The 72,089-nt window shown below is 34.8% G+C and overlaps 1 protein-coding gene across 1 annotated transcript; it reads left to right on the top strand.

Moving 5' to 3' along the window:
* The first annotated feature begins 25,543 nt into the window (after positions 1–25,543).
* Positions 25,544–59,566, top strand: LOC106140700 (alpha-1D adrenergic receptor). Its single transcript, XM_060954378.1, has 9 exons — positions 25,544–26,198; positions 28,388–28,490; positions 42,237–42,358; positions 45,439–45,637; positions 49,759–49,887; positions 50,169–50,375; positions 52,801–52,970; positions 53,687–53,813; positions 59,377–59,566. The coding sequence occupies exons 1-9, from the start codon at positions 25,544–25,546 to the stop codon at positions 59,564–59,566; spliced, it is 1,902 nt and encodes a 633-aa protein (XP_060810361.1).
* Positions 59,567–72,089: the final 12,523 nt, after the last annotated feature.

Below are 72,089 nucleotides of genomic sequence, written 5' to 3'. Positions count from 1 at the left end.
AAAAAACATTTCATCTATTTCTCATAAACAGTTTTTTGCTCGGGACGACAACTTTGACGACATGGGTTATGTTAGGCGTAAAGGAAAAAAAAATGTATGGCAGCTGCTGCTCTTCTCGTATTAATATGAAAGTCAATCCAAGGAGTAGGAGTATTGATCAAATTAAGGATGTCCTGGCAAAAGGTATGAATGTGGATAAACCGAAAGAATTATGCACAGATCGTGGCAAGTGGAAAGATGTAGTCTTGAAAAAGGAGTGACTTTTTTATGTATGTATATATCCAGGGAAAAGCTTGATAGACGTAGAATTCTTATTTTACGAAATGAGTTTTCAGCCAGTCACTGTATCTGAATCTCAATTGCATTAACTTCAGTTAAATGTAACTTTGAATTCTTAACAAGATTATTCCTATTTGCTCTGTCAACCCCGTACTAGATAAAGACGTGATACATGAAATGTATATGTACTACGCTTTGCAATATAAAACCTTCGACCAAGTATATGATATGTAAAAAACAAACCGAAAAATTAAACAAATTTTTTTCACGTTACACTTCCATACCCTAAATACTTTCATATTGTGACATTCCGACAAATATCCTATAATCCTGTCACGGACTTCAACATAGGGATGTACTCATACGTATGGAAGTAAGTCGATGTGTCTGTGCGTCGTTCAATGTCATGGCGCAAATGAAATAAGCAGATGGAAATTGGAGGTGAATTTGGCACCTGTCACAGGAGATTGTGAAAATATTCACTTTTTTTCATAGCTTAGATCTCTTAAGGTATGCCTGCATCATTTTATAACAAGCTCTTGCCCGGGTCTTCGTTCCCAAGGAGCTTTTAAAAAAATTCCCAGTTTCACCTCGGGTAGACCAGACTATGGCAATTATCTAGTATTCAAGGATCGTGGCAAGTGGAAAGAAAAAATGCCTGCCTACCGCTCCAGGAAAGAGACGTGATTTTATATTAAAACATTTAAAAAGAAATTCTTGAATTTAAGAATAAGCTACACATTAACATATTTAACTGCTATTTTATTTTTAAGTGTCAACGGCGTTATCGTAAAAATTCATAGTTTTTGCAAACAAGTGTTTCTTGGAAGCGTTGCAATTGATCAAGTATAAGTATCGTAAAAGAAGAGGCCGAGGAAAAATATTTACATAAGCGAGTTTTACACGGGGGAAAATTACCTATTTTTTTTTCCAATTGAGAATTGTGTCTTTCTCTAAATAGTATAATTTAAAAGAGTTGGAATTAAACGATCATTTTTACGAGTTTACGAGTATATTTCGAGAAGTACCTATCATTTGTATAGCAACACTGCCTAAAACAATCAGAACATATACTTGTTAATCTCGCTGGCACGCGTCCAAGCGATGTAGCAACATGTATTAAAACGTTACTAAGTAATATCTGGCATGTAACGAGACTACTTATCCTCAGAACATCGACCATAACTCTCGCTCAGTCGTAAACCGGGCTTTTCGTGTTATGTCGCATTTGTACTAAGTGCCTGCTACACACTTTTATAGATTGTAGTCATTTTTGTACATATCTGAATAGAGAATTGTCTTGTTTTGAGAATTGTCGTATTTCATTTGTGAAAAGAATTTCTCTTGTTTTTATACGTGTATTTCTTGCATTTAAGTATAAAATAATGCTTGGAAATTTAATGCAATTGATCTGGCGGGAATTACAATCGCTTTTTGTCTTTCCAAATAATTATATATACCTACATTTTATTCTTATTTAAAATTTCGGGCAAAACCTAAAATGTTAAGATTTTAAGTCAGTAAATTAGAGCCGAGAAGCGGTAATAATTTAAAAAGAGAACATTCATAAGACAATTTGCGAAGATACCCCAGTCATACATTCAACGCCTCGCGACAGCGTAATCAAATTACACCTAGATTATTATTTCATTCGCATATATTTATCTCCGCTAATGACGACTTGGGAAGCTGAAACTTTATTAGGAGATTCGTAAAGAGATGATAATACTGAGTAAAGCTTCAATGGTTAAATGAAGTAGAACTTTCCTACTTCCACTCATGGCTTTACCAACCTTCCGAAGTGCGCTGCTCTAGCGTTTATTTCTCTAACAGGGCACCCTTTCTCGGCTCCCTACAAAATCTCTGTTAGCATCACATATAAGAAGTACCTAGTACTCCTATTAATAATTGGCAAATTCATGTTAAAAATCGTTCAGTTCATTCATTTTCCTCCTATCTCTCTCCCATGATAATGTGTTCCCATTTCAATCTTGCCAGTTGGCATATCTCTTCTCTCTCTCGAAGTAAATTCCACATCCTCACCTCTCTGGAGAGCAGCCCGTTTGGCAGATCTGCTAATCGCAAAATGTTAAAGACTCATTTGATTCCACTAAAATAAATCTGTTAAGGTGCCCCAATTTGTACAGTTCTTTTATACCCAGCAACTCCTCTCACCACGATATTTTCCTCGCAGTTAGACCATCGGCTAACAGTCAAGTTAACAAACATATATATATATATATATATATATATATATATATATATATATATATATATATATATATATATATATATATATATATCGTCTATATCCCTTACGGGGTAGACAGAGCCAACAGTCCCGAAAAGACTGAATGGCCACATTCAGCTGCTCGGCTTAATGATGGAATTCAGATCCAAATAGTGACAGGTTGCTAGCCCATTGCCTAAAAAAAGGATCGCAATTTTATAAGCCTATCCCTTAGTCGCCTTGTACGACATCCATGGGAAAGAGATGGAGTGGTCCTATTCTTTTTTGTATTGGTGCCGGGAACCACACGGCAGTTTTTTATGTTGGCGTTTTAGTTTGTAAGGGTTAGGCTAATAAACTAAGAATTCTGTTTTTTGGTGTAAGTTAACAAACATTACTCAAAAAATAGGCATTGTCGGAGTCCCATATCCACTTCAGTATAGGCACGCTTCCCTTATTCTCGACCACGGACGCTTCACAATGCATTATTTAAAATCCCTACAAAACTGAGCATACTCGTACAGTTGTATGAAACTCGTACTCCTGTTATGCTCTATTAAAAAGCACTCGGGGTCGACTGCATATGCGCATAATGCATGGTCCGACGCACCCGACTGCATTGTTGGTGCATAAAGGTGTTTATCCATTGTTAGAATGTAATAGTATGGTCGGTCGTCAGTAAAAAAATTACAATGTTTGCAGAACACTATGAGAATGCGTCTTAAGGACGGTACCAGCAAACACCGCTTCTTTTACACATGCGCTTTGGAAGCGGTAGTAGTCATAATTAGATTTAAGTGATGTGACGTCAATAAGTGATACCTTGTATCCAATTTTTTAAATAAATCTATTCTATTCTATTATATTCTTACAAACTTTACAAAGACCAATTGTTACAATATTCAAACCACTTTTAATTGGATGGTTAATGAGAAGTGAAATTCAAGGGTCCGGTAGGCCATCGTCTAAAAGAAAAATATACGCGGGAATAAAAAAGTATCATATACTAAACACTATTTTTTTTATCTACCAGCATGGAGCCTTGTTCTACAAATCTGCTTTTTCCCTTAATCTTAGCCTTTTACGACATTTACGTGAAAGAGATGGAGCAGTCGTATTTAATATATTTATATTACATTTTAATTAAAATTCGAGTATGGTTTTACGTTTTCTAATAACTCTTCAACTTAGAATTAAATATATTTTTAATTTCACTCAGTCAAGTTACCAGTTTCGATAGTATAATTGACTTAATTAAAAGCATTTCAATTAAAATGTCAATTTGGTGGATTCCTGCTCTGTTACAAACAAACTTTATTTACATTTTCTTTATTTGAATTTAATGGTACGTGTTCAATTTGTTTGAGGGACACTTCTAAAACGTAGAAAGGGTTTAAAGGAATGCAAATAATATGTAAATAACGTTGGACACTTTGTTTCCTTGCCTTTGTATGCCGGGGCCCGGCTTAACGGGGATTACCACTATCTGAACTTTTTTTTACTGTTATTAGGAAAACATGCTAAAAATCCTACATCCCGGAAAAATGTACGAAAAACAAAGACATTGAATAAAATTACCTGCAAATTTCCATCCGCAAACAAATTACATATGAGGGGATGAAATTATTTGAACAAGTTCTATAAGAATTCAAAACTAAAATTGCATGTAAAAGAAATTTTGCATGATCCAAATAACGAGGAGAAATTATCTAAAATTTCTAATACTCGGATCTATTTCTAATACTGTAGTTTAATATTTTTACCAATTAAACTTTCACAATTAAATATTTCATATTAAACTCTTACGGTATATACAGAGCCACGAGTCTCGAAAATACTGATTCACTGGCCACGTTCAGCTGTTGAGATTCATTCCATCATACACATCGCCTAAAAACAGAATTCATAGTTTATTAGACTAACCCTTTACCTAAAATGTCAACGTTAAAAATTGCCGTGTGGTTCCCGGCACCAATACAAAAAAGAATAGAACCACTCCATGTCTTTCCCATGGATGTCGTAAAAGGCGACTAAGGGATAGGCTTACAAACTTGGGATTCTTTTTAGACGATGGGCTAGCAACCTGTCACTATTTGAATCTCAATTCTATCATTAAGCCAAATAGCTGAACGTGGCCATTCAGTCTTTTCAAGACTGTTAGTTCTGTCTACCCCGCAAGGGATATAGACGTGACCATATGTATGTATGTGCATATGTTAAAAATTGCAATCTTCATTGAATACCTACATCTATTCGCTTGTCTAACTATCTTCACTTGAAATTCCAACTTGACTAAATACTATAGACGGTTTAACTTAGACTATATAACTAAGTTTGCGTTGGCGATGGTTGGCGTAGTCAGACAAGTTAAGTTATAGTATAAAAGTGTTATTGTTTGCTTGCCTTTTTTTTTCTTTTATATTAGAAAGGGGTTTCGTTACGCAATGACTACGACACCCCCGTAAGTTTGCTAGTTAATTTGTAAAATATATTTTTTTTTGTACAAATGTTTGACTACATAAATAACCCACCATTGGTGCCGGCACCAATAGAAAAAAGAATAATAAGTGTAGTACTTATTATTCTTTTTTTTTATTTACAAGTGTAGTACTTATTATTCTTTTTCCTATGGATGTCGTAGAAGGCGACTAAGAGATAGGGTTATCTTTTTGGGATTCCTCTAATGGGCGATGAGTTAGCACCTGTTATTATTTCAATCTCAATTCTGTCATTAGGCTGGGCAGCTGGGCGTGGCCTTTCACTTTGACTGTTGACTCTGTCTACCCCGCAGGGGATGTGGACGTGATTTTATTTTATATTTGATATAATCCACGTGCCAAATGTCAAATCTCTTAGCCAACGGTTTAGGCTTTGCGTTGATTTAATAGTCGTCAGTGTCCACTTTAAGATTTAAGTTACTGCTGCATCCAAAGCGCGATTGTAAAAGAAGCGGCTGAATAAACTACACTGCAACATTCTCTCCCACGATGTCAATCTACCAAAATAGATCTGAAATCTTTTAATCTAATAGTCTTATAATCTCATTTAGTATTCAAAATACCTTGATTGGGTTTACCTGTACACCTGAATTTGTTATTAATCTTATTATTCTCGTCGTGAAATCTCCACTTAATTCATTGGATGACATCTGAATAGTAACGTCGACCTTGAGGTCCATCAAATACTGAAGATGTCAATAACCCTATTATGAATGACATAAAGTTCAGAATAGAATAAATATATTGGATATTTATTCAATTCTGAACTCGATGTCATGGAGGTGTAAAAACTGACGTACTAGAGAAGCTATTCTAAATCGAATTTGTGTCCTATGCAGTGAATCATTTTTATTATTTATTTTAAATTTGATTGTTATTGGATTTTTGATAATAACAGAAAATGGCGGAATGTCAATCACATAAAAAAATATTATTAAAATTAGTTGATGGCACTTATTAACCGATAATAAGTCACTCCATTTTTTTTCAACGCATTTTCACATGTATTTATTATGGAGGGCGTCATTTTATGAATTAATTTGCATTGTGGTTTGAGCATATATTCATAGGCATAGCGAGCGGGTAAATGACTATTTAAGTTAAATTTGGCTGGTAGAAGATTTTTCAGTGTCAATTCTGTACGTAATAGTAAAATATCAATGTCAATAACGAGGGATATAAAGCAGGGTTGCCAGTTGTCACTTTATATGGCCTCTAAAACGGAGTGACCCTAAATTATGATAAGACCTTAAGCAATAAACCGGCCGGATCAGAACACCCTGGAGATTGATCTGGGTGTCTATAACTTTTTTATCGATGTGCGATAAGAAACTGTAAAGGTTGGCTCTTTAAGATTGGGTAACAAACTTTATACATATATCCATACTTATTTTAAACAGGGAAAATTGTATTTTTGTTTATAAACAAAAAAACTACTGGACTGGCTTTCAAGATTCTTGGCAAAGGGATAGACGTACCGAATAACATAGACTACGACTACATCATATCTTTTCAAAATATATAGCGTGGTATGTCATTCGTAACCAATTTCGAACTAATTTTCAACAGCTGGAACTGAAACTGTAATTTCACAAATTACATGGGTCCGATAGCCCAAAAAAATCCCCTTGATCCTTAATAGATTCCAGTCCCCTTATATCGCACCAATTCTTGTCTTTGTTATACGTGCGCGATTTCAGGAGGAAACGAAAAAATTTTAGCAAAAAACACTCTTTAAAAAGGATGTTTTTATTTCTACAAGACAACTAAGTTTGAGATAACTCCGTAGTAATATTTTTTTGGTTCAAAAAGTAATAATGTATGTGAAAGCGGTGAAAATATATGGCCTGTAATTTGCGGCATCGCTATGAAATAAAAATAAAGTTATAGACAAAAAATAACAGTCCAAAACTTACATACGTTTCCCTTTTTACTCTCCTAAAGTAGGAGAAAATCTAAAAAAGACGGTTTCTTACACATTTTATTTCTAGAAAGTATAATTACCTTCCATAATTTCGCCAGCGTAAAACCATCTATTCACGAGAGAACGCCGGAGAGGGTTCGGTCCGGAGTACAGATTTATTGCTCTCTGGCCTCATCTATCCCAAACTTGCGGTCGTAGAAGGTCTCTAAAGTAAATTTGTTTAAAATAGATAATACCCTTTTAAATGAATATAATGAGTTATAGTAGGAGTAGGTTTTGGTCCCGGTTTCGCTCGCATGGAGATTTACAAAAATAAAATAAATCTGGATCTTACCTTAAAATCGACCATAAATTTTGTTTAAATTCATTACTTACAAACATTAATAAATTTTATAAAACACAATGTTCAGTTGATCGATGTTCGCCATTTTTTTTTTTCAACTTTATCTGCAGGGGCCGAGCAAGCGACATGAGGTAAAAGTAAAACGCTTATCCTTGCAAAAGGATGTAAAACATTCACACATTGTGCACTGGCTTTTCATGAGTTTTTTGTTTCTTTTTTTGATAGAGATGTATCTTTGAATTTTATATTTAAATAGCTTAGAGCAACATGGGCTTCCGATTCTGAAACGCGAATGCTATTCGTCTAGAGTCCCTTTCAAAAAATTACATAACATTACACTTAAACGGCAAAGAATCATAGACATTTGTACTCAGAGCAAACTTGAGCATAAGTTATTTATAAGACTGTACTGCTCATAAAAAGACATCTGCCAAAGTTTTTACATTTCGCAACCCACGTGTTTTGTTCTATATTTAGTTTATATCTTCATGATACTAATAATAAACTCATCGGAAAATGTTACAAGAGTAACTTTTCTTCGAGTAGTTATTTTGTTTAAAGGACAAAAGCACTGGGCTTCTGAAGGTTGTTGATAAGAAACTCAATTTAATATAGAATTAGGGTTCCCACGGGTTTATAGCGATGGTCACTTCAGAGAAAATTCACTTTTTCAAGCTTTTGGCTTTCGGTTACCTCTGATCGTTTCAAGAAACTATAGATGTTCATATTTCGTAATAAGAAATGGTTATGTAAATTTTCTAATTCGCATGCTTTCATGGTTAAAATTTTCTATCAATCAATGAAACACATGTAAAACTTCCTGATAGAGAACATTTATTTGAATCTAGGTACTTTAAATTATACATTAACCCTGAAGGCAAGAATCTTCTAAATAAACAATTACCTACCTAAAAGTTTCATTTATTTGCTGTCTTGAAATTAAGTGCATTATGCACCAAAATGTCCTAAATAGTTAAGAAAGAAAATAACTGAACGATGCAAAATTGTTAATAGTCGGCAACCCTTAAACAAACTATTCTTAAGGAAATTATTTAAGTTTTGTCGCCTCATTTATCTTCATTATGAAAAGGCAAAGGCTACTTTACTAACATTTCTATTAAAGAATAGTTAAATCATTATTTTAAAAGGTACTATAGTCACCGATTTGAAATTTGTTTTATTTATAAAGATTTAGGCATACATTTAGATACCTAGTTTAGAAAGATTAATGCAAATTATTCATACATATTTTTCACGTCTTTAATCCTTTCGGGGTAAACAGAGCTAATAGTCTCGCAAAGACTAAAAACCCACGTTCAGCTGTATGGCTGGTGGTATTGAGATTCAAATAGTGACAGCTATTCCATCGCTAAAAGTAAATCTCAAGATTAATTAGCATTACCTTTTTTCTTCAAAAAACAAAGCTTAATCTTTTTTTTATGGATGACTTTAACCTCAATGAGAAATTAAAAGTGTTTTATTAAACAAAATAATTTTATTTTATTTTTAAAGCCAAAAAGAGAAGGAAGTGCTAAGTGGAATCACAGAGACCATAGTGAATTACTTTTTTTTGTTTTCATAAAAAAGCCATAATAAGATTGTTTCAGTATCTAAAGATATAGAATAAACACTAGTCGCTATCTCTTGCGATGCCTGTCAGCATGTCATAAACAAAGGCAGGAGTTACTCGAAAACAATTGCATTAATTATGCCACGTTCAAGCATAATCATTTCTGGCCTCTGACAGCCTGGAAATGCCTCAACTGAGGCGTTGAGACAAACGTCAGAACTTTAAGAAAAATGATAATATGCCGTGTGGTTTCTGTCACTTTAGAATATAATAGAACCACTCCATTTATTTCCCATGGATTCCGTAAAAGGCGACTAAGATATAGGCTTAAAAACCTGTCACTATTTGAACCTCACTTCCATCATAAAGGATCTATGTATTGATATCTTGATCATACTCTCTCTACTTAACCCAAGACAGAAGAATGATATGACGAGACAAACATAAGGTACAGTTTTATTGAATGTAAATACCGAAGTTGCAATTACAGATATAATAAATAATAAAAAAATATATATACGAGACAGTTTGATTATACAGATTAGGTTAGCCTCGAATTATGCGTAACTTAACGATACTACATCTAATAATTAATACGTCTATAGATGAACGTCCAAGACCCAGGCAATATGCTCACCACGATTCGAATCCGGAACCTACGGTGTCACAGACAAGCGCACTACCGCTGCGCCACAGAGACCTTCATAGAAGATAGGTACACAAACATTCCGTAAAATGTGTACAAAAGTTGCGTATTCGGGCCACGACTTATCAAGGAATATTACTAAGTTTTCTAACTTCGCGTGAACAATATTAAGTAACATTAAGTATTATTTACACTTTAATTACTTGTTTCCTTTTAATTATACATGCAAATACATTCTAAGCATTGCTTTTAAGGAGCCTGTCGTGAATTATTTGCCAAATTATTTTATAGTGTAAACAGTGCCGTGTGGTTCCCTTCACCAATAGAAAAAAGAAAAGGACCACTAAATTTCTTTCCCATGGATTTCGTAAAAGGCGATTAAGGAACAGGCTTATAAACCTGAGATTCGTCTTTTAGGCGATAGCGACTCCTTTATAAACTCCGCAACCTTGCAAAGGATTACATAGACAACAAGTTTCGCCTGATTTTGCAGGGTTAAAAAAAGTAAATGCTAATTTTCGCACACAGTTTTACGATTTCAATCTTTTCGGACTGGATTTTGACTTTATTAAGTAGTAGTAGGTAGCTCACAAAAAATATTTTCGAAATTGAAAAAGATTTGCCATAGCATTAAGTCTGCTGATTGTGTTTTCAAGTAAAACTAAATAAATGTAAACATATTGACCATAACAAGCAGGGTAGCAAAATGTAATATCTTTGCATACATCGATGCTTAATTCAATTACTTCTGGATCATTGGTCACAGACAAACCTACTTACTTAGTACTAACAATGTTGTGGGTTCACAAACTACTTGCGAAACTTTAGTTTTTAGTATTTATAGGCCGCATAGTTACCTTTTCAAAAGGAAATTAATTACTTCATATCTAAATAATAACTGTATATATTATATATATATAAAACGACTAAACTAAAAAATATATATTTAAATGTAGTTAATTAGCAAACATACATATAATCACGTCTATATCCCTTGCGGGATAAACTGAGCCAACAGTCTTGGAATAATAGGCCACGTTCAGCTGTTCGGTTAATTAGCCACGGTTGCTTTAATCAAATCCCATGCAAGCAAAGCTCTGAGCAAAAGCTAGTAAAGAATAAAATAATATCAAGCATAAGCAAAGATACAATATTCAATCTTCCAGAGCCCACCTGTCAGCTTTCATGACACACACAAAACAATATGACGGTACAAGTCGTACCTAATACCTTCACATTCATTAATTCGGATTAATGGATCCGCTATGCACGTGTGGCTCCGGATTCTATGATTATGGAATCAGAAGATGAAGCCTTAAGACTGGTAATATTTATACGTTTTTATACTGACACAATGACACTAATACAATGAAATAAAATAAACTATTAATAAAATAAAATGAACATAGGTAAATGTGACAAATTTTAAATCTTTTAAAATTAAACTAATATGATATATATAGAGGGTTTGACATATTCGTAAATAACAAATAATTCGAACGATCTTTAGATTTTAAAGAGCATTTTGGTTACGACGACAAATCTTTGATGATTCTGAAAACTCCCGGCCGCCATATATATATAATCGCGTATATATCTCTTGCGGGGTAGACAGAGCCAACAGTCTCGAAAAAAAAACTATTTATGTGGATAAATACAGATGAATAAATACAAGACATGGATTGTGCTAGTGCCCAAAGTAAGTCCAAGAAGACATGTATGGAATTCTCAATTATACTTATTAATAGGGCTATATTTTACTTTGAGTCTTATAACTATTGACTCTGTCTGCCCCGCAATATGTGATATGAACGTGTGAAACAATTATGAAAGAGTGCACAAGCAGTATTATTTCAAGATAGATTATGTGACAAGAAGAGTTTCTTTTGACGATGTGAAAGATAAATTACCTTTATTGTAAATACACGTAGTAGTAATTTAGTGCCGTGTGGTTCCCGGCACTATTAGAAAAGAGAATAGAACCACTCCATCTCTTTCCCACGGATGTCGTAAAAGGCGACTAAGGGATAAGCTTATAAACTTGGGATTCTTCTTTTAAGCATCGCCATTCTACATATATTGTAAAATTTAACATGCAGTAGTATATACTCGTAGTACATATAGATACAGCCATTACAATTACTATTGCATATAAGAGCTGAGCATAGAGCTTCATTTCCGCCTCAGCGCCTCAGATCCGCCGGGGCCGTCGTTACGGGTATTGATACGATATTGTTGTAGGCCTTACTCATAATCGCGATCCCATGATGCCCTCAAAATAGCAGGACACAAGAAGGATTTCAGTGGGTAGGGCGCATTGGAGGGGTTTTAGTGGGTATGCTGGCACATTAGATGCTAGGAGCCCCACACTCTCCCGGGTGAAGACCTGGAAGGCAGTCCGTTTAAAAGGATTTCCCCTTCGGAGAAAAAAAAAAGCTGGCACATGAGGTGCCGGGAGTCCCGCTCTCTCCCGGGTGAAGAACCGGGAGGTCGTCCGCAAAAAGGATTTCTCCTTCGATAACAAAAGAAATGTATTACCTATAACTTACTACTTCGATTGTATTGATATGACAAATTAGTTTGACCACAAGAAAAAAAGGCGATTGGTTCCTTGCTACGTGTTACTAGCGTGCTATGTGCTGCTTGCATTCTTTAGGGTTAGTTTTTAGTAGTAGGAAACGTGAGAAAAAGGCAAGAAAATTACTAAAATACTGTTAATATTATTGAGAGAAAAGTGGGAAAATTAAACATACATACATATAGTCACGTCTATATCCCTTGCGGGGTAAACAGAGTCAACAGTCCCGAAAAGACTAACAGGCCGCGTTCAGCTGCTTGGCTTAATGATAGAATTGAGATTCAAATAGTGACAGGTTGCTAGCACATCGCCTAAAATAAGAATCCCAAGTTTATAAGCCTATCCCTTAGTCGCCTTTAACGACAACCATGGGAAAGAGATGGAGTGATCCTTTTTTTTATATTGGTGCCGGGAACCACACGGCAAATTAAACATGCAGTAGTATAAAGCATATGTAGGTGCAGCCATCAGAATTACCAATGCATATGAGCACGCTGAGAGCGTCATTTCCGCCTCAGCGCGCGTGTCATCCGCCGGGCCATCATCGTTACGGGGATTGCTATTGATACGGGTTTTTTGTAGGCTTTTCGTTCACTATTTGAGACTTCTCTGTCTACCCCGTGAGGTATAAAGACTTAAGTAGATCACGTCTTTGTTCTTCTTCTTTAGGAGGTTAAAATTTCTTTGGGTACTGAAATAAACTGCATAATCTTTTTACGCACTACAGCTGCCCCACAGTGGATGGTAATTAGTTTGATGCTAGTCTTATATAGGAGTTTTCTTTTGTAAACAAATTAAAGAAAAACTGGTTCATTTTAAAATTGTAAGGCGCCATGCTGGCATACTGTTATCTCAGGCATTGTATCTCCGAGATTAATGTGGCACTGTTGAGGTAGACTCGGCCATTGTTGCTTAACAGGAAATATAAATAGCTCTTAGTCTTGGAGTGATGGAAAATATAAATAACTAGCTGTTTGTTACCCGTGATTCAACCGCGCGAATCAAACAGGATTTTTTACCGACTTTACTAACATTCATATGAATTATTTTAAAAAAATCTCTATAACTTAACGTAAAAACTATAATCGCGTGGGATTTGCGAAAACCAATATACATATATATGACCTTATTTTGTAGATGGCGCCAGATTCGCGCGTGTATGTGGCGCTAAATTATCGCGGGCGAAAAGGCGAGTACAAGCTAATTTGAAAATAAACCCAAAAATACACACGTAAAACATCAACATTTCTTAAAAGATACATAAAATTTATAACTTATTTACAATACTGTAAAAAAAATCCTATATAGAGAAAATTACAAATGAAAAATAATACAGTATATTTCTTTCTTTGAGTAGTTAACGAATCTTTTTTACTCCGTCTTGGTATCCTTAAAAGCTTTTTAATCTTGGCAAGATTCCACCCCTAGTGTTTACGGTATTCGATTTGTATGCCTACTGTATTTGAATGCTACTATAATGTTCAAGAATTTCTAGATGATATTATTATAATTTAATTATTATTAATATGCATGACTCAGGAATTATATAATTATTTTAAATTGACAACAAATAAGGCTTTTTTAATTATTATTTAATTTTAATTTAATTCTTACTAATTAATTTAATTGCTTGTATGTTTTTGACTTTGAAATTTAATTTTAAATACGATATTGTACGTCCATTAGGACAGCTCACAGTGATGATCACAAATATGTAACAGCCTTTTAACCTGTGTTGCACAATAAACATATTTGATTTGATTTGATTTGATTTGAGTATGAATTTGGTATATATTAAGCAACTTTTCAAAAAAATAACCTGGAAATCAAGTCGTTGTTAGACTTTATATGTAACTCCACTCATTCATATCCATCCATATAATAAAATTGTAACTGACCGATGTCTTTACTTGAAAGATATTGCAAAAAATCGATCTATTTAGGACCAACAGCAGCCAAAAAGTGAGTTTTAGAATTTCTGTCTGTCTGTATGTTTGGACTCGCATCACCCGAAAACGATTGCTTTTCTTGATCAATCTTGATCGCGGTTTTCTCAACGACGTCAAAAACGTCACGGGCAACATCTAGCCTTGACTATTTCGACAACTCTTTCCAGGAACTTCACTCCCGTGGGAAATTCTCCAACTTTCTGTTGATGTCAAAGTTATTATGACTACCTATTTGTGCGCAAAATTGTCGCTATGTCAGATTAGTTGCTTCGGCTATGCGTCGATAGATAATTATGTCAATCACTTTTAGTGTGCCGTGTGACTTCCCTTGTGAAATCGTATTAAATGCGACATAAGATGACAAAAGTATGTGTTTGCAAATGACGGAGTCTGAAAACTTAGAAGGATCGATAAAATCATTAATGTGATACGCTTATTTCGTGCGTTCATAAGACTTGACCTTAAGACTCATATAAACGATAAATCAAACAAAATTTATAAAGTTCATGCATTACTAAAAAACCCAAATGATAGACAATACACTTACTATATGTTCCTTGGAGGCAGTAAGGTACCTACTGATGGAGCACTAAAGGGCGATTCTACAAATTTCCACAAAGAGATTAAATAAAATAAATTTAACGAAAGTGGCATATTTAAACAAATAATAAAAAATCAATACTGATTGAAATGAAACAAAAATAATGAGTTACTCCGACGATTCTGTTAATTAACTCCACTATTTACGTTCGAGCACCCATATCAAAAACCCTTCGCATTTGATAAAATATTGACGGATGAAAACAAATTAAATTAACCCAATTTGAATATTTCTACCTTAACTTAATATATGTATAACTGTCCGTTAGTGACCGTAACTGACATACACAGTCTTTTCACCTCTCTGAAAAGGAACCCAGGGTGCGCCTTTGACCACGTACCTTCTTGGATAAGGTTTTTAAAGTTTTTACACGGAGCGACTCCAGTCTGACCTCCGCAACCTTTACAGAGGAAACTAACCTACTTATATCGGATCATAGTTACAAGTCAAATTTCGTAAATACGTTACTATACGTACTCTTTTATAATTAAAGTTAAACTATTATGTGTGAAAATTTTAACTATACAGGTCCTTAATTTGGTCATATATATATTATCCGATCATCGAAAGCTTTAAATACGAGTAGATTAGCAGTCATTGTAGGATAGAGCTTGAATTAATGAAAATCACATGAATTGTACAATATAAGGGAAACATTTTAAATGATGTAATGAAAGTAAAGATTAGGTGCTGCAAAATATTTGCTACTATACAAAATGGTAAATTGAATTAGGAGTATTCTAACACACAAACAGACAAAAATATGAAAAATTTATTTATATTGATGATTTATTGATAAGCTTTTCATAATACACGATTTAATAAAAACAAATGGTCATTGTTAACAATGTTTAATATGCAGATGATTAATAAATATTATGCGAGGATTTTATTTGCAATGTCAACATGGCATCACTGCCCTGCGTATTGTTTGGTGTGCGATCAACGTTGTCTGTCCGAGCGAATTGAATTCAAAGTAAATGGACGCTAGTGTTGGGATGTGTATCGGTAAGAATTATTATGTTAGGACTTTAATTATTTCTTGCGCAACGTATTTCAATACAGCGCCGGAATGCTGCCTGCCTAATGGAAATCTTACCTAGGTGTAACTTTTTTTTTTGTTTATAGTTTAGAATAGTTTTTTCCAATAAGTTTATTGTCGTATGTATGTTTTTAATAAATAATTTGAGTCCGGGCGATAAATGTAATGAAAATGTAATCAATAAATTTATAGTTAAGTACAGAAATGGCAATTGGCGAATAATCTAATTTTGTAATCTAATCATTTATGAATCAAACAATTTATTTCGTTTTTAAAAATTTATATCCAAACGTGAAGACTTTCTATTGGTAAGTAAATTACATAAAAATCGCACTAAAACCCTAAAATTTCCATTCTAAATATGAAAAATTTACACAATATTTTTACGCTTCGAATAACGCTTAAGTGAGCGGAGCGGTATAATCAAAAGTAACGATGTGCCATAAAAATAAGTGCCACCCTTTAAGAATATTTTATCTTAATTCTTTGAAAGGAGGTTTATTTAATCGTTTTATTAGCCTACTTAAGAACCACTGTTAATTATGCGAATCAGATATTCTAACTAATAACAATTTGTGATGAGATATTTTCTGAAGCACTGTTATTTTCTGTTAATTATTGAGATAATAAAGACTTAGTAATCTATATACTAAGTAATCTATATACCAAGCACGTTCATTGTGTAGAAAAAAGTTAATTCAAGTAAAAAAAACAACCATATGATACGTCATATAGTTGTTTTTTTTACTTAAATTAACCTGTCCTATAGGAAATGTGACGCAAAAGTAAGGTGATTTTTATGATTTTCAAAGCACACCTTCTCCTATTGGGAATCGTAAAAATTTATCGATACATCATCGACATCACTAGCTGGTTTCAGCACTAAATCTCGTGACGAGCTCATAGTGCCAGTGCTATTCGACTTGACACTATGCACATGAGCGAGTACTGTCGCGCTCGCAAGCGGCTCGATTTACAACACGAATGTACAGTCATGATGTAAAGCGTTTATTTGACAGGGCGTGTGGTTACCTCGTGATGCGAGTGGGCTAATATGTATCTAGTTATTATACAAATTCACAACTAGCCATTGTTATACAAAAGTGGAAAGAAAATGAGACAGGGAAAAACTCTTGCGTTACCTACTGAGAGAGTTTACTAGCTGACAGGGCAGACAAGGTCGACAGTCGAAACTATTAAGCATATGAAGTTCAAATACGGCATTTAATTTCCTTCGGAAGCAACGGGATGGCCTAATAAACTTGAGATTCTTCTTTTAGGCGATGGGCTAGCAACCTGTCACTATTTGCATCTCAATTCGGTCTTCATGTCATGCAGCTGAACATGGCCAATCAGTCTTTGCGAGACTGTTGGCTTTGTCTTCCCTGTAAGGGATAAAGACATGATTGTTTGTAAGGGGAGCATAAAGACAAATAAACGGTACTTACTAGATTTTTTTCTATTGAGAAATCAGAATTCCTTTTTAAAATTATCGCACAAATTGTGATGCTTAGAACGTAAACGTTTAGGATACATAGCGATAACAAACGCCTTTATAACCTTTCTAATTAAAAAATATCTATTAAATATTAGTACTCATACCTATGTAGGAACTTGTGTTAAAATAAAGTAGGTGTACCTAATTTTGTAAAAGATAACTACAAATATCACATTTTTATCGGAGACCAAAGGAAGCTTCCCCTTAGAACAACCTGCGAGTGCAAGCGTTCTGTGCTCTGTGATATAAACCATCGCTATTGATAACGACTTACTGAAGTTCCTCTGGAGCCTAGACTATTTACGATGCTCGTGTTAGAGGAGAAAGTTAGATAAAAACGCTATGCTATGCTTGCATCAAAAGAGTCATGAATGTGGATGAAGAAAAAGAAGTATGCAGCATCGTGGCAAATCTCGAGGATTGTGAAACAAAACTGGATTTAAAATGATGGAATTGTGATTCAGATATTGATTGATTTGTTGTCAGCTTATAGTCTAAAAGAAGAATCCCAAGTTCATGAGTGCTTGATTGACTTTTAAGATCTTTGCGGGAATAGAAGCAACTAAAATTGATAGTGCCGTGTGGTTCCCGGCACCAATGAAAAAAGAATAGGACCACTCCATCTCTTTCCCATGGATGTCGTAAAAGGCGACTAAGGGATAGACTTACAAACTTGAGATTCGTTTTTTAGGCGATGGGCTAGCAAAATCCCAATTTTATCACTAAGCCAAAAAGCTGAACGAGGCCATTCAGTCTTTTCAAGACTATTGGCTCTGTCTACCCCGCAAGGGATATAGACGTGACCATATGTATGATAAATTGATAGTACCTACTCCTGCATACAGACCATGTTTCTTAATTAAAGTGTAGAAAAGGATTAAAGGAAATTTCCTCCAATTACCTACGGGAAAGAGGGAAGCTCGCAATAAAACACACCACACACGCTGAAATACAGGAAGTATCAAAACAAATATTGCCCGACCTTTCTTATCTCGCAATAAGTTCCTTTGAGCAAAACCTTACTAAACAAAATGTTCCCAAGTTCCTTTGTTCTTTAATACACGTCCCCTTATCTAACCCTCTCTATGCTCCACTCCGTCACCTTGCCCTTAAAATTAATATTCAGAATTAAGCACTCACTTAGCTTCCAAAGTATAAAGTCAAAGTAAGTAGATACCCTTATCTTTGTACTACACTAAAATTGAATAGAAATTATGTGTGCATTCAAATTTTGATGTAAATTATTGGACATTAGGAAAATGCACAACTGGAAATTTTTATCTTAAGAATACTAATCAAGTAAGTATTTCATGACATACTTATATACATACATATTATTACGTCATCCTTAATAAATACCTAGACAGAGGCAACACTCTTGAAAAGACCGAAAAAATATCATTGAGACGGAATTATAAATAAAAAGTATATTATTTTCTTTTTAATTAATTGACATTTAATATAAATTTAAAAAAATATTAATATACACTAAACCTAATTATAATAAAATTTAATCTAAAAATAAAGGAAAAAAACAATAATCGAAAATTTATTTGCAAGAAAATTATAATTTTCATTTTTAATAACTTTTGAAAAGAATAAATTAATTACATAATGCATATTCGTTTATATAATGGGTTCTCAAAAAATTGTCCCCTGCAAAAAATAGTTCTATGATATTAAAGGAATACACCTACAAATGCAGTCATTAATCATAATAACAAAATAAAAAAATCATAGAAGTACAGCTGTTTCTACGATTAGAATAAATAAAGCTCTAAATGTTATTACCGTACGTAAAAAAGTAGGTAAGAAACTTGCTTCTCGGCCCAACTTCACATGGATGTAATACTTAAATTAGAATATTTTATATGTTTAAACTTTAGGGAATAAATTTTCTATTCTGCATGATTCAGTAGTTGACTGAAACACAATTCAATTGTGTTATACAATATTTTCCGTGGTGATTTTGTTTTTACAATAATGATTAAATAAATATATTACAAGGTACCCGTTTATACCCTCTTCAATTTGGGTCGTAATCCTTCAAAATCCTTCTCCATTTATACTCGAGCAAAATAGAGGATTAATAGCAACAGATGGCTGTCTCAGTATCTTAAAAATGTTTTCAATATTGTTTGAGTAAACAAAACTTAAGAATGACGGCAGGAATTTCCAGTTTTAAAAAACTTTTCTAAAACCGGTGTCAGCTTATGGTGATTAGCTAGTTTTTAGAATTCCGTGGCCGAATTGCAAGAATAGAAACTACATATATTGTTTCGTCATATATGACTCTTTCTCTGAGGTACCTACTGCAATTCAATGCGAAAAGTAAGGGTAAAGTTTATTTTTAACAAGTATATTGAATAATACTCTACTGTGCAGCATAGTAACTGTTATATATAAATAACTACGATTTTTTTTTTTCTTGGCCCAATGTATTAGATTAAATAAAAAACCATCATGTAAAAAAATCATAACTGTGAATAAAGCAAAAGAAGTATGCAGGAATCACGGTTCCTGTTCACGGCAAGTGAATTTTTTTTGTCTCTGCCTACCCATCCGGAGAGAAGCGTGACTTAATGTATGTATAATTAATCCTTATCCCAACTAATTATTAATGTGAAAGTAAACTTTTTTGTTTGTTACCTATTCACGCGTTATATACTGGATCTATCTTCGAAATTTTTTCATCCTGGTAAAAACTAAAGTTACCGTGGAATTTGCGAAAAACCTGTATTCTCTTGTAAGTGCTCTGAATTCGCGGGTGTATTAAAAATACATGGTGTAGGTTGCGCTAATAAATCATCTTAATTCGCGCGTGTAAAAGCTGGTAGGGAATAAAACTAAGGTTCAAACAGTGTTTAAGTAAGCTGTCACTGCGCACCCCTTAGAGAAATAAATATACATATATGTATATGTCTGTTTTATTCCATGACATAGAGTGCATCATACGGACGGTTGCACAATATGCGCATACCAGAAATACCTACACAAACTGTTTAATTTGCGCATTTTATGTCCTATTTGCATGAGAGCATACTGTCAAGGAGACGGAATATGACATGAGCGGGTATGGTCTAACTGATAGAATATTTTTATTGCTAACTTCATCCTCCCGGCCTTTTTGCAGTAATTGGCCTTTTCCATGAATGTAGTAAAAGGGAATAACTTAATTCATCCAGTCTAAACTTCCATGTTTGTTAGCGAAGGAAAATTATAGCTTATGCTATTGTTTATTTGGCGTAAGATTATTAAAAAAAGAAAACCAAAACTTATTTATAATGTCAATTTGTACACCCTAATATTTTTGTAAGTATAGCTATGAAGCCTGAGCAATATTTAATCTACGCCATTTGATTGAATACCGTGAAAAATTTTTTCACGAGTACGAAGGCGCGGGCAACAGCTAATTTACGGACGTACGTATAACCAGACCTTTATCTCAAACGCGAGGCAACAGTTAATTTAAAATGTAATAATTACATTACTCATATTCCGTGACCCTATTGTACTCATAAAATATTTTATTGTCTTTATGTTAGCGGATTCTCTCATTCAGTATTCCCCATTGAGGTGGGAAATATCTACAAACTGACATTATAGTGATAAACAAGCAATGCTATCAATTTCTACGGGAATAAACAGAGGTAAGATGGGGAAAACGCGTTAAGATTTCCAATAAAAGTTGATGTATGGTTATATTTATTGTCTATCGATGTATTTGTTTCTCTTCCGTTTTTGTAACTTGGTTACCGTAGGAGGTAAGTAAGTACCAGGGCTGTTCTTAAGTTTTGGATATACGAGTAGGTATATAACTATCATAAAGCCAAATAGCTAAACGTTGCCTACCATTAATCCAAAAGTCTCTTCAAGACTTTTGGCTCTGTCTACCCCGCAAGGGATATAGACGTGACTATATGAATGAATGGAAAATATATCACTTTTTCAATGACCACTTCTACTATGTCTGAATTGCATTATACATTAAGTTTTTCTCAGTATTTTTACGTAACCAAGAATTACTCCCGGGTTCTACCCTCGGAGAACGCAACTAGAACGAACGCAAAGCGGGTTACAGTAATTGGTTGTACCTTGAAAGTTTCAAACAAGAACTTGTGTTAATTAATGGGGTTGTTTTACACGTCCCAGCCCTTTTTAATTTTTAGCCTTAAGGGTAAAAAGTTCCAGCTAATGTAGGTATATTTATCATCCTCCTGGCGTAAGTCCTGGCTGCGTCCTTTTAGGAGCACTAATGAAAACGATCATGGATTGTGTTAGTTAGGTTTTTACACATACCGACTCCCGTCCGACCTTCGCAAAACACAACTCATTTTGAATTACCTGTAAATTTGTGTTATAGGACCCTAAAAGTTGCTGGTTTACTCCTAATGTCTCTCCCTAAGGAGCTTCGGTTAGCGATCAAATTTACTAATTATTATAAGTCAGAAAAAGCATAACCACAGTAGTATTTAAACGCTATGCCCCCCTGAGGCTCAAGTTGTTTTATTAATCGGATACCTTAACCGTTTAACCAACGAAGCACTTTATCAAACCAAAAGAAACCAAAAGATATGACAATTATTAAGTGCTATGAAGTAGGTATCTTATTATAATGAATAAAAATTTTGAATTATGAACCTTAATAACAATAAGAAATATTGTTTTTGATGCAAAATCGCTGTGACTGTGACCTGATCTCCGGAAATTTCTATAATAATGACGGCCTTGACAGTGCGAGGTTATATCACTCCCTCGACGCTTGCACTAAACTTGACTGCATTTACTGACATATACATATACTAGCTTTTGCCCGCGGCTTCGCCCGCGCAAATGTATTTATATTATAAGGATACGCCATAAAATTTCACCCATTTTTTTATCCCGTATCGTGCGGGGCTGTTTTATGTTTATATTTGGTTTAAATTCATATGGCTTCTCCCGTCTTGTCCCGTCTCTTCTCGTTCTGTTCCGTCCCGTCCCAACCTGTTGTGTCCCGTCCTGCCCCGTCCAGTCCTATCCTGTCCCATCCCATCCTATTTAGTGCCATCCTGCTTTCCGCAACTGATACGTATTTTTTACTAACCAATATTTAGACTTCTCGCACTTCGACACCTATCACTATCAAAAATATCAAATCTAATCAACAAATCAAAAATTAACTGAAATAGAGAGTAAAATAAGTTAAATAAGTCAAGTTAAAAGTTAATGAATCAAACGAATAATAATTTCAAATCAAAATATTTGTAGTGTGTAATATGTAGTTTCGCGTATGTCCGCTAGGGGCGCTGCTAAAATTACACGATAAATTAAAATATTTTACGCTACCTAGCTAAATGACGGTAACGAAACCATAGCGCGATCTATCTCGATGCCAACGCCATCTATCGAGCATCGAGACAACTCGTGATAGTTAATAGAAAATAAAATTCGGGTGTTTTATTTATGCATACCGATTACGCCGAGATTTATGGACCGATTTACGTGATTCTTTTTTTGTTCGGTAGAGTATACTTTCAAGTTGGTCCCGTTGTTACCTAGTCAGGATCTGATGATGGTATTCCAGGGAAATCAAGGGCAAACCTCAAATTTACAGGCAATTACGTTTTTGACAATTTCATAGATCTGTTTAAGTATTTGCGTCTGATAGTCATCATCCCATGTGAATGAGCTGATGATGGAAGGTACAACTCCTCAACGGTTAGGAGTTGAAAGAAAATTCTTACGAAGTTATACGTACATGTGAGGCTATTAGGTTGACCTGATAATAAAAAGTAAATCTCATTAACGTTAAGAATTTAGGTGAAAATGGATGCGGACAAATTTCGTAGCTGTTTGTATGGGTAGTGTTAACACAAAATAGGGATTTAAAGGTGTGATGTTATTAATGTTATGCATGTATGTACATAATTATGTATGTTATTATGTATGTTAAAGAGACGACTGAAAGTTGTCATACAAAGTCTTTTTTTTTTAAGGATGGGAAATCATCAAATGACCTCTCCCGCTCTGGGTGGAACGGAAGGGAGTGTCAGACTTTTACTGACTAAAACCCACCTCGTTCCTTCAGTTGCCCTTTGCGTTCCGGGGCCACGGTATCTCGTTAGAACTTTCCCGCAGCCCCGGCTCAGTTTATCCCGTTTCCCCCCCTTGGGGGTTGACATTTCAAAAATCCCTTCTTAGTGCTCACTTATGTTACTAAAGGAACCTCTGTTCAAAATCTCAGACTCCTATACCGAGCGGTTTCGGCTGTGCGTTAATAAATCAGTCACCCAATCGCACCCCCTAAATCACGATTGGAGGGTAGTTTGAAAAAACTTATAATGTCAAACATATTTACTTGCCTATGTACGTGTTCATGCCAAGTTTCAAGTTTATAAACCCAAGGAATAAGATTTTTCATAGAAACGTTTTTACCCCTTTTCCCCCCCCTTGGGGGTTGAATTTCCAAAAATCCTTTCTTAGTGCTCCCCTACATATCCCAAGGAACCTACATTCCAAATTTCAGCTGTCTACGACCAGTAGTTTCGACTGTGCGTTGTCTGTCAGTCAGTCACTCAGTAACGGAAGAGTTTTATATATATAGATTATCATGTTTGTAACGCTTATGAAACTCACTTATCATCCAAATTCTATATATATAATATAAACATTAATATCGGGGGTTAGGTTTAGTTTCATGTAGCGTTATTTGCAATGATGATCATTGAATCGTATTCTTATAAAAGTATTTCATGAATTTTAAAACTATTTGTGAAAGTAACTCTAAGATGGTTTACAGAACTCATTTAAAAGGTTGAATGAAGCAATGATAGTAATTGAAAAGTAGTGATTTCATAACTAAACCTATTTTCCCGCAGGAGTAAACCCACAACCACCTTTTTCAAAGGCGGTTAAAAATACAAACCAATCAATTATGGTAATGCGTCACAAGAAATCCAAATAAATCTCGGTCGGGTTTCAAAAACATTTCTACTTTATTCAATGCTCCAAGTGACTCTGTTACGGACACAGAAGTAGTTTCGTCCGGCTTTTTCTAGTTTCATTTAGTTTTACGAACGGTGATTGATGGTATTATGTCGCTCGATGGAAAATGGATTGTGCGAACTGAAACCCTGGCATCGGAATTTCTCGTGTGTTGTGAGAAACAGGGGTCCGATTCGAAAAGCAACCGAGACGTTATAATTAGAAGAGCATTTCGAAACCAACTTAAACGTGTATTGAGCTAGCTTTCCCCTTTAGCGAAAAGTACTCTTTATGTGTATGTATATATGTCCTATATTTTTATTGTATGTGTGAAAAATTTCATGGAAAATGGTTGAGTGGTTTTGACGTGAAAAACGGACAATCACACTTTTACATTTTTAAATTAATTTGGATTTGAAATATCGATAACATAGTTTGTTAAACGAATGTTCAGATTTACCTGATAATAAAGAAATAATTATAAAAAAGAAAACGCTCCATTTAATTTTACAGATATGAGCAAGTTCTCAAATATAAGACGTTTTTTAGCAGTCAAAAGAATAAGTAAACGAAGTTAATTGAATCCAAATCCTCTGATTTCTGACTGATATTTCTGATATTATTAACAAACTGTACTCGAGACTGTTAGGAGGACATTTCAAAATTCCCGCGGGAACACGTGTACTCTGGTTACGAATACGAAAGTTTTCCATTTCGTGAAAATAGGACCCCAGAGTTTATTTGTTTTCCGAATAACGTGTTGCATTCCCACGGGATACGTGGTGATATTTAATATAACTTTATGAATGATACGTTGTTATATTTGTAATAACATTTACAGGTATTCTTGCCACTTGAATTTACGTATACTATGAGCAGGTACCATTAATATTTTGTTTGATAATTAAAAAAATATATTAATTCTCATTCGGCGACCGATATTTATAACCATAATAAATAATGTTAAGATAGTAATTAATTGTACTTGCAATTTGTACATGCTAATGTTTGAAATATAATTTGTTAAAATATTCAAATCACAAACAAATATTAACTTTGTATACCAGCTTAATACATTTATATGTATTACAATACATATAAATGTATTATATGTATTACAATACATATAAATGTATTAAGCTAGACGGCGCCTAGGGCTGTATACATTTTTCCATTGATGATTCGAACTGTACCTGAATATTTGTTCTGAAAATCAATGTCTATTTTTAGTTTAAACATAAAGACAAACTTATTTACGCTCTAGTAAATTCAGTTTTACAATAGATATAGTTTTACGAATCTTTTCTCACCTCATTTCCAATTGTTTCAGATGCCCAATTTGCCATGAAAGCTACGTAATGTCAATCAACGATGCCTGCGGATGTCACCTAGTCTCGTCCAGAAACATAGGGCCGGGACATGACGAATTACACCTTCCTATACACGAGCTTACCCGACCTCAGCTGCCACCTCAACACGCAGACAGGATGCGGAGACATTGGTACCGGCATCGATTGTGACCCAGGCCCTAATCCCGTTTACTTCAACTGCAAACTAAATATCGACATACAAAATGAAACATCCTATAGTTGCAACGCTTGTGTCAATGATACAATGGATTCTTATAACAATACTGTATGTAACACTGGATTTAAGCTGAACATGTTCACAGTGGTTTTCGAAAAAGCGTTAAAAACACTGTGGTTACGCTTACCAAGTTTGGACTTCTGTGAATGGAACGAACTCTTGTGCACGAGTGATTTCAATAGGACGTTGTACATCGACGTGTCGAATAGCAGTGTTGTAAATAATACAATTGACGCTTTTCAGTGTAGTTGGAATTACAGGAATATAACGGAGAGTGATAGTGATAAATCGCAATATGATTGGAGTTTTTTATTTGTAATATTGTTCATAGTGGCCGGTGGTGTTGGCAATATATTGGTGTGTTTGGCAGTATGTTTGGACAAACGTTTGCAGAACGTCACCAATTACTTCCTGCTTTCGCTGGCGATAGCTGATCTGCTGGTCAGTTTGTTTGTGATGCCTATGGGTGCCATTCCAGGATTTTTAGGTAAGGATCTTTAAAAGTACATATCTTAATAAAACTTAATTGTATAAAGTCAAAAGCCTGAATTGCCTCTTTAATTTCAGACTTAAATACAGACATTTAAAACAAATATCGACAATTCATTTTATCACATCTCTTCGTGTCACTCAATGCGTTCTGACAATATTGAGTAATTAAATAATGTGTTTTACTAGTCTTCTGCCTCTTGGCATTATACTAATAATTCATTTTAGTAATATTCTTTGTTTTGGTAATATATGCAACCACATAAAATTATATAGATGCAATTAAAAGAATCTTTCGCAACGGTTTATGTACCACTTTCTCACAAAATCCCACAGGATCAAATAACAGCCAGTAAGATCATACATAGATTTGTCATTTTCTACAAATTGTTAAACAGAGACAGAACACCGTCCCATCGGAATTGGAACCAACATCCGAAATTAGCCGAAACTTACTGCAAATATTGGCTTAACTCAAGTTTGAAACTGGGGTAATAATGTGCGATCTGTTTCACCGGTTTTTGTTTATTCGCTTTAACTCCAAAATCTACTTTATTAATAATACCACTATTAGCCGTACTTCCTTTAATAAGACACACACGTATAACTATATTTATATAAATAGTCAAACATTTGTCAATAATAGCTAGGACTTACTTGATTTTATTTGTCTTTTTTTTAATAGTTTGAGTGGTTATGGATACTGACTAATCAATAAAATTACTTAGGTGTGAAAGACGACTTATTAAGCCAAAAATTATCAGTTAATTGGTTTGCTGATAATAATGCAGTATTATTTTCATTCCATTTGAATTGTGCCTGTTAACTGCCGTCTGGTTAGCGGTAGAATTTTCAAGATAACAAAGAATGACAAAGCACTAACATTAATTAACAACTAGTCAAAAGAAAACTGGTAAGTAAAAACATTACAAAAATTTGTTCCCAAAAATATTACCTTTTCTGATCTATCAAACAGATAAGTAATAAAATTTTATATGTTAACATATAACACTCGTGAGTATATACCTTGTTCCGTGAAGAAGGTAAAGATTTCGTATACGTATTGAATGTAGTTCACATGAGAGCCTTTGAATGCGAGGTATTTAATTTTGTCGCCTAAAAAATATGCCGTGGGTATAATCCACGGCATATTTTTTAGGAATTCAGGCATAAATTTGTATCTATCAATAATGTAGTTTACAGTATATTGTCAAATCAACATTCCAATACGAATTCAAAGTTTCAATATTCTTACAAAATGTAGCGGATGTCAAGATGTGACTTTCTTTTGTTGCGGAGGCAGCGCACGCGCCGCTATCACGGGGAACGACAAATAAAAAATAAAAAAGTTCCAAATTACTTAATTGCACATATTCTAACAGAAATCTTTTATCTATCCGAATACTACTCTTCTTCTTCCTCGTTTTATCCTCTGGTCAGCTAAGTAGGAGTCCGGAATGCGCATTTTGACCATGTTTATGGGATAGGTACGTTAAACCTCCCTGACCATTCAAATATCGTACGACGCGGCGTGGGCAGGAATCCCAACGTACATGGTCGATACCCCCACCCTTCGCGCCTTATGATTCGCCAAATCTTTATCATGCGAACTGCTGTGACTTGAAATCTTCCCGCATCTCTCTTCCCGGTGCATACAACTTGGGGATTTTCAAGGCAAGAAAGAATAAGCAATATTTGAATTCACGTGCACCCCTTTTGGGCTCATCTTGTTAACCACCAGGCTGATTGAGGTCAAACGCACAAAAATTATTAAAAAAAAAAAATTACACGATGCGACACTATAAATAAACTTACACTTGAATGTTGCCTTACAGGTCTTTGCACGACTGTTGTTTCTATCTATACCTTAAGGAACTATATGTGTGAATAAGTGCCGTGTGGTTCCCGGCACCAATACAAAAAATAATAGGACCACTCCATCTCTTTCCCATGGATGTCGTAAAAGGCGACTAAGCTTACAAACTTTGGATTCTTTTTTAGGCGATGGGCTAGCAACCTGTCACTAGTTGAATCTCAATTCTATCGTTAAGCCAAATAGCTGAACGTGGCCATTCAGTCGTTTCAAGACTTTTGGCTCTGTCTACCCCGCAAGGGATATAGACGTGACCATATATATGTATGTATGTATGTGTGAATAACCTCCTAACATGTTGTTTCTCGTTGGAGGTTACTGGCCCCTGGGAGTGGTGTGGTGCAACGTGTACGTGACCTGCGACGTGCTGGCCTGCTCAGCCAGCATCATGCATATGTGCTTCATCAGCATTGGAAGGTGAGTGCCTTTTTAATATATAAATAAATATATACAGGACAAATTATACTGATTGAGTTAGCCTCGAAGTAATTTCGAGACTTGTGTTGCGAGATACTGACTCGACGATACTATTTTATATAATAAATACCTTATATAAATAAACATCCAAGACCCAGGCCAATCTGAAAGTTCTTTTCTCATCATGCCCTTCGAACCCGGGACCTGCGGTGTCACAGACAAGCGTACTACCGCTGCGCCACAGAGGCCGTCAATTTAATTTTTTAAAGTAACTAAATATATCCTGCAAGAGTTTCTAAACGGTATGCCAGCCTGCAGGCAGAGCCATGATACTCAAAAGCCACGTTTATAACATACATACATACATATGGTCACGTCTATATACCTTGCGGGGTAGACAGAGCCAACAGTCTTGAAAAGACTGAAGACGTTTATAACGAATAGAGATTTTTCACTTTCACGGGAACATGACATGACATACATAAAAACATCTCTTTCACAGAGGAGTAGACAGAGGCTACATCTTTCCGCTTACCCTGTATACTTCTTTCGCTTCATTCACATTCTAGAACTCAATCCTGCCAGTTTCTCGGGTAGGCTTGGTTGACTTGGTAACATTTAATTTGAAAACCTTAAATTGCCAGAAAATTGGGAAATACAATGACTTTCATCAAGTCAAACCAAAATATTATTACGTAAGTCAATTTAGTTACGAGTGTTTCACTTATTTTCAGCGGCACAAAAATAAATGTTATTGGTTTACAAGTCCCAATATTTTGTTAATATAACATCATTTCTGCGAAAGGCCCCGTTTCGTAGGTTAATTTCATGAAATTTCGGCAGTCCCTTTCGAGCCCTGAAACATAATCTGTTATCCAATTAAAGGTCTTCCTTATATTGCGAGCCAACCCCACCATAGGCGGTTACAAAAGCTATATGTAAAAAATGGCCAAGTGCGTGCCAAGTCAGTGCTGGGTTCCGTTATTTTGAATTCAAACTCAATTTTTTTATTTGCTTAACATGAGTATAACAAGTTCTTAAATTTATATACCAGATCTTCATATTTACCCTTTGGGATGTTGCAAACATTTATTACGTATTAGTAGACCTACTAACTTATACATAAAGGTACCTACTAAGTATTATATTATAATTTTAAATCTAACTTAATTCGTTTAATTTGTTTTAGCAATGAAAGTTTAAAGGGTTATGTAAAGCACATGGCAGTTAGAAATCCAAAGCTTAAAATGTTATATATACCGTATGAATCACTATTATAATTTAAAATTAATTGCATATATATTTAAAAAAATAATTTTGATCGCAGCCCCGCATGCACGCGGTTTCGAACTTGCCTCGAGGCTAACTCAATCTGTGTAATCTGTTCTGTATATATTTATTAACATTTTTACATATTTATAAGTTAAGAGTGCTCTGTCAGTTGAACTAAGGAACCCTAAAAACATAATGTAGATATTTTATGACGGGAAATCTGACGTGGCTTCGGATTTTGTACGGTTTATGCATATTTTTAATATGACTTCAAAAAATCCGCACTGCATGATGTGGGTTTGAAAGCCGCCATTTTTTATTATAGCACCCACCTGATATTACAGTTAAAAGAGAATTATTATATACTGCAGAAGGGATTATTCGAATTTAAAAGAAGAATATTTTTATGGATTCTTTAAAAAATATATTACTATGAAAAATAATACAATATACCTTATATTATTGTTACACATCACGAATCTTCGCTTGAGGGATAATTGAGGGGTAGGCAGAGAAAAAAAAATCCATAGTGTCTGCCTTCAAAGCCATCTTACTACGAAATCAATATGGTATATCCATACTTATAAAAATTCAAAATTCAAAAATTCAAAAAAAAATTCAAAATTCAAAATTTTTTATTCATTATTATAGGATATTATTATATCGCTTAATAATTGTCGTATGGTTTAACAACTTGGTTGACGTCAAGGGATATAAAAAAGGGAGATTGGTATACTTACTCGTATTTGTAATGAACGAACTCAAAAACAACTCAATCTTTCAAACCTCGATTACACAAGCAAAAAACGGTGTATCTATACATATTGGTATCTAACTTCAGGAATAACATATATGTATGATATTTCTTTTCCGAAAAATCTTTTATGTAAATAGAACTATTTTTTACTTCGCGTTTGCTCACGTAAATGTACCGCCATCTACAAAAAGCGACGGATTTAATGCCATCTACGAAAAATGCATTGAAATTAGCATCACCTACAAAAAGCAACGAAGAAAACGCCACCTAAGAAAAGCGACAAATTTAACGCCAACTACAAAAGAATACAGGTTTTTCGCAAATCCCACAGGAACAAAAGTTTTTAACGGGATAAAAGGAACCCTATGTCATTCTCTAGTCTCTTAATAATATATACGGTACGCTATATTTCAAGAAGATTAATTCAAATCAAGAGGTAACAAACAAATAAACTTAATTTCGTATTTACAACACTAATTTGGACTCACGGACGTATATTCCTGAATACACCTTCATATGTTATGGACTGTACAGGGAAAGCTTTCCGAAATGATGTTTAATATCATTTCATACCGTGTATAAGGTTTAGGGGTTAAAACAGAAAGGGTCCTCCTAATAGAAAAATGTAGTGCCAATATCATCCCAGCTAAATGGACGCCCGCCTCGTTATTAAGGAAAGATATTTTTCCCGAATATTTCCTGTTTGCGTATTGAATAATATTTTCTTATAAAAATATTCTTATTATTTATTGATATTCTCATTAATACTAATTAGGATCTCATCAATACTGATAACATACAAACATACAGCCGAATAAATAACATCAAATAGAAATTCTAACATCAAATACTTAAGTACAGATTTCAAACTCACTATACAATAAACCAGTTGAATGAGAAACATTATACAAAAACATTTAGCTAACTCTTATAGGATGCTCACTCGAAATTCTATCTGATTTCTATAGCTATTACCGCGGTTTTGCACGCGCGCATTGTTATATAACGCAGATCTCGTGGAAATACCAAGTATTTTATCCGGGGTAACAGTATTTATTTATTTGGAAGACCAAAAACCGTTTACAAAAAAAAACCCATGTACATATGAAATTAATGGTCAATAATACATCCTCACTGATATAAAACTCTAATATATAAAAAAGGATTACTAAGCTCTAAACAAAAGTATCATTTAAACTATGATACTCTGTACTTAATTCTAAATGCCCCCAACTTGTGCCACCAACGTACGCCATGTTAAAAATAAATAATGATTTTTCCTTGTCATAAAAACTTTTTTGAAATATCGAGGTACAGTCCATGTTTCCATAATTTATTACGTTCACAAGAATAAACCAACATTTTCTCAGTTGTATGCTAAATATTTTATTAATGTAAGTGTATTTTTTTCCAAAGTTTCACCCGATTTCCCGTGGTATTCGGAAATTACTCCTTTGCGACCGAGTTGGAAGTTCTAGGTAGGTAGCGAGAGTTTGATTAACCAATTGGTTTGCTTGTGGAATTGTTTCTGGGTCCCAAACTTTTTATTTATAGATTTGTCTTTGGTTACGCGATTACGTGGGTGGCAGCAAGTTTGGACGAAGTAAATGAGGACGCTAAGCCCCACTGAAAAAGTGGTATTTATCTGGTCTGTAGCTGTTGTTTGTAGCCAAACTGAGGGACCGATTATGATAGAAATCTTGTTTATAGAGACACTAGCTTTTGCCCGCGGCTTCGCCCGCGCAAATGTATTTATATTATAAGGATACGCCATAAAATTTCACCCATTTTTTTATCCCGTATCGTGCGGGGCTGTTTTATGTTTATATTTGGTTTAAATTCATATGGCTTCTCCCGTCTTGTCCCGTCTCTTCTCGTTCTGTTCCGTCCCGTCCCAACCTGTTGTGTCCCGTCCTGCCCCGTCCAGTCCTATCCTGTCCCATCCCATCCTATTTAGTGCCATCCTGCTTTCCGCAACTGATACGTATTTTTTACTAACCAATATTTAGACTTCTCGCACTTCGACACCTATCACTATCAAAAATATCAAATCTAATCAACAAATCAAAAATTAACTGAAATAGAGAGTAAAATAAGTTAAATAAGTCAAGTTAAAAGTTAATGAATCAAACGAATAATAATTTCAAATCAAAATATTTGTAGTGTGTAATATGTAGTTTCGCGTATGTCCGCTAGGGGCGCTGCTAAAATTACACGATAAATTAAAATATTTTACGCTACCTAGCTAAATGACGGTAACGAAACCATAGCGCGATCTATCTCGATGCCAACGCCATCTATCGAGCATCGAGACAACTCGTGATAGTTAATAGAAAATAAAATTCGGGTGTTTTATTTATGCATACCGATTACGCCGAGATTTATGGACCGATTTACGTGATTCTTTTTTTGTTCGGTAGAGTATACTTTCAAGTTGGTCCCGTTGTTACCTAGTCAGGATCTGATGATGGTATTCCAGGGAAATCAAGGGCAAACCTCAAATTTACAGGCAATTACGTTTTTGACAATTTCATAGATCTGTTTAAGTATTTGCGTCTGATAGTCATCATCCCATGTGAATGAGCTGATGATGGAAGGTACAACTCCTCAACGGTTAGGAGTTGAAAGAAAATTCTTACGAAGTTATACGTACATGTGAGGCTATTAGGTTGACCTGATAATAAAAAGTAAATCTCATTAACGTTAAGAATTTAGGTGAAAATGGATGCGGACAAATTTCGTAGCTGTTTGTATGGGTAGTGTTAACACAAAATAGGGATTTAAAGGTGTGATGTTATTAATGTTATGCATGTATGTACATAATTATGTATGTTATTATGTATGTTAAAGAGACGACTGAAAGTTGTCATACAAAGTCTTTTTTTTTTAAGGATGGGAAATCATCAAATGACCTCTCCCGCTCTGGGTGGAACGGAAGGGAGTGTCAGACTTTTACTGACTAAAACCCACCTCGTTCCTTCAGTTGCCCTTTGCGTTCCGGGGCCACGGTATCTCGTTAGAACTTTCCCGCAGCCCCGGCTCAGTTTATCCCGTTTCCCCCCCTTGGGGGTTGACATTTCAAAAATCCCTTCTTAGTGCTCACTTATGTTACTAAAGGAACCTCTGTTCAAAATCTCAGACTCCTATACCGAGCGGTTTCGGCTGTGCGTTAATAAATCAGTCACCCAATCGCACCCCCTAAATCACGATTGGAGGGTAGTTTGAAAAAACTTATAATGTCAAACATATTTACTTGCCTATGTACGTGTTCATGCCAAGTTTCAAGTTTATAAACCCAAGGAATAAGATTTTTCATAGAAACGTTTTTACCCCTTTTCCCCCCCCTTGGGGGTTGAATTTCCAAAAATCCTTTCTTAGTGCTCCCCTACATATCCCAAGGAACCTACATTCCAAATTTCAGCTGTCTACGACCAGTAGTTTCGACTGTGCGTTGTCTGTCAGTCAGTCACTCAGTAACGGAAGAGTTTTATATATATAGATTATGTATTTAGATTCTTTAATAAATTATGATCCGTCCAGATTGGATTAAAACCGTAGACACATGCTTATGAAATAATACATTTGTGTCAATTAATTGTCATCCCTAACATGTTATGTGCTCCTTCATAAATATAAATCAAATTAAATTGCAATATATTTTTTTAATTAGAACAACATTTTTAAAAAGGTGATATTTTTCCAGTTTTTTTATTATCTGAGATTTTAATAGGTTAGAACTGGCCATTTATAAAAAATGATACGCTGTAAAAAAAAGAATCACTCGTCTACTAACGAAGCTATATTTTTCACAATTTAATTGATGAATTTTGTTTTTAACAACAAAAAAACAAGAAACATTACTAAAAATTCTATGACTTTTCTAATATTTTGTATCATGTGTGATACAATATCTAAATGACCTAATGATTACATAATGAAACTACTTATAAAAAAAGATAATTACCAACCTGCGGGAGTGTATCCAGAAGGCTGGCAGCATTGACATTTTGAATCTTTTAGATAATAAATATCACAATATACCATACAATACACGTATGACTCTTTTCCTTTTTTAACTTTTAAGTAAAAACAAACTTTTTGTGTTTTTGGATTGGTTCGACATACATAGTTCAATCATTGTTTTTTTTATATTCTTTTATTTCAGTATGTTTTTTTTGGAAGGTTCAAAAACAGATTTTAATAAGAGAGGCTTGTTTAAATTAAAAGCCTGAATTTACCACGGCTCCCTGATTTGGCCACATGTGGCCGGAGGCTTATTGGCTGGTTTGCAGCCTGTTTCCGCTGAAAAATACATGTCACGCCTCGAAAATGTAGGTCAAGCTACTTAATAAGTTTAAAAACACGCAATATTTCTCTACGAAACTGCGTGAGTGACTGACTGACAGCAAAAAACAATCAGCTCAAAGTACTGAGCGAACAACGCAAAAAAAATTAAGTACACACTAATGTAAGTAAGTTTATACCCACAAGAGCCAAGCCATGGGCAAAAAATAGTTAAGAAACAATTAATTATCGCATACATCAATCAATAAACTCACATGTCGTCTGTCTATATCACAGGACTATCAAGTATATCTAGATATGTTTAATTACCGACGCTTATTATATCAGTGCCTACATCCCGCCTACATAAGGCTAAATTTCTGTATTACAGGCCAGTTTATGTTCAGCGGTTGAAACGCGTCATTAACAGGGTTAGTCTGACGTGAAAGACGGCTGTACCGTCAACGGAATATGAATCTACGTAAATTATTGCCAGCTGTAAAGGTACGTGCACAATATGCAGGACCGCCGTCATGACAAAAAAATTACGTAGTGTGTATTTTAGGAATTATCGTAGACTATCACCGCCAATCTATTCGTCTAATACATAATTATTAATTATTTATCTATCAATGTTTCCATTCCCTTGCACCAAGGCAATTTAGGTCCGGATTCTGGGCCAGTTATGTGGCCCTTACCTCAATTTTTTAAAATGAAAATTGATTTGTTCTCAAGATTACATAAGGTATCTCTAAATGACGTCCACACAACCAAAGTACTTATCACTATATCTACGATCCAAAGCGGGAGTGTAGAAGAAACAGTCGAACAAAATTTAGACCAGACGGACGTCATTTGCAAATATAGATCTTAAATGTAAACCGTGTAAAGCAGATAATCGTAATAATAGTGCATTGGCATTGGCACATATCTACACTATATAATATATAATAATATTATAAAGAGCAAAACTTTGTTAGTTTGTTTGTTTGGTTGTAATGAATAGGCTCAAAAACTACTGGACCGATTTTAAAAATTCTTTCACCATTCGAAAGCTACATTATCCACGAGTAACATAGACTATATTTTATTTTGGAAAAAAATAGGGTTCCGTAATATATTTGGATTTTTCGGACACAAACTGAAAAAAATCAACCAAAAAGTTACTTATTTTGCGTACGCTGCCTAAACTACAAAAGATAGAACCATAAAATGTTTTAATTAATTGTAGATCTTATAAATATCTACAAAAAAGTCCGCGACACACTATACCTATCTATGTCGAGTGAGGCACAACAACCACATTTTTATTTAAAAAAGTTGAATTTTTTGTTTGGTCTCATTTAAACGCGTTTTTTTTACTCATGCTATTAATCCTTATCAAAATAAATAATTTCATCAATAAGTACAGTTTATGTAGATAATATTTGGTCTTTGAATGATTAAAATTGGACGTTTGGTTTTGAAGTTATGGTGAAATTAAAATATTACGAGAAGTGACACTTTTGCCGGGAGCAAGACTTAGTTAGCCGCTTTGCGGGCGGTCCTTTAGTTAGTTCTAATAGAGATACATATATTTCGTATCGGCTGTGCATCCGTGCGAAGCCGGGGCGGGTCGCTAGTACTAAATATGCCTACTAAACCAATAGTAGCGTTATGCACTACCGTACGGCTGGTCGCCGCTAAGGCCCGTCCTAATGTGCGCGTACCTTTATCAGCGACAAAGAGTTCATGCTGGATTAAATCCGCTGTAGGCACAGTTTGACGTTTCATTTCATTCTATATAATATTTCTTAAGTCGGTCTTATAACTTATTACGGAGCATTAAAATTCTCCTGTGTAAGGTTATATTTATGCCAATATCAAGCACACGGTGTGCAGATTACTTTAGCGAAGGGAAATTTTGATGAGAAATACCCTCTAGACGTAATATAAATAACTATTTGACCGAAGTTTATCTACTCATGAAATGTACAAAAATAAAAAAGTTTAAACTCTGTTAATTGAAAATCACCCTTACAGTCGAATATCATAAAGTATATCGAATTTCTTATCTATTTAAACATCATACTCTTACTAAACGCGTATCGACACTTCTTTAGCAGAAATATAAGTTTTAATTTATTCTTCAATAGAGTTTTATGTACTTGTGTCAGTTCACTTAAGTGCATGCAAATAAATTTTAACAGGAATATAAGCATGTAGTAACTTTGAAATTGAGTACCCTAGTAACTTAGAGTATTGCGAGCATTAGTTAGGTAACTATCGGATCCACAGGCGGCATGTATACCTAAGTATCCCTATTTAGTAGTATCATGAACTAACTTAGCTTAGACTTATGAAATAGCAAACACCATTTACCTTCATCATTTGTATTAATTACTTTTAAACTGACCTTTCACCCGAATATCTCAGATCCGATCAAGGTGTTAGAACAAAATTAACTCAAATAAAAACTGTAATTGCGGATAAAGTACACAAAGTTATCCGCGCCGCTAAATCCAAGCAATCGAAAATATTTTTGTGGGCGATAACTTGTCACAGATTGCGTCGCGATCAAGTCAAGATCAAAAGAAGTTTTTGGAGCAATTATGAAACCTCATTTCGTGTTTTATTTACTTAGTATTGACAACTTGATGAATCGCTGTTTCCTTTTATTGGGAAAAAGTTGATCTTTTAGAGACTCGCCGTCACTGACAAAATACTCTGAGCAAAATATTAGATAAAAATTCAAAGCGTCTACCTTTCAATTTGCGTCAATTTTGCGATAAGTTTATCAATGTCAGAGTAAATACATGTTATTTTTTTTTTGCTATTTTAACCGAAAATAGATATAGAGAAAAATAATTATTGCTTATTGATATTTTCATCTGCAGATGTTATGCCAATCCACATTTATGCTAATAATAAAGAGAAAATACTTGTGTGTAAGTAAAGAAAAAACTCAAAAACTTCAGAACCGATTTTGATGAAATGTGGTACACAGGTAGACTAGACCTTTAGAAATGACATAGGTAGGTTACTTATTTTCTGAAATTTCCTCACCATTTTCACGACTAAGCAGTTAAATTATGTTTTTTTCACATCATACTTTGTCTCATATCATTTTGAAAACATAATTTAACATTTTTGTGAACAAAAGTAGGTACCTATACCTATTATCTCATTTTCCGTCCTCTGCGATGCCAGCTTGCCGGTCCAAACTGCACTAACATTAATAATCTCGTATTAAGTTAAATTTATTAGCGTTAGAATTAATTTTCTGTGAAACGAATGGTGTCAAATAAATTTTGAAATGTCCAGTTAAATATAACGCCGATTCATTATCTGTGCGCTGTATTTCTGTCATCCTCTTCTTCTTCCTGTCTTTAGTCCCGGTTACATCCTCGCCACTCTGGAGAGGACCTGGAGTAAGCCCTTGACCAGGGATATTGGATTGGGTGAGTCAGGCTATTACACGAAGCGTGGGTCCCGGCACCAATAGAAAGAAGAATAGGACCACTCCATCCTTTCCCAAGGTTGTCGTAAAAGACGACTAAGGGATAGGCTTATAAACTTGGTGTACTTCTTTTAGATGATGGGCTAGCAACCTGTCACTATTTGAATCTGAATTTTATTATTATAAGCCAAACAGCTGAACGTGGCCTATCAGTCTTTTCAAGACTGTTGGCTCTGTCTACTCCACAAGGGATATAGACGTGATTGAATACATATATGTTTGCATTTTCAATTTTCAAAGTAGATCTAGTATCATCGTCATCATCTTAATGTTGATGCATAATCTACGAGCATCCATTCACCCTCCAGACGATAGCAAAAGATAAGTATAATACTGTAGCGATTCGTACATATCATGCCTTTTTCGTGGAGGGATAGACAGAGACTACATCTTTTTACTTCTTGCGATCACTGCTTCTTTCTTTTGCGTCTGCCACTTAATTATCGTTTTCGTGTAAGATGTGAAGTTGGTTCAGAATTTGACCACTCCATCTCCATCCTATGTATTTAGCAAAAGGCGACTGAGGGATGGGCTAATATTTTGGAATTTACTTTTATGCGTTGGGCTAGCAACCTGTCCCTATATTTGAATCTCAATTACATTAAAAATGTGGCATTACGGTAAACAGTTGAACGTGGAATTTTAGTCTTAGCAAGACTGTTGGCTCTGTCTACCCAGCAAGGGATAAAGTTATATTTATGCCAATATCAAGCACACGGTGTGCAGATTACTTTAGCGAAGGGAAATTTTGATGAGAAATACCCTCTAGACGTAATATAAATAACTATTTGACCGAAGTTTATCTACTCATGAAATGTACAAAAATAAAAAAGTTTAAACTCTGTTAATTGAAAATCACCCTTACAGTCGAATATCATAAAGTATATCGAATTTCTTATCTATTTAAACATCATACTCTTACTAAACGCGTATCGACACTTCTTTAGCAGAAATATAAGTTTTAATTTATTCTTCAATAGAGTTTTATGTACTTGTGTCAGTTCACTTAAGTGCATGCAAATAAATTTTAACAGGAATATAAGCATGTAGTAACTTTGAAATTGAGTACCCTAGTAACTTAGAGTATTGCGAGCATTAGTTAGGTAACTATCGGATCCACAGGCGGCATGTATACCTAAGTATCCCTATTTAGTAGTATCATGAACTAACTTAGCTTAGACTTATGAAATAGCAAACACCATTTACCTTCATCATTTGTATTAATTACTTTTAAACTGACCTTTCACCCGAATATCTCAGATCCGATCAAGGTGTTAGAACAAAATTAACTCAAATAAAAACTGTAATTGCGGATAAAGTACACAAAGTTATCCGCGCCGCTAAATCCAAGCAATCGAAAATATTTTTGTGGGCGATAACTTGTCACAGATTGCGTCGCGATCAAGTCAAGATCAAAAGAAGTTTTTGGAGCAATTATGAAACCTCATTTCGTGTTTTATTTACTTAGTATTGACAACTTGATGAATCGCTGTTTCCTTTTATTGGGAAAAAGTTGATCTTTTAGAGACTCGCCGTCACTGACAAAATACTCTGAGCAAAATATTAGATAAAAATTCAAAGCGTCTACCTTTCAATTTGCGTCAATTTTGCGATAAGTTTATCAATGTCAGAGTAAATACATGTTATTTTTTTTTTTGCTATTTTAACCGAAAATAGATATAGAGAAAAATAATTATTGCTTATTGATATTTTCATCTGCAGATGTTATGCCAATCCACATTTATGCTAATAATAAAGAGAAAATACTTGTGTGTAAGTAAAGAAAAAACTCAAAAACTTCAGAACCGATTTTGATGAAATGTGGTACACAGGTAGACTAGACCTTTAGAAATGACATAGGTAGGTTACTTATTTTCTGAAATTTCCTCACCATTTTCACGACTAAGCAGTTAAATTATGTTTTTTTCACATCATACTTTGTCTCATATCATTTTGAAAACATAATTTAACATTTTTGTGAACAAAAGTAGGTACCTATACCTATTATCTCATTTTCCGTCCTCTGCGATGCCAGCTTGCCGGTCCAAACTGCACTAACATTAATAATCTCGTATTAAGTTAAATTTATTAGCGTTAGAATTAATTTTCTGTGAAACGAATGGTGTCAAATAAATTTTGAAATGTCCAGTTAAATATAACGCCGATTCATTATCTGTGCGCTGTATTTCTGTCATCCTCTTCTTCTTCCTGTCTTTAGTCCCGGTTACATCCTCGCCACTCTGGAGAGGACCTGGAGTAAGCCCTTGACCAGGGATATTGGATTGGGTGAGTCAGGCTATTACACGAAGCGTGGGTCCCGGCACCAATAGAAAGAAGAATAGGACCACTCCATCCTTTCCCAAGGTTGTCGTAAAAGACGACTAAGGGATAGGCTTATAAACTTGGTGTACTTCTTTTAGATGATGGGCTAGCAACCTGTCACTATTTGAATCTGAATTTTATTATTATAAGCCAAACAGCTGAACGTGGCCTATCAGTCTTTTCAAGACTGTTGGCTCTGTCTACTCCACAAGGGATATAGACGTGATTGAATACATATATGTTTGCATTTTCAATTTTCAAAGTAGATCTAGTATCATCGTCATCATCTTAATGTTGATGCATAATCTACGAGCATCCATTCACCCTCCAGACGATAGCAAAAGATAAGTATAATACTGTAGCGATTCGTACATATCATGCCTTTTTCGTGGAGGGATAGACAGAGACTACATCTTTTTACTTCTTGCGATCACTGCTTCTTTCTTTTGCGTCTGCCACTTAATTATCGTTTTCGTGTAAGATGTGAAGTTGGTTCAGAATTTGACCACTCCATCTCCATCCTATGTATTTAGCAAAAGGCGACTGAGGGATGGGCTAATATTTTGGAATTTACTTTTATGCGTTGGGCTAGCAACCTGTCCCTATATTTGAATCTCAATTACATTAAAAATGTGGCATTACGGTAAACAGTTGAACGTGGAATTTTAGTCTTAGCAAGACTGTTGGCTCTGTCTACCCAGCAAGGGATAAAGACTTTATTTATTAATCAAAGGAACACCATACATGTCAATATTACATATACACACTTAATAGGCACTTAGTTTAACATGAAATCCAATTCAAGGTGCACAGAACATTTCCTTACAAATTAACAAACATTTCTATGAGAATTAAATTATCTTAACGATATTTAGTGTGAGAATATAAAATTAAGCGTCACAAAGAGTAAGTGATCGTTACCCAACGGACTAGACTTGTAGCTTGCATTTCGAGAGAGTGTGCCGTGTGGTTCCCGGCACTAATACAAAAAAGAATAGGACCTCTCCATCTCTTTCCCATTGATGTTGTAAAAGGCGACAAGGTGATAGGCTTACAAACTTGGGATTCTTTTTTAGGCGATGGGCTAGCAACCTGTCATTATTTGAATCTCAATTCTATCATTAAGCCAAATAGCTGAGCGTGGCCATTCAGCCTTTTCAAGACTGTTGGCTCTGTCTACCCCGCAAGGGATATAGACGTGACCATAAGTGTATGTATGTATGTTCGAGTGAGAATCGTGATGGAAGTTCAGGCCATATTTTGTCACTTAACTAATTATAGCTAGTGAGCTTGGTAACGGCGCGACTTGACTATATGTATGTAGTCGGTTAAACGATACCTGGTCCAAAATTAAATCTTATGTATAAAATTCTCGTGACACAATGATCGTTCCCGTACTCCTCCGAAACGGCTTGACCGATTCTCATGAAATGTGAGCATATTGAGTAGGTCTGAGAATCGGCCAACATCTATATTTCGTACCCCTTAGTGATACCTAAGGGTTGTCCACCCTTAACATTTTTTTTTAACTAGAAATTACTTAAAAATTACATATTTATATGGCAAAACAACGTTTGCCGGGACAGCTAGTAATATTTTTTTTTTGTTGCAGATACCTTGGCATAAGAAACCCGTTGAAGAGTCGCCACCATTCCACCAAGAGGGTGGTGGTGATAAAGATCGCTCTCGTATGGCTTCTCAGCATGTTCGTCTCCAGCTCAATCACTGTGTTAGGTGAGTTTTCTTATTCTTCTTCCTCGTGACATTAGTCTCGGTCACGTACTCATCTCTCTGGAGAAGAGCACAAGGTGGCCCTTTGACAAAGTGGAGTGAGGCAAGTTTTTTTTTTTAATTTATTAAATATTATTGTCCAAAATACAAATGAATAGCACAATAGGCGCATTTAATGCTAGAGACATTATTAACATTCGATCTGACAAAAAAATTGTAAATTGATGATAAATAAATATGTAGTTATACTTACACAAATACAAAATACCTAATATAATTGTAATAAACATACATTTATGTTTTTTAATTTGTAAGGAAATGTTGTTTGCACCTTGAATAACAATAAATCACTACATAGTATAAAACAAAGTCGCTATTTTAGTCTGTTTGTCTGTATGCTTAAATCTTTAAAATTACGCAACGGATTTTGATGCGGTTTTTTGTAACAGGTAGAGTGATTGAAGAGGAAGGTTTTTATGTATAATAACATTTATAATTTTGCACCCGTGCGAAGCCGGGGCGGGTCGCTAGTAAACAATAAACGAAGCCACCCCCACCTGACCTCTGAAACCTTTGCAGGAGAGCCTAACCCATGTTGGAAGGTGAACGTTTCTCACCTAGAAATGGAGTGTCGTGGTTTAATTCTGATAGAGATTCAGTCAGGTCTCGGAGTAAATCTACTTGTACATACTCGTATCAAGACCTTACAATTTGACGAATTACCTTTGTCGTCTTCTTGTGGCAATACAATTAAAATCACATACAAAAATCACATCTAATGTAATGCTTTGCAGTGACAAGTTGCTAGCCTATCGCCTACAAGAGGAAAGCCAAATGTATAAACCTTTATAGGCTTGTGCCTGAAACCACAAATGATATATAAAAACACTTACCATAATAAAAATTACACGGCTAACTTTGATCTAACGATCAAGATAAGATCATCATTTTTATTCCACAGGTACATGATCATATTTATGCCATCAAAGGAACTTTACACATGACCTCACAGCTATTGAAACTAACGATTCTTGAAACTAATACACCAATATTCAAAGGGTTATCCCTTCAAATACTTAAGCATCAATTTCGCTCTCCCCAAACTTCTTACAGAACTCGAAAGCACTTGATAATAAATAATAAATAAATATATACAAGACAGATTGCACTGATTGAGTTAGCCTCGAAGTAAGTTCGAGACTTGTGTTACGAGATATAAATTCAACAATACTATTTTTTATAATATAAAATTCTCGTGTCACAATGGTTGTTCCTGTACTCCTCCGAAACGGTTTGACCGATTCTCATTAAATTTTGTGAGCATATTGAGTAGTTCTGGGAATCGGCCAACATCTATTTTTCATACCCACAAAATGCAAAACAACGTTTGCCGGGACAGCTAGTATTTTATAATTAATACTTATGTAAATCAATCAATCAAACCTGAAATATCACGTACGTACGTACTCAGGATCATCAGTTCGTTTTTCATCACACCCTCGCCTCGCCGAGATTCCAACCCGGGACCTCCGCTGTCATAGACAAGCATACTACCGCTGAGCCATAGAGGCCGTCAATATCCCAATTCCAACTAATATAATAAATGTGAAAGTGAGTTTATTTGTTTGTTTGTTTGTTACCTCTTCATAGGTTATCTACTGAATTAATGTACCTGAAATATCACGTACATATACTTATTAAGAATCTGGACAGAACATAGAGTACCTTTCGTCTCAGTAAAAACTAAAGTTCCCATGGGATTTTCGAAAATACTGTATTCTTTTATAGATGGCGCTAAATTCGTTGCTTTTTGTAAGTGGTACTAATTTTGTCGCCTTTTTTCAAATTAAATGGCGTTAATTTAAATTTGTCGCATTTCGTAGATGTAGCTTAATTCTCGCTGACGAAGCCGCGGGTAAAAGCTAGTGATCTCAAATCAAAGACTCAACATTTTCATTTGATTCATACCTATTTTCTACTTAAAGACATTATCGTTACCCTGAATCGAATTACCATAATTGAATGAAATAAACTCATAAATGTTAAAGCAAATCGTTCCTAACAAATTTGAGATTCAAATAATATTTATCTACCTTACTTCTTATTATCTTTAGCTGAATCGAATCACATGCAAACAGCGGACCCAGGGCCCTGAGACAGGGAGGGTGCTACTTGGATTAACTTACTGGTCGCCCATAACAGCAAGATTCGGGTGTCGTGGTGAAATGCCGGCGATACCATGATGACCTCGAAATGGCAAGAAAGGCCAATAGAGGGTTTTAGTGGGAAGGCTGCCAGGAGTACACACTCTCCCGGGTTTAGACCCGGGGTCATCCGAAATAGAATTTTCCATTCGAAAACAAAAAAAAAGGTTCTTCTCTGATATCGAAAATACAAGAGAGAGAATCAGGCATACAGAAGTTTAGTTTAGTAGTAAAAAAAACTAGTATTATTTTGTAGGTCGCGCTAAATTCGTCGCTTTTTGTATGTAGCGTTTAATTCTTTATTTTATAAGGTGGTAGTAATTTAGTTGCTTTCTTGTATATGGCGTTAAATTCGTCGCTTTTTGTACGTGCCGCTTAATTCACGCGCGGGTAAAAGCTAGTAAAATATAAAGTCGCTATTACGATAATATTTTTTTACTAACTATGTAAAAAGAAATCATCGTTATATGCTCATCACGCAGCTCATTACCGCAGTCATTACATAACCCAATGGACAGAGAATTTTCACTCAAACGGAGGCGAAAATTATTTTAAAATGTAATAACCTCGGGCTCTCCATTAAATATCTCTTATAAGGCGGCTCGGCGCGTATCTTCTAAATAAAAATCTATATAATAAACGAGAAAACTGAGTGATCGACTAACTGATATATCAACTCACGGCCCAAAACTATTAGGTTTACCAGTATACATACATATAATCTTACGGGGCAGACAGAGCCAACAGTATTTTCAAGACTGAAGATCGTGACCTTCAGTCTTGAACTGTCCTGAACGTGTTCAGCGGTATGGGTTAATGAGTAAATAAATATTGAATATTTTTTATGTACTTATAGTGAAATATTTCTTTCTTTATCAGGGCTCATGAACAGAACCAACATAATGCCGACTCCGGACCTCTGCGTCATCAACAACCGTTTCTTCTGGATCTTCGGCTCCCTAGTCGCATTCTACATCCCCATGCTAACTATGGTCGTCTCTTTCGCACTCACCGTACAGCTGCTGAAGAGACAGGCGAGGTTGGCGGCTACACCCGTCCCTGGTGGAATGCAAAGGAGGTTAGTATGAAGACGTACATCAAGAACGTACAAAATCCTACTAATATTATAAATGTAAAAGTTTGTTACTCTTTCACGCAATAACTACTGAACCGATTACGATGAAATTTGGTATGTGGGTAACTGAAGACCCAGAATAAACTTTTGTACCGGAGTTCCCGCGGAATTGACAGGGTTTCCATGCGGTGCGGACGAAGTCGCAGGCAGCCTAAATATAATTTATTTAAATAGGTTGACTGTTAGGTAATTCTTCTAGCATTAAATCTGTTCATTGTGTGTTTACACTGTATTTTGTATCGTATTTACCGTCTGGTTCCCAGCACCAATAGAAAAAGAATAGGAACACTTCATCTCTTTCCCATGGATGTCGTGAAAGGCGATTAAGGGGCGGGCTTATAAATTTGGGATTCTCTAAGCTACTCGTAGCAACCTGTCACTATTTGAATCTCAATTCCATCTGTAAGCCATAAAGCTGGACGCGGTATTTTAGTCTTTATGAGACTGTTGGCTCTGTCTACCTCGTAAGAGATAAAGGCGTGATGAGTATGTATATATGGGTGTTTGTTACTCTTTTATGCAAATACTACCGACCTGATTAAGATGAATTATTATGTAGGTTGCTGAAAACCCAGAATAAAACATAGGCTACTTTTATCCCGGATTTCCCGCGGGATTGATGGTTACGTTATGATAGGGTTTTCACGCGGACCAAGTCGCGAGCGGCCTCCAATGCAATAATAAAAAAAGATCTGTCATTATTGTCTGTCTGGCCTGAGACCAAATTATAATTTTTACTATATCAAGTTTAAGTACTACTTATTCAATTCGCTTTTTAAATATGTCATTAATAACGATTTTTTAAGGATTATTACACATTAATTAATTTGTGTACACTACATTTATTTGTGTACTAAGATTGATTTCAACACCGTGAGATCTGTGTACGGTACGTGACTAAAACCTACTCGCTTGGATGTTGAACTAACCACACGTTGAGGGAAGATTCTATCTTGGGAAAGCTGGTTACATAGCAAGCTTTAGTAAAAAACTTTATTAAATTCAAGTAATAGTTTTACTTAAATACATTCTTATAGTCACGTCTATATCCCTTGCGGGGAAGACAAAGCCAACATTCTTGAAAAGACTGAACGTCGACCACGTTGACGATACGGGCAGTAATTAATTTTCAATATGGCTGGCTGGTTCATTATTTTCTGTTAAATTCATTTCTATAGAAATCCACAGTACTGATTCAAGTTATAAACTTGAGTGTAGTGTTAACATGATTATCAAAATTTTAATATAAATCGATATAAAATAGAATTTAGTTGGCTATAACAAATTAAACAATAATTCATTTAAATCAAACATTTTCAGAAGCGATGAATGTATCAATGTATAAAAAGTAATCTACCTATATGTTATACTGGGTCTTCATCTACCTACATGCCAAATTTCATCGTAATCGATTCAGTAGTATTTGCGTGAAAGAGTAACAAACATCCATTCATACATACTCACAAACTTTCGCATTTAAAATATAAGTAGGATAGTTTATACTCGATAGTGTTACGTACAGACGCACTAACTTTATGTATGCTATGCTAGGCTTTGTAGAGAAATTGTTACGGACCTAGGAATACATTAGGATTACGGGTTAGACAAATTGTGGTTTCCAAACTAGCGTAGAACGAATGTGGTTGGACGGGAAATTTGTTATAACATAAATCTAGTGCCATGTGGTTCACGGTACTTAAGGATCTAGGACCTAGGACCTAGGATAGGACCACTCTCTCTATATCCCATGGATGTCGTAAAAGGCGAGTATAGGCTAGTAAACATGAGATTCTTCATTTTGGCGTTGAGCTAGTATACATATGTGTATCATTCAATCACGCAGTAACGAAAGAGTTTTGTTAATGTACGGATTATGTAACAATTTTTTGTTCCAGGAAACAACAGAAATGTTTTAAGTGATCTAAATGAACTGGTATACCTTTAACAATTAAGATTAACGGCGTACATTTCCTAATTTCTCATTGGCAGTCAAGTAACTTAGCCTATTAGTGAAGATTTTTCCCATTTAGCCTAAGATAATTGGAGGAAAAAAATTATTCCGGTCGAATCGCTTGATTGATGCTGGCCCGTTTGGCGTCCGGCCAGAATATATTAAGCATCTAGGCATGATGATGATGGGGAATTATCAAAGCAAATTGGTGAAAGGCCATTTTCTAGAATTTTAGCATAGTAATATATTTTATTTGAGCTCAAGTAAGTTCTCTGTCAGATCTATTGGTTACATACGTACATACATATGATCACTCACATACTTTCGCATTTATAATATTAGTTTGTTAATTTTTCACTATTTATATTATTTTTATCACGAAGTTAAAAAAGTAAGTTAGCCCATAAACTTCGGAATGATTCAGCAAAATTAATCTTAGATTCTTCACAGCACTCGTTTCGATGTCGCATAAAATCAATGATATTAAGATAGCAGAGTTTGCTCTCAAAATCTCTATTGGCCAAACAATTACATCAAGAGTTTATGGGCGATTATGTTTATAACTTGGCCATGTTTTCCATCCCCTCAGTTTATTGGAGCCAATCTGTTTCGTATTGTTTACAACAATGTCCTTCTGAGGTTTTATGGTTTAATAGCTTTGAAGCAGTATATTTCTCGAGTTTATTTTGTACTGTCTACGTTTCTGGTAACACTTTCACTGATACTACAAAGCTTTCTATCCATTGATGATTATTAATTTTCATACTTTTGATACCTTAATTAAGCGAAGAAACTGTGGGACAGTGGGGCTCATTCTGCCCTTCATCAGATTGTGGTATCTCGTGGCCGAAAGGCTGAAAATTATCTGACTCAGAGATATGCCTATACAAGCCTTAAGGTTAATACTATGCAGGGTCTCCACAATTTACAAATAAGATTTTTAAATCTTCTTCTTCTTCAGCATATATTCGCCCACTGTTGGGCATACGCCTCTCCAATACCTTGCCACCTAGCTCTGTCAAAGATTTCTCTGGCCCTGGATTTTTAATAATATATTTTTTTTCTTTTTTAGTTGTTAATTAAAGTTTGTAAACATAGTTTTTTAAGAATATTTTCATTACTATTTTTGAATCAATAAATAACAAATTTAAAATATATTTGGCATAATAGTAAGCATCGTCTTTATCTAACATTCAAAGTACATTGACAAAATCCCTTAAGGATCACGCTATCATGCGTGAAATTCAGCGAAGGATTGTTTATTACAATCTTTTTCATCGGGATTAAGGATTTATCGTCCCGAGGAGTAAGTACGTCTTTTCTCCTCGACAACCCGTTTTAAATTTGCTCAGATAAAATGCTTTGAACATCCTAAGGAAACGAAATGGGATTTTTACTAAGAGTAATTCTTGCCCTAACCTTCCTCGCGATCATACCGGGAGATTTTTTTGTAGGATTGTGCCTGAGAAGGATTACTTTCTGATTAAACTTCTGAATCTTTTTTTCAATTCCCATTTTCAAATAACGATAAATATAGTCAACTAAGCCAGGGCTTTGAATTTCAAGGGCAGGGGGTGCGATTGAGAACATGTTAAGTCGAAAGAGCGAGATAGATAAATATATTTAACAGATTCTACTTTTATTAAGTCTGTGTAATTTGACAGAAATAATAGAAAGTCATAATGTAATTATTTTTGCTTGATTTCGTAATAGTCTCTCCAATTAGGAAGCTCTGTGACTGCATGCCAACTATGAAACCTGTAATTCTCAACTGACATATACCCTTATTAGGGGAATATTTTATATGTAAAACAACGCTTATTCAGTACATAATATTGTGATTTTCCTGCCGTTTATCTTACTTGTGTCCAACTTTCCTATACTCGTATGACACTTGTAGTACAACAATTTACCAAAAACAATTTCAATGAAGAGTTTTTTCCATTAACTGACGAGCTTTTATGGAAATATTGATGGAAGAATGTTATAACCTGCCTGTCCCACTAGGAAAGGAGTATAATTATATGTATAACTTAAAACTGCCACGAAACCAAATTTTCAAAAGAGCTAATTCCCACACAAAAGCCTGTTTATCGCCTTTTTCTTTGTCCAGGCAATGTGGAGGCTTTGACAACGGACCTATCCAGGGCGTTCGAAGGACCGGCACCAGGAGCTCACCAGACCTGTCTCCTGGGACATCAGTATCCAGGCAACTCACGTGGAGGGTCACAAGTAGTACGAGGTTGGTGATTTTCAATTAACGATTGTTTTTAAGGTGATCGATTAGGATATTTAAGGTGATCATGTAATAAAATGATCGAAAATCTGTTGCGTTTCAGCTAAAGTCGTTAGTGAATAGCATCACTATTTATGACTTGCTGCAACAGAGAAATGGTAGTTAATGAATTGTGTAATTACTGTTTCATTTCGTATCAGTTGCAAAACAAATTAAATATCTATGTACAGTCTCTTATAATTCCTCTATAAAAACCGTATCTATCTCTATTTTTTTCACCCTCACAGAACAGCCCGCAACAAAGTCGGCATGAGCGTCTCTCATCCACAACTCAGCTACATGAACGGCTGCGGCACAGGCGGGAACTCTAGCGGCGCCAGGAGAGGACGAGACGTCGCCACTCAGACCCCTCCTAGTATAGCCGCTGAAACCAGACGAGCCAGACTGAGACCATTGAAACTAACGTTGGCAGCCCCTAATGCTCTGACTTTAAGGTGGGTTTTCCTTCAATTTGTCGGTCTTCCATAACTCAGCTACATGAACCGGCTGTGATACTGGAGGGAACTCTAGTTGCGAGTAATTAGGCGATGGAGGAATTAAGCGGGAGGGCAGCAGCGCCTTCTACGCTGATAACAACATAGTCCAGAATCAATAGATATGAACCCGTCTGCCCATCATGGTAAAATCCTCCCATTTCTGGGGAGGCTTTAGTCCAGCAGTGGACTTTCATGGACTGTTAAGGTAAAAATTGTGTTGCACCATTAAAATTTTCACAAATGCTTAACACTTGCGCCACTGGTGATAAGACTGCCTCAATTTTGGGGCTCAGAATAGTCTCTAGATGATTCCCATTCTCCTGGTATCTTTTGAAACTTAACCCTTACACCAGCCAGTTAGTCGTCCAAAAGCTATAATATATATCTGAGATTTAACAGCTTGTCATGTTTTAGTTAATTTTAACAGTAAGATGAACGCTACGCAAAATTACACACAACAATTAGCAAATAATTAGAGTGACACAATAGTTTATCATTTATATTCGAACGACAACCTAAAAAATTTAAAAATAACCATCTATCATAATATTCTCGAACTAAAATTGATATTTTTAAATAAAAGCACTGCGGAATGTTTCTGGTGTTTTGCCAATAAAACAATGAATGTAAAATCAAACCGAACACTACTCAATAGGTAGACGCTACAAATATTTTTCAAGGGCATAACAATATAATTAATGGTAAAATTGGCTTTCCACCAAGATCATGTACTGACACTTTTTAGATGCAAATTTGACCCCAATCTGATTGATGGTAAGCAGGATAAAATCTTTGTGGTACTGATACGCTTATCCACTCGCACCTTAAAAATACTTATTTTTTAAAATGATTTATTTAAGAAATATACATATAGATGTTAGTTTTATATGTAGGCGATAGGCTAGCAACCCGTCACTATTTGAATCTCAATTCCCATTATTAAGCTATACAGCTGAACGTGGCCTTGCAGTCTTTTCAAAACTGTTAGATCTATCTACCCCGTAAGGTACATATATAGACGGGATAATATGTATGTTAGTTTTATTTATAGTGAAGGAATCTTAGGAAAAGTGAGAAAAAAACATTATTTGACGGGTTAAACGTAGTCGTTGCAGGAGCCATATTATTCATTCACTTGCCTGATTCCTCACGTTATTTTCCCTCACCTTAAGAACAATGAAACCAAATAAAACAACTCAGAAAAGAGTCATGGCCGTGTTCAAACCATACATATAATCCACGTCTTTATTAATTACGGGGTACACAAAGCTAAGTCTTTATAACACTGAAAGGCTGAGTTCGCCTATATGGCAGGTGATACCTCGGAAAATTACGCTTCTTTTATGTTCGTAGAAAAATTCTTACAATAAAAAGAGAAGAAATTACAATACGAGTAGGTATAGCATTATTCAATCATTTCCAGGCAACCTTTCAGAAATCACAGATGTATTTTAGAAGTACGATTCATTTTGTTTGTGAACAAAAAAAAATCAATCACTTACAAAACTAGACTATTTCAATAGTCATTGCCATTTTCATAAATAGTATCGGGAATTCGGTATTCCTCTCATCGCCGTGGGATATTAATTATTATAATTGCATTACGGACGTTGCTATCAATAAATTTAATGAAACCTGTATGACAGTGCTTCACAAGTTCCACGCTTAGCTTGATGTTGAAATAATCATGGAGATTATTCATCATCATTGCAAAAGTTTGTCGGTTACGAGCCATTGAATCGATTTTATTAATTGTAATGGCATCAAGATGGAAAGGATTTTAATATGGCCATTGACCCTTCCCATTTATTCGTATGAACTTGTAATTTTACTAGCTTTTATCCGCAGACTTAGTCTGCAAAAAGTAACCTTTATTTAACTAACTTTGATTACTCAACCGTTTGTCCGAGAACTAAGACCTCGCGATCATTTAAATTTTTTTAATATCCCAAAAACTAGATACTTAAGCGATTTCGATGCCCTACGAACTTAAATATTCCATTACTACATACATACATATAATCACGTCTATATTCCTTGCGGGGTAGACAGAGCCAACAGTCTTGAAAAGACTGATAGGCCACGTTCAGCTATTTGGTTTTCAGATACAATTAAGATTCAAATAGTGACAGGTTGCTAGCCCATCGCCTAAAAGAAGAATCTATTCTATTCTATTACTCACATTTTTAAATTTCATAAGAATAAGACCAACGATTCAAAAGTTGACGCGTTACAAATATACATACAAACTTACATCCTACTTTGTATTAATATCATGTCTATGTCATGGCTTCTGATCTAAAAATGCTGATTGATGTTCCTGACGAACGACGCTGACGAAATCTCGAGTGAACTGCTAATAATCTATAATTCATTGCCACAGATTCTTAGCCAATCGGAAGAAAGGACGTTCCCTGTCCGCAAACGCGGTGGCCAATGAGCAGAAGGCGACTAAAGTCCTCGGGCTGGTCTTCTTCACCTTCGTGTTGTGCTGGGCGCCATTTTTCTTGCTCAACATGCTGTTCGCCTCGTGTCCTGCTTGTATAGTTCCAGGTGAAGTATTAAAGCAAGCATGAGATAATTTTTGTATCATGAGCAATAGTAATAAAGCAAAGAGATAGCACTTTATTTTACAATGCTCATTCTCCTGGTGTTAGGACCGATGACCACCTATAAACATCCTGGACTGAGTTCAATCAGGGTTTTATACGAAGCGTCTCGAGACTCACCTCTGCAGAAACGGAACGCGTTTTGTTCTATTTGGACATATGATGGTATTTATGATAAGACGGCCTCTGTGGCGCAGCGGTAGCGCGCTTGTCTGTGACACCAGGGGTCCCGGGTTCGAATCCCGGCCAGGGCATGATGAGAAACGAACTTTCTCCGATAGGCCTGGGTCTTGGATGTTTATCTATATAAGTATTTATTATAAAATATAGTATCGTTGAGTTAGTATCTCGTAACACAAGTCTCGAACTTACTTCGAGGCTAACTCAATCAGTGTAATTTGTCCCGTATATATTTATTTATTTATTTATTTATTTAATAACCTGCTGAACCATCATCACCAGTGATAGCCGTATACACATACATATAGTCACGTCTTCATCCCTTGTGCGGTAGACAGAGCCCATAATCTCGAAAAAACTAAAAGGCCACGTTCCGCCGTAAGCCCACTTGATCAAAATTAGTTTTTATAATACCTATAACGATGATTTAACCTTTTTTGATAACAAAAATATTAATGAGGTGCAAATTTATGATTACAGAACACGTGGTGGACATCTGCCTGTGGCTGGGCTACGTCTCCTCCACCATCAACCCCATTATCTACACAGTTTTCAATAGAACATTCAGGGGCGCCTTTCTAAGGCTTCTAAGATGTCATTGTAACAGGTATGGAAACTCATCTATTCAGAAGTCGTTCTTTTAGACACTGGCCAGAAAGAAGGTGAATACGATGAAATGATATGAAATAAAAATAACTTTTAAAAATAGAATACGTTAAAAATGTTTGATAAAATCTTCTTGCTCACGTCAGCATTCAAGGTATGAACACGATCTATGATTAGGTAAGACAAGAACGAACAGAAATCCCTTAGTCATATCATAAATGCGAAAATCTGTTTGTCGGTTTGTCTGTTCCGCTTTCACAGCTAAACCGCTGGCTCGAATGGAATTTAGTATGTACATATATAGTAAGAAACCCGCATTCTAACATAGAATACTTTTTTTAAAAAATGAATCCCTTATATACTAAAATGGGGGGTGATTTGAAAATGAAATTTATCATAAATGACAACCCGTGCGAAGCCGGGGCGGGGCGCTTTTTGGTTAAATACATACTGCTGTCTTATCTATTAACATATAACAATATTGACTTACATACATACATACATATGGTCACGTCTATATCTCTTCTGGGCTTGACAGAGCCAACAGTCTTGAAAAGACTGAATGGCCACGTTCAGCTATTTGGCTTAATGATAGAATTGAGATTGAAATAGTGATAGGTTGCTAGCCCATCGCCTAAAAAGAATCCCAAGTTTGTAAGCCTATCCCTTAGTCGCCTTTTACGGCATCCATGGGAAAGAGATGGAGTGGTCCTATTCTTTTTTGTATTGGTGCCGGGAACCACACGGCAAAATCACACAATATTGACTTACTTTTAAGAAATCAGCCAAAATCTACATGACCTGAGTAACATTGTTATTGTTGTCTATGAAAGGTAACTCTATACTTTTGTGTTGGCAAAATGATTGAGGCATTACGAGTGAAACCTAAGATAAAGATTGACTGATAGCTGAAGTCATATTTGTAAGCACTAAGTGCTTACAACAATAGCTTTTTATATATACCTAATGATCAAGTTTTAGCTAAATGAATTCATTTCGTACACGTATTCTTCTTAATAAAAAAATTGATCCACATTTAAGATAAAAATACCTGTTTCGAATTAAGAATTTCAGCAATAATGCAACTATTAAAAGATCGTCGCACAAGCCATTTTATATATTGTGCTAGTTTTTTTTTATGGCCAATCTGATTGTGTCCTTAATTCTATAGAAAAGAACCCATGCAGGCTGGTTCGACTATCCGGAATAAGGAAAAAATTTTCTCGAAGCGACCCTAACCAAAATATTTTATTCTTTGTCTTCCTCAGCCTCTATTTTCATTAATTTTTCCTTCTAATATAGTTTTCAAAAATCGTCGTGTCGGATTTAATCGCCTATGATTTTCAAGCAAAAAGAAAGCTTTCCAACTTACCAACAAATAAAAATAATAACAAGAAAGAAGTAGAAAGCTCTACATAACTCCACCGACAAGAGTAAGCTCTTAAATTTAAGAAGAAGGCCGTATCTCAGATGGCGAAGTTCGAATTTTACTAGAAGCAAGTCCCGTTTTTCCTTCGCAAAGTTTGATGGGGAACCTAACCCTAATTGTATAATAATTATGTTCGCATACACACTTGCTTGCATATTAAGATTTGTTACGATTTTTTCACTCACCAATCGCCTTTTATTTTAATTTCCTCCCACCCTAAGGTTAACTGGAAGAGATTGCTTTAGCGATAAGTCCGCCTTTGTTCTTCATACCTGTGTTTTTTTTCTGTTTTTCTTTTTCTTACGATGCAATAAAGAGTCTATCTATCTATCTCACCATTAGAGGTGAGCACAAAGAAGTTTAGGAAAATAAAAAAAAAATAAATTCTGATTCTCGATAAAGCAAAACTTAATACTACGTGGCATCGCGTTATTTACCACAAAACAAAACCAGTTTCACGGATAACCTGCATTCAATTACTATACCACAAAGCACCAACTCTGCTTTAATTATACTTGCAATTGCGATAGCACTATCTCTACCTAAAGTATCATTAATTCCCGGCTAACTATCGCCATTGCTCGCTAAACCGTAAATTTCATTGTTGTAGTCAATAGAAACGAGGGAATAATTAGCTTTTAGCCGATTAGTTTATTGCACGGCTATTTGCATTTAGCAGCTTAGAAGGAAATCTTAAAATGCTTCCTACTAATATTGTAAATGCGAAAAATTGTATGTGTGTTCACTTAGTCTTTGGTAAACGGCATTTTACGTGGAACTGTATTAACGAAACAACTAAAACTTCACTTTCCCTGTACTGTATTCAATTTTCTCAACTATATACATAACATTTAACTTGTACTTTTTTAAATATTAAAATACAATCATACGTAAATTTTGCTCTTAAATTCATCTGACGATCGTCACTTTTTTATTTTCGTTCTTTTTCGTAATATCTTTTCTTTTGTGGCCAACAACAAAACAACAAACAAAAAGGTTGCATATTTTCCAAACAATGTGTGTTTGTTCATTACTGTAACTAAGGAACGATTTTTCATAAACTGCAGAAATATAGATTGCACATTAGAATAATAGGTAATTTATAAAGATTTAAGGCGGACAAAGTCGCGAGCAACAGCTAGAATTGTTCCCTTGTAAAGGAACCTTAAAATGACTACGTGTAACGTATTGATATATATATATATATATATATATATATCGAGTTGAATACGTAAGTCTGCTGACGTACGAGTATTATATTTATAAGGATCTTTTAAAATGAACACATTTCCCATTATGATCTCCCAAGGTAAAGCCAGTTAACATTTCCTTAATCTCGCGAACATTATATCCTCGCGGATATTAACCTTACAGCGGGAAGGGGCGGCGAAAGACGTATACATACATATCGTTATTATGTAAGCAGCTTTGGCAGTATAAGCTGAATGTACTAGTGTTATTATGTACAGTGGGTGCTCAGAAAAGTTTAGATCTCGCTGGTATAGATAGAACCGCACTGTGGTGGAGGCAACCAGGTACACGTGAAAATGCTGCCTTATTGGTCGTGGTCATACATACATACCATTAGTCACGTCTATATCCCCTGCGAGGTAGACAGAGACTACTGGACTATGGATGATAACAGGAAAGGCTAAAAATTCCGTTCCGATCCGGAATTTTTAGCCTTTCCTTTTAGTTGCGTTTTAATGGCCGTAGTCAGTTAAGATATATCGTATAATTCCATTAAAACCTATCGGAATCTTAATTCATTAAGCCACCTGAAAGTGGCTCTTCGGCCTTTTCGAATCTAATACTTATATAGATAGACATCCAAGATCCAGGTCAATCAGAAAAAGTTCTTTTCTCATCATGCCCTGGCCGGGATTCGAACCCGGGTCGGGAAAACCTCCGGTGTCATAGGCAAGCCTACTACCGCTGCGCCATGGAGGCCGTCATGATATTGTCGTGAATACACATCATAACAAAATTGAAGAGATTCCGATGCGCGCGGACCTGTCAAATCTGCTTTTAAAAGTTTAATAGGATATAATAATACAAAATACTTCCTTTTTGAAACTTTATCTTTGACGCCTATGCCCAGATTGCAAAAAAAAAGAATTTCAATTTATTTATTGCATATCATTTTGCACAAGAAGATTTCCACCTGCTTCCATGTCCCAATTGCTTAAGTTAGAAAACTTTAAAGTGTAACCTATTTGGTGTATTTACACTCTAAGAGCAACGTTATAAACTGGAGCGAAACAACCCCATTAGAAAACCGATGAGCCAAATGGCGATTTCACCTAACTATTTTCAACCGTAATCATTGGGAATAAGGTCTACATAACGTTAGGAATACGTGTTTCGAATGAGGATACTTTGAATTTAACAATACCTGTATAGCCAAAGCGTTGATTAGTACACATTGAGACCGCGTAATTTCATTACGACTGGCAGTTTGGTATTAAATACTGGTTGCTATTTCTTTTACAATGTTTAAAAAAAAGAACATACATAAGTACTTAAATTCTCCAGTTTTTGGAAAGAGTTTACGCCATATTCGAAAACACAAATAATGTTAAATTATTAATCATGAATAAATTCTTTTAACAAACTAACTGCCTGCCACGGCTTCACCCGTACTAGTAACGTTTAAACAGTGATAGAATTCTGAAAATCGGTTCATTATTTCCGAAGATTAGCCCAGACAAGCAAAAGAATGAATGTACACAATTTTTTTTTTTTAATATTAGTGTATAAATATAGCTAAAAACAAATAAACATATAAAATTACGTGATGAACAAAACTCGGCTTAACCGCTACATGCAATCTCTTCCAGGCAACATTTTCAAGATAATATAGACATAAAGTGATAAAATAATTACCCTTTTTTTAGGTAATCCTGTATATAAGCCACTTATTTATTAAAAATAACTAATTTTCGTTTCATTTATTTTTCTTTTTGCACCAATAAAGATTAAAAATACGGCGTCATATATAAAGTTTTATAGAAGGTTTTTTACACTTTATTTCTTTAATGCAGTTTCTTAATTAATGTTACCTTTAGTTCAATTTCGTATATGCATTAAAAGTAATTCATTAATTCATAATGTAGCAAACATAAGGGATGGCGAAATCAAATACACACTAAAAAGAATGGATTGTCCTCAAATCTCAAAAGGGTAATACAAATTTACAAGGAAGCTTCTTATACCTTTGAGATTTGGAGAGCAATCGATGTAGTCTGGCTAGTGTCCAAACCTGCAGCATGTAACCTTGGACTGGCTTCCGTCCCCCCTGACAGCTGTTGACATACGACATTATCCAAAACTCTTTGCATTGAAAATTTGCTGGTTACGCAATAATCGTTTTAACCTCCGATGGAAATGATAAGTGTTATTCTCGTTACTCTTTGCATTGAAAATTCGCTTGTTTTTACATTCATAGGTTAAATCCTCCAATGGAAAGAATATGTGTGATTCTCGTGAAATATATTTGTCGAAAGTAATATTATAAAGAGAAAATGTTATGTTTATGTATTTTTGATTTAATCAAATTGTCTCAAAAATTATTGGACCGATTTTTACGAGATTTTGCACAGATATAGAATAGACTGTCAAGAGAACCTAATATAGGAGATAAAAGACTCCAATCTTTGAAGTATAGCGGTGAAGTCTGCAACTTTTAACGATGATAGAGAAAAAGCTAAAAGTCAACTGAAACCCTCGCTTGCTAATATAACCATTCAACCAACTTTTGAAATAACTGCCTCACTTTAACCCGTTAGGAATAACTAATATATCTACCGACCTTCTTTAAACAATCTTACGTATTATTTTAACCTAAGTGCCGTGTGATTCCCGGCACCAATACAAAAAAGAATAGGACCACTCCATCTCTTTCCCATGGATGTCGTAAAAGGCGACTATGGGATAGGCTTACAAACTTGGGATTCTTTTTTAGGCGATGGGCTAGCAACATGTCACTAGTTGAATCTCAATTCTATCGTTAAGCCAAATAGCTGAACGTGGCCATTCAGTTTTTTCAAGACTGTTGGCTCTGTCTACCCCGCAAGGGATATAGACGTGACCATATGTATGTATGTATGTTTAACCTAAAGATTTCTCCTGACAGACGCGGCCGCTGCACCCGCTACCGTTCAGCCGGATCCACTCGCGGCGCATCGCAGCTCTGCGCCAGGTCGGCCCTACCTTTAGCCATATCCTTGCGGCCATCGGGCATGCATACATCGACTCCTGTGGGACAAGAGACGACGGAGACTGTCCTTATGGAACAACCAATGGACTACAATGTGCGGTATTAAGTGTCACTATCGATAATGCTGCAGCAACTTTTAAGAAAAACTTTTGTATAAAAAATAATTAGAAATCGAAATTTTTCACAATTCCATCATTTTATTTAAATAATATAGATATTGTTTTTTAAAAGCACTTAATTTTTATTACAATAACAAAGTTGTAATAAAAATTATGTTATTATATTTTCGAATAATCAAGACGCAGAATTCCTTTACAAACTTTTTCTTAATCAATTATAATAGTTACACATTCCGCTTTTTAATTAATTTTCTTTAAATCAAAAAGACTATACTGTGTTTTATTATAAGGAATGTAAATGTTGTCTGTTACTCAGGCACAAACTTTTTGTAACGTTTTCAATGTGTAGTTTCTATCAACTTGATCAGGGTGTGAAAATTGTGAATATGTAGAAAACCTATCCTAACTTGTTTAAGTATTTTTGTCATCGTAAATTAAGGACTTATCAGACAATACAATGTAAGTATAATTTGAACAATATTAATTTAACTTCGTTTGATATTATTGTGCCAAATGTGTGCCGTGTGGTTCCCGGTACCAATAGAAAAAAGAATAGGACCACTCCATCTCTTTCCCATGGATGTCGTAAAAGGCGACTAAGGGATAGGCTTACAAACTTGAGATCTTTTTTTAGGCGATGGGCTAGCTAACCTAGTCACTATTTGAATCTCAATTCTATTATCAAGCCAAAAAGCTGACCGTGGTCTATTAGTCTTTTCAAGACTGTTGGCTCTGTCTACCCCGCAAGGGATATGGACGTGATTACATGTATGTATGTATGTGCCAAATGACATCTGTAAGATAAGGATTTATAAATGAAAGAACACTAAAGAGTAATATCACGAAATTAATTGGGTAAAGCTAATATTCTGCAGTATGTCGGCGGAAACACAAGATAAGTGTGGTTGTTTGTTTGTTGTCTGAGACTGAGGCTTATATGGCATATTTTAAACCTCAAAATAACGTGTCATCATGTATTTATTTTTATTTTTTTGTGGAAGAACAACCTTAGAATTTGGGTCACGTCCGTCTCCCTTAACTTTTCTTTGTTGGCAAATCACCACACCACACGAGGTTTTTTATGCTGACGAAGCGTTGCCAAATAATTCTTGTTTGTACACTTTGTTTGCTCTAAACAGCATTTCACAAAATGACCAATGTTTAACAAGATATTTGGCCTTTATTGTCACCAGTTCTGTAAGTTACAGATAAATATAATTGTTTTATTTGTGCCGTGTGGTTCTCGGCACCAATGGAAAAAATAGGACCACTCCATCCCTTTCCTATGTCGTAAAAGGCGGTATTCTGTACCAGTAAACGTTTAGAAAGTGGAAATCAGTTGTCAATTTCATTGAAATTTGTGTTGATGAAAGAAGATGCTTATGGTGTGTAAATTACCTATAAGAAATGAAGTGAACTTCAGCGAATTTTAGTTGCTCATCTTGCACCCGTGATTTTAAGCGATTAAAAAAATAGGAAAATGCTTAAAAACGTGACTTAAACGTTTGCATATATTAAAAATACTTTTAAGCTACAATTCACTCGAATTATTTATTTCTTGCCAAGTATAGACGGTATTATATATCAAATCATTATTGTGTAAAAATTATTTTCATTTTTAAACAATATAGTAAATTCAAAAAAGTAAAGTACAAAAATATTTTTTTATCAAAAACGACCTATGCTAAAAATTACTTACAATTAAAATAATAAGCTTTTTGTAATTTCTTTGTTTTCAACATCAACTTTATAAATATGATTGTTGGTTTCGAATAAAATTTCGACAGCCATGTAGGTACGAGTATATTTAATAACAATTTTGACTGTACATATAGATACATTCTGAAATAGAATTGTGAGTAGATTTATAACTTCATTAATGACGAGTATTTAAATTGTTGTAAATAATAAAATACGTGTGTTGTATTAAATATAATCTGTAAATAGTATATCATCCAATAGATATCCATAAAAATGTTCAATTATAATTATTTTGTGTATGTATAAATGTTTTTAGAATAAAGAATATTTTGAATTATTAAATAATTGTTTTATTAAGAGTTAGGTACAGGTATAAATGTATTTTAGCATCAGTATAAAATGAATTAATTTTATTCTCAATATCGAGTGTCAAAAAGCCAGTTCGGGAAATTCGATTCCCGATCCGGAAAAATATTTGCAAATTTCATAGTGTTTATTTTTTTATTTCGTATTAAAAATTTACCAGAAATTTACCAGAAAGTGTATTCACATCTTCGCTACATCGGGATTCGTGGATTTTAAATTAAAATTGTTTTTCAGATTTTGTTTGTTTTATGTTGCATTTTCTCGGAATTCCTACTTTATAATACTTCAAAAGACTTTGAAAGCTTTAACTGAGAACTCTGTCACCGCTTAAATACAACTTCCGCAAATTCATCGAAATGTGTAAAAATACATATTCAATGTGAGAGTGAAGTCTTTCGAGATTTATCAACTTTTGCAAAGAGCTTTAAAAGAAAAATATCTATGCATTTTCTTCGACCCGAGAAGAGGAAACATACTCGTACTGATGGCTTTCTTGTTTCTTGTACATTTGTGGGCTAACCAATACTCTTAAGGTGAGGAAAAACGTTTTAAACACTGAACGGTCGGAGATGGGTTAGGTTCCCCTGCAAAGGTTGCGGAAGTCAGATGGTAGTCGCTTCGTATAAAAACCTTACTCACCAAATCTAGAATCATGGTAAAAAGGTGTACCCTGAGCTTCTATCCAGAGCGGTGAGGATGTAACGGGGACTTAAACCAGGAGGAATAAGACTGCCTAATGACCTCCGTGACTACCGAATCGTATCATGGTTACGTATTTAGTTACCTTTCCTTTCATATTGCGAAAATAGGCGATCAAGAAATAAAATTGCATTACAATATAAATGAAAAGGTATACGGAACAGAAACATTGCTACTTTTTGCCTTATTGTGTAAGATATATGACGTTGTCTGTTCTTGTTTTTGTGATCCAATTCACAATAATTTGCGCCAAATACTTTGAGACTGTAAAAAATAGGGTCAACATATAAATACATAAAACCACCGCCTCCGTGGTGCAGCGGTAATACGCTTTGTGACACTGGAGATCCCGGGTTCGAAACCCGGCCAGGGCATGATAAGATACAAACTTTCTCTGGTTGGTCAGGGTCTTGGATGTTTATCTGTGTAAGAATTTATTATAACATAAAGTATCGTTGAATTAGTATCTTGTAACACAAGTTTCGAACTTTTTTCAAGGCTGACTTATTATGTATAATTTATCCTGCATATATTTATATTTATTTATTTAATCACGCCTTATTCCCGGAGGCGTAAGCAGATCCACTTAATACGATAACTTTTTTTATGCAAGCTCGTTGGTTTCGGGTACTCTTGACCTGAACTTTCGCCAGGACGTTCCTGATTTGATCAAGGTACATTAAATTGAGCGATCAAATGATGATCATTATGGGGAGTAATATATTTTTTTTTCTTCCATCATCAATTCACCACCAGATAGTGGGCCTCTTTCAAGAGTTTTAATATATAATTAAACCAAATAAGCAATAAATACAATATTTTAATACCGAATCGCGCCCGTCTTTAACTTGAACCACGCCTAAACAAAGGGATAACAGGTTTATCCCAGAACTTTTATCGCTCTCATTCTAATAAGTTCCGGGAACAAAATAACATTGCAACAGCTCGTATGAATACTGATGCAATAGAACTGGAAAAGTGGATTACTATTGATTATATACAAAAATCCGTGTGGTTCCCAGCATTTTAAAATAGAGCCACTCCATATCTTTTCCATAGATGTCGCAAAAGACGACTAAGCAAAGGCTTATGTAACTTGGGATTCAGCGATGGGTCAGCAAGTTGTCACTATTTGAATCTCAATTCCATCATTAAGCCACATAGCTGGACGTAGCCTTACACAGTACATAATGCAATAATGCAAATATAAGCTGACCTTCCATCTTAACCTTTCAATATAGTTGCAGCTCAGTACGCCAATTAGATTTCAGGGACAGCATTGTATCAAGAAGCTTGTTAGTGAATGGAGTTTCAGAAAAATACCAGAGTCCATCAGGACATCCCCAAGTCGTTCTAGTTTCAAATCATGGGTTAAGAGGTTTCTCTTGAGTCGCGAGGGTATTTAGTACCTATAAGCCTTTTCACTCATTTCGGTAATCGCTGCGCTTATTTATTTATTTATTTATATTGTTTATTTACTGTATGATTATTAAATTTATTTAATTTTATATTTTGTGTAGGTATTAATATATTAATTTAGTTTGACCCCACATAAAGTTCTCTGTCAGACCCAATGGTAGGTAATGCTTCTAGCATTAAGTTCGCCAATTGTGCTACCTATATATTTGTATTTGTGCTGTAAAATTGATACTTTTATGACACTTTATTAATCATTTCTATTCGTCTGACTATCATGAATAACTTTAAGCTCTTTTCTATGACTAGGTACTTAAAAAGTGGAAAACCGCAAGATTAGTCGCTATTAATTGCTACAAGCATGCTACACATTTCGTAGCAAACTCGTAGCACTGCTACGAAATTCGATCATCACTCGGCAAAATACATTATATTCTCAATTGCAAATGTCAGGATCAAGTTATAAGTTTAATGCTTTGAACTGAAATACTCATATATCTTAATAACGAATACCTTATTAATAAAAAAAAACACAACTTACAAACCTCAACGAGTAGTATGAAGGTCAAAGCTTATATACGCGGATTAATCCTTATGAATTTATAGTATCAATTTTACAAAGATAGAATAGTTTTATTTTTATATCCACGTCATTATTACTTACCTCCCTAAAGAGGAACCTGGGTTTCACCTGTGACCACAATCCTGCAAAAAGTAAGTCAGGTTTTAACAAACGACTCCCGTCTGACCTCCACAACGCTTGCCTTACCTAAGTTGCCGGTATACACATAATATTTTACCTTACCTCATCGTAGTTTTGCCAACACCATACGGTTCTAAGCTCCTTGCACTGCATTAATGCTCCTACTAATTACCACTCCACTCGCTGGTGCCCGAGTGCTATTAACCTAATTTACGAGTTGTCTTTATACCTGACAACCCAGTTAGGCATTGTTGGGGTATAGTTCTTTCAGTTCGCTTCAGTCAGTCAGTTCAGTCTTCAATGCTCTATTTTCCAACGGCGGCTGAATGTTAAGTGCTTAAAACAAATGTAACAACTGTATTATGACTCATTCATTGCATAATGTATCATTCAATCGATCAATCAATCTGTTTCGTTACTTAGTATCTCGTAGTATCTGATTGATTGTAAGATAGACCTTTTATTTGCTACAAAACATACATAAAAAATATTATTAAAATCGACTTCAAAAAGCACTAAAAAGATTGGTCTATTGGTCTTAAAAGTCTTATTTATGTACACAAAATTATGCACATGAGCATTGAATACAGTAATTGTAGTACAAAGTTCTACTTATTTCAATAGAAGTCTTTTAATTACTCACCAGAAATCGAACCCGGGAACAGTTATGTAAAAACAGGAACACTACTACTACGCCAAATAGGCCGTCAGAATATCAAAGCCATTTCAATATTTAGTGTCAAACTTTCAGTCGTGGAATGTAAACACCTGTTTTACTTCAAAAAGAAAGGGGGGAAACACGGAAAAAAGTAATAACAGTTTCGGTTCTCACTTGTTTACGTCACTTTGATGTTAGATAGCACCTTGGAAATTGCTTTAAAGGTACGAATATATCTTCAGGTGGTAATATTTGTGTGGACTACGGGGGAATCACTTATTTATTTATTTCAACTTACATACATAAATATGATCACGTCTATATCCCTTGCGGAGAAGACAGAGCCAGCAGTCTTGAAAAGTTCAGCTGATTGAGATTCATGTAGAGACAAGTTGCTAACCCGTCGAATAAAAGAAGAATCCAAGTTTAAAAGCCTATCCCTTAGTGGTCTTTTACGACATCCATGGAAACAAAACGGAGTGGTCCTATTCTTTTTGATTTATTGGTGCCGAGAACCACACGGCACTTTATGCACGTAAAATGTACAAGTTTGACTTAATGCCACAAGGCATTCGCTGCCAGTCGAACCTTAACACATTTCACATGTGCATGTACGAATTACATGTGTAAGATAATTCATTCGGTTGCGTTAGATACAGGCTTCTGTTTATGCGATGCGATTATGGAATAATATAGTTTATGATTTGGATAATTAAACAATAATAAATTTATTTTCAGATGTCTATCCACTAAACTTTTTAATTACATTAGAATTACTGTCCATATTCATACTAAAACATACATAAATCTCGTGAGTAGTACATACATACACACATATAATCAAGTCTATATCCCTCGCGGGGTAGACAGAGTAGACAGGTGATTGAGATTCATATAGTGACAGGTTGCAAACCCGTCGCCTAAAAGAAAAATCCTAAGTTTATAAGCCTAACCCTTAGTCACCTTTTACGACATCCATAACAAAGAGATGGAGTGGCCCTATCCTTTTTTTCTATTGGTGCCGGGAACCACACGGCACAGGGCACTAGTGAGAAGCAGTTTAAATCTTTTCTAAAATGCACCGTCTCATTCAATTTCAGATAAGTTTGTATAACAATAAATTTCTGAGTATGTTTCTAAAATTATCATAATGTACTTTAAAAAAACATGCTTACGAATTTTATTTAGAGTCGAGTCGAAAAAAACTAATTTATGAAAATTAATTTGTTAATATTCTCTGTTTGCATCCGACTCTACCTACCCAGGCAAGCTATCATCATTATCAGTCTTTAACGCTTTAAAAAACAACGGTTAATAACTCGGCAACGTTGAATTTAACTAAGAAAACTGAAAGAGTATTACTTATTTTTCTTCATTAAAGTGCTTGAAAGTTCAACGCTTGTTGTATAATGAAGCGAGTTGAAATATGCAACATCGATCCTTAGCTCGGCAATTATAAGTTTCTAACTATCGTATTTACATTCATATTGTTAAAACTCTAAAGTAACATACTCAACTCATGATTAGGTATCCGACTTAGCGAAAGGCACCTTTATAAAACTAGATCAAAACGCGGCTACGCTCTGCGCGTAAAACTAATTTCAATTACCGCGTTCCAAAAAAGATGGTTTGTAGTATTGTATGTTTGTCCGCGATTATCTAGCGTTTCGCTGAACCGATTTTGATGCGGTTTTCAGGAAAGTCTTCGGTTCATTTTGGAGAAAGTTTTTAAGAAAATTAACCGAAGGTTTTAAAAGGGAGGATATCGTTTGGATGCAGTTCTCTTTTTTTTATTATTAAGTAAACAAGCCGAACGCCATTATTTTTTCTTGTCGGGAACCTATTGGAAGAAATTTCTTTACAAATAAGTAATGTCTGCATGTACAAAGTTTTTCTTTAGCTTTTTGTTTTTTTCCATAAATTACGATTGTAACGATATTTTCGGAAAAGAGATAGATTGGTACATTTTCTTTAGTTTCACGGCATAAATCAAAATATTATTATAAATAATACATAATAAATCGAACCCGTATGTTTAAATAAACATTTCCTTAAAGGCATGAATTTCCAGTTGAAGGGTCACAACGTTATTGTATTTTATAATACTAGCAGTTGCCCACAGGTTCATGTTCATTAAGGTTTTTAGACACTCATTTTTTTTTTTTAATTTGTCAATTCTTTCGTCACAGCATACATCTCAACTTCATTATCAGCGTCTTAGGGTTCGCTTAAAACAGCATGACAGTTACCATATAAACTTTTAATAATATATTTATCTCTTTCAGGGAACGCCTCAGGGACAGACAGAGGCTACGGTCTCAAAAAGACTGAAAGCTCAAGTTCTAGCTATAAGACTTAATGATGGAACTGAAATTCATTGTACATGTTATATGAGCGGACCGCACCCTAAAGGTACTTGGCAAACGATCAGTACCAAGGTGAGGTAGCATTGATCTCATCTCCTAGGAGTAAAACTTCGCTAGTAAGAGAGATGAGAGATAATTTTAAAATTGATTGGATAATGACAATTTTTATTTGGACTAATTTTACATGTTATAAGAGGTCTGTCTACACCGCAAGGGATATAGACGTGATTATATGAATGAATGAAAAAAATAGCTGTTTGGTATAGAAACAAGCAATATGATGTTGTTTATATATATGTTTACATAGATCGATAACCTAAGAAAAACAATAATCACACATCAAAATATGTTGTTTAAAGGGAAGGTGGTGGCTCGGTCTCGACACGTGAATAAATCTGAAACAAATGACAGTGGCAACTTCTTCAGTTGTATCAAATGGCCTTTATTGTGTTACAGATATTTTTTCGTATTCCCTGTTTCATTGAAGAAGAAGGATAATGAGAACAAGTCAGTTTTATATCTCTTCCTCTCAAAAATCAAATTAATATTTTTTCAAAAATACAAATACTAGATTGTTTTATCATACATGCCTTGTAAATATTTATCGCACAAAGTTAAGAGTTTTATGCTAAAGTCATCTCTTATAAAATCAATGAAAAGAATAGACTTAATAATATTATAACACTACAGTTATTTCAAATATAAAAACACTGAATGTTTAGTGTGCCAAAACCGTGTGGTTCCAGGCAGTTAAGAATAGGACCACTCCATATCTTTCCCATGGATGTCGCAAAAAGCGACTAAGGAAAAGGCTAATTAGGATTCATCATAGGCGACGGGCTAGAAACCTGTCACTATTTGAATCTCAATTCCATCATTTACCCGTACAGCCGAACGTGGCCTTTCAGTATTTTTAAGACTGTTGGCTCTGTCTACCCCGCAAGGAATATGAGACGTGATTATATGTATGTTACGGACTTTTTTTTATGAACTTACTTTTTTAATATAAAGATTTATTTCAATTTTCAGTTTCTCTATAGCAATTATATACATACATAAAATCACGCCTCTTTCCCGGAGGGGTAGGCGTATATTAAATATTTATTTATTAATTATGTTTTAATGTTGTTTGATAAGCGTTAGCGTTTTTTTTAAGATTCGCCTTTAAGTGGGCCACTCCATACATGATATTCATAAACATACCGATCTTAATTCTGCAAGTCTTCACATCAGGTATATACTGTTACGACTCAATTTACATCGGCTTGAGTTATCCTGCTATCTGTAAGTATTTTATTCATGTAATTTGTTACCTTGTCTGTTTGTGTCTTTCCTTTTTGTATCTTTGTATGAATACACAATGTACATTAGTTTGAATACTAACCGATACTCTTACGGTGAGGGAAAACACAAACTTTTTTCAATGAACCGCTACAAAATAGTGCCATATGATTTGAAAAATAAAATTTCTCATATAAGTACACCTTGCATGACGAGATCGTTGTTTAGGTATTTATTAATATCTATCTAGTATAAAGATCAAGTAAAGTACAGAGTTGTCATGATCGCTCAGCTGAATGAATTGTGTCGTTGAGCTCCTGAATCTTACGCGACGCTTTTCCGCCGGCCGGGGTGATATGACGTATTTAGGATCGTGGATTTTGATACTTTTATTTTTTTTCGTACTTTCTGAAATATGAACCGATATTTTTCTTTTAAAGTTTTTAAATATCCTTTAGATGAGTACACTTAACAGTTAAATTTATGCAGTTGAATTAAAAGTCACCCTGTATTATTTAGAATAAAATATAATATTCCTTTGCAGCGCTAACTGTGAACAATACGTGTGGACTTATAACTTCATTGCTAATGCTGAAACTTGGCAAGGATTTCAAGTTATTATACCAAAGAGTCGTGTCAATTGAACGAAAGTTGCCACCTGTCAGGAAAAATATAGCCGTTGTTAAAAATATACGTACATTAGTGATTGTGGGGTGTGTCGGCATATTTGGTAAGTAAATATTTAAGTATATTAGATCGACATTGATCAATTCATCGCCATATTTTTAATTAGACATCCATTAAGAAATATTTCACTATGATGATTAACGTGTTCATCAAACCAACCAGCTTTTATTTGACTACTGAGAAAAAAAAAATTACATGTAAAACAGGATTTCATCACATTTATCACAAGCTGTAAAGTTACCTTCGAACAGACTTACCTACATAGAGATTTCATAGCGATCTGGTAACGAAAAAATACCTTAATAATACCGTAATGTGTGAAAGCTACTTCACTTAGAGAATTATAAGACCATCGCCTAAAAGATCACCTAGGCTTATTTGCAACCTGCGTGGGAAGTAAACCAGCTTTCATACACTATGTTTTATTTTTTATTACCAGACCACCATCATTATACATGTCCTATGTTTTATTTTTTATTACCAGATAGGTAATTAATGCTAACTTTCGATCCGGTGGTCTGATTTTGGTGAAATTTTAAAGGTATGTAGGCTTAAGTTCGCGTGAAGCAACTAGTTGACCGAACGAACAAATCACATTTTTTGTATGTATGACGCTATAACTATCTAACCGTGTGATTTTCATTAAACTATATATAGGATTTATCAATAGGGCATCAAAGTTAAGTTGTTCATGAGATATTCACAATTTTGTATAAAATTAAGGTGTTCGCGAGATCTTAGTTCGAGGCGAACAATTAAATAGTGCAATAAAGGCAATCAATTACAGAAGATCCTCCTATTTTTCAGTTCAATTCGCGCTAAATACAATGTACATTTACCACTTGGCCGTCAATTGTACCCCGCAAGATGGCAACACTAAATCACACCGATATTTTTACATTAAATTTATCGCCATATTCCGCCATGTTGACTTCAGTTATTTCTTAAGTATCATTTTACAGGTAAGCATAAAACACAAACGCTTCTGACCTGCTACTTCGCTTCCGTAAAAGTTAAAATTATCTTTTATTATTTTTTATTATTAATTATTAATTTTATCAGTAAGAATGTGAGTATGATTTCAGATTGTGAGGTTCCAATCAGCTATATTACCGACGCTGAACAATGTTCTCATGATAGCTTGCAGCGCGTATCTCGAGAACAGGTTTGAAAATCTGAACGATATTATATCAGACGGGCAAAAGGTAATTTATAAATACTTACCAAGAAAAATAAGTCTTTGGTTAGGATTAGATAAATGAAGGTTTGATATTATATCGGACATGCAACCATTTAGTGTCGGCATCGAATCATAACGCCCATGAATTACAAATTAAATTTTAACTGACTCATGTTGCTTCCTGAACGGGCCGAGGGTCTGTTAGGTCGTGTCTGAATAAAACAGAATTTTGGCTGTTCATGGCGTCGTCTTATTGTCGTCTTAGTCTTAGTTATGATCGTCCTTTTTTTCCTCAGTCTGTCAGTCGGTTTTGGTCATCTAAAATGTCAATTCAAAGAGTCTGTTTGTCTATGAACGGCCGCTACACTTCCCCTTAACTAAACAAACAGAAGCATGAAATTATATTTTTAGAATTCTTGACTGTCTGTTTGTTTGTACTTGCATCTCGCGAAAACTATAGCTACGATTTGAATGCGGTTTTCTCAAATATGTCAGGCTTGCTTCAACTTGAAAACTGGTCCCAAAAACTTTCCACCCATCCCTCCGAAGGAGCAGTAAAAGCGTAAACTTTTTTGTATAGAGATTGTGAAAGATTCATTTTACGGCAAACGATGTCACGACGACCAACAGCTAGTCTGGAATATACATTCACAAGAAAGCATAAGTAAAATACTTTATAATAAAATAAAAAAGAACAAAACATATTTGGTATTTGGGCCAGCTAAATAATATAAAATAAGTATTTATTCTTACAAATTTATTCATTTATATTGCCCATATTGACTGTTAATTATAATTATTAATTCTTCACAGGGTTTTAATAGATTATTATACATAGACTGGCGTAAAATACATGAACACTACGTACAATTAACAAAACTTGTTAAACTCATCGACAGAAAGATAAACCCTATAGTGTTCATCTCTTTCTTTTTGGACATTCACAATTTGTGCATACAGTGTTACTATGTCGTGAGGTAAATATTTTCTTTTCTGATTTGTTCTTTTCTGGGTTCATCTTTAGGATCGGAAGGTAAAGATAAGGAGTGACCTGATTCTAAAGTGCGGAGAACCGCGCAGCACTACACAAAAATTATTTATCGATATACTCAATAGAATTTTGTTACATAATTAAGTAGTCATTATTCTCAAGGATTTCAAAATTAAATGTCAATATATAATATTGGCTAATCTTCAGTCAGGAGTCAGGTTTAATATGAGAAGGAAAGAGAGTTGAAAACTCTGAAACAATTGGTCAATGTTAAAATAACTTGATCACCTGTTATCCTTTCCAGAAGATAATTAATTAAATTCAAATAAACCTGGAAATATTTAAATTATCATTAATATATGTATATATTTTTTATTTTCAGCAAGCAAAGTTATTATTACTTCATGAAACACTCGGATTGTGTCGAAGCGCAACAGTATGTTACTTACCTTTAATATTTTA

The sequence above is a fragment of the Amyelois transitella genome, chromosome 4 (genome assembly GCF_032362555.1).
Source record: "Amyelois transitella isolate CPQ chromosome 4, ilAmyTran1.1, whole genome shotgun sequence".
NCBI classification, from domain to species: Eukaryota; Metazoa; Arthropoda; class Insecta; order Lepidoptera; family Pyralidae; genus Amyelois; species Amyelois transitella.
The sequence above is the reverse complement of the archived record's forward strand: the minus strand, read 5'-3'. Positions and strand labels throughout refer to the sequence as shown.

What these genes read in the sequence shown, in the direction of transcription:
- LOC106140700 (XM_060954378.1), top strand. Translation starts at nt 25,544, where the DNA reads ATGACGAATTACACCTTCCTATACACGAGCTTACCCGACCTCAGCTGC. An exon ending in TCCTGCTTGTATAGTTCCAG is followed by an intron (nt 52,971 to 53,686) that starts GTGAAGTATTAA and finishes TTATGATTACAG; the next exon opens with AACACGTGGTGGACATCTGC. An exon ending in CTAAGATGTCATTGTAACAG is followed by an intron (nt 53,814 to 59,376) that starts GTATGGAAACTC and finishes TTCTCCTGACAG; the next exon opens with ACGCGGCCGCTGCACCCGCT.